Source organism: Lepisma saccharinum, chromosome 18, assembly GCF_977018435.1.
Source record: "Lepisma saccharinum chromosome 18, izLepSacc3.1, whole genome shotgun sequence".
Taxonomy (NCBI): Eukaryota; Metazoa; Arthropoda; class Insecta; order Zygentoma; family Lepismatidae; genus Lepisma; species Lepisma saccharinum.
This window is the reverse complement of record NC_139246.1, coordinates 53,811,184-53,883,272: the sequence shown is the minus strand read 5'-3', so window position 1 is coordinate 53,883,272 and position 72,089 is coordinate 53,811,184. Positions and strand designations below refer to the sequence as shown.

Genomic DNA, 72,089 nt, shown 5'->3' with positions numbered 1-72,089 from the left:
CAAATGTTGTTCAAGAAAGGTTTCAAGAGACTGGACGTTCAATTCAATACTAAATTAAAACTCGGCTTTCTAATCGAGATTCTGTTGCATCTTGCGCAGGAAGGAACAGATTTGAAAGTCATAAAACTGGGGTTGAAATCAGGTTCAGACGAGAAGGAATTGGACATCCACGGACAGATGCAGAAGATGCTGGATACTACCAGGAAATTAGTTGTGTTAGAACTGCCTAAACTATGTAGAGACGAAATTTTGAAACTCATCGGAGAGAACTGCCATAGTCTTCAGAGGCTTGATGCTCGGAATTCACCAATTACAGACAAAGGTCTGCACTACCTGACACAAAACTTGGTTCCAGTTCATCCACAGCCCAATGGGCTCATAGCTGATTGGGCAAGTTCCTTGTTTGGAATACCTAACATATTAATGCCTTTGGAGAAACTTGTGCCATCAGGAAAGGGGGTTGACTGCTATCTGAGAAGAAAGAGTCCGTTGTGCCAATCTTTACAAATATTGGAATTGACTGAGTCAGCAGAAATCACACACAAAGGTGTCTTGGTTGTCTTGGGTCTGGTTTCCAATATGGAGTGCTTTGGCATTTTCTATCTAGATAATTTGTTTTGGAATCTGATAAACTACAGGAACATGCTTTGTGCCACAAACAGAGATTTCAACTTACCAACATTCCGTCTCGACTCAATATCTTTATACGGCATTGACGAAGAACGTCTGAATATTATTAAATCGACATGCCCGAATCTTACTTACTTGCATATTTACAATTATGTGTCAGTGCCTCTTAATAGCTTCGAATCTTTCAACTCTCTAATAGACTTGCTTTTAGAATTTAGAAACGAGCTGTATACAGACAACAGTATAATGGAGATTTCGCCACGTTTCAGAAACTCACTTCAATACTTGACGTTGGGCAACATTGTTGAGAATTGCAAGCTTAATGTGGTTCTTCGTGCTTTTCCTACGCTCAGACAACTTTGGCTTTACTTCCCTACTTTTACATGGAACACAAATGACCTATTGAATGGTAATTTGCAACACCAGAACATCACTATGATTAAACTAGATGGAGAAGTTATGGCAGAAGCAATATTGAAACTCTTGGAATGTACAATCAACCTGGAAGAGATCCACGTGAAGAATATAGTAGAGAAGCAACAGAATTTCTTAGAAAGACTGTGCTCAATTTCAGAATCCCCTAAACTCAATACCTTTTTTGTTGTTGATGCTCCTTTCGTCACTACAGAAGAAGATCTCATATTTTTCCTTTCTCGCTTCAAGAACATTATCAGTGTTGGCAGGCTTCCCTTTAAAGTCAATTTCTGTCCAGGGCTCAATACTACCAAATATCGATCATTGCATGGCCCGTAGAACATTGAATGCTGATAACTTTTAAATTTACAATTCCATAATTGTTTTTTTACACAATACATTTCAAAATTTTCAAGACTCTTAGATTTTATAATAATTGCCATTGATAATTTGGAAAATTTATATTAGTAAATATATGTGTAAAATTGTTAATAGCCAGCTTAAATTTGTTTCAAAAATTTCTCCACTGCGACATGTTTTACTCTTAAAATTCAACTCTTTATTTTGTGCTGTAACTCTAACACACATTTTGTAATATTCCACCAGCTGCAAAGCAAGCTGTGTGTACTACAACGTTACTGTTACAAAAGTATTTTTTCCTTTCTTTTAATATTATATACGTATATTATGTTTTTTCTTATCACCTCAACTGAACCTATATGTGGGTCTCCAATGTTCTGTCCCGGGAATCTCTGGAGCAAGAAAGCAAAAAGTACAGCTTTCTTAAAAAAAAAACTAAAAAAAACTTATATGGCCAGCTTTGTAGCAATCAAAGAGGTGGTGTTTTAATGCATATTTTTTATGCAGAGACAAAAGTATGATTACGTAAACAGATATAACCTATATTACATGAAAGTGATCCATTGTATAATAACTTTTGCAACATTAAGAGCAAAGGACACCTTTTCTCAAGTGTGTGTGTGTAATGGAATAGAAAAGACAGTTTTCACTTTCAAATGATTACTAGCGAAATATCACCTATTAGAAAATTATACTCTTGAATTCCCCAAAGAGATATATCACCGCACGATACTGTCCCAAACAAACATTTCATGCTGTTTTCCTTTTTCCGCATCCTCCCTTTGGAACATTAGCATTAGGTAGAATAACTCTGCTACTCCACAGCAATATTCTTCTTCTTCTTTTATTCTGACCCTATCAACTGTTAGTCGATTTTAGTCATCTTTCTGAGTTTCTTGCAAAATATATTTAGTTCGCTATGCACTTATTCTTCACAAGAAATATATATATATATATATATATATATATATAGCTATACTGTTTGTTAGATCGTCAAATTACATTTTCTTGCATATCCATAAAGAAGCCATATAGAGGGAGGAATGGAATCGTGAGCAGGGCAATTAGAGATGTAGGGAATGGAACTCCATGGCGACGCAAACCACAGCAATATATCTTCTTCACATTGTAGTTCATTTCTTCTTTTCTCATCGCTTCGAACGTATTTGTATCTATACTTAAATCCTTAATCTTAGATTCTGGCCCACCTTCCATAACGTACCTTTTGACTTGTCTAATCATCACATCTTGTTCTTGCAAAGTTAGGAAGGCCTCTTTCAGGCTATCTGTGAGCTTGATTGCATTTCGTCGCCATTTAATACATCTGCTGCGTATTGGAACACATGCAGAGCACATTCAAGGTGTCGTTTAGATTATAAAATATATGCACCGCATAATCCAACATTATTTAATTGTCATCAATTGCCATATAACAAACTGTAATGAACTCCATTTATACAAGACAAAACACCATCTGTTTTATCAACATATCGACAATTTCAAAGGTATTATAAACCATACAGACTATTTACATAATAAGCGTCACTCACTCGACACATAAGCTCATCGGACAAAAAATTAATCACCCCTGCGCAAAAAGCAAGGTGGTTTACTGATGCCCCTACAGATGGCGTTGCAGAGGAATGGCATGGTGCATTGTGTCTGGATTAGTGCTGTGTGACTAGAGCAGTAACGTTGAGTACGGAAGACGTTGTCCAGTACGGGAAAAGTGTGTCAAGATGGGCAAAGCCAGGGATGTGTCGGAGTGGCAAGAAGGGGCTATCGTGTTTGGGTGTGTCCATGGTCACACAGTGAGTGAAGTTGCCGGATTTGTTGGAGTATCGACGCGAACTGTCCAACGTATGTACAAGGAATGGTGTACCACTGGTGGCAATGAAACACGGTGTGAGAACTGTGGTCGGAAAAAGATCCTAACCCCGAGGCACCGGAGACGAGTGTCACCTCTTTTGAATGACAATCGGTTTCAAAGCAGACAGGAATTGTTGCAGTCAGTGAATGAAGGTCCTTCCCAACCAATTTCCGAGCGAACATTGCGACGAGAACTTCATGCCATGGACATATGGAGTCGGCTACCTCGTAAGAGGCCTTTGCTCACAGCGACACATAAAGTTGCACGTGTGACATGAGTCAGAAAACACCGAACTTGGACAGTGGCAGACTGGAGGCGTGTTATGTGGTCTGATGAATCACGATTTTGCCTCTTTTCAAATGACGCAAGGCATCGAATGCACCGACGGTCAAATGAGGCATTTCATCCGGAGTGTGTGTAGTTCAAGCAGGAGGTGATTCTGTGATGTTTTTTTTTTTTTGGGGGGGGGGGTTCTTATTATGCACTGGGCTCAATCATTCAGGTGACCGTGAACATGAACCAGTATGTTTATTTGAACATTCTCGGTGTTCAGGTGCTTCCCTACAGTCAACATCTTCATGATGAGCACGCTCTGGACACCCCCATTTACCAAGATGACAACTGCCGTGTTCACAGAGGAGCGCGCGTTTGTGAGTGGTTTGATGAACACTCAGGCACTCTATCACACCTCGCCTGGCCTGCTAAATCACCTGATCTTAACCCCATGAAACATTTGTGGGACTATTTGGAACAGCGGGTGAAACGCAGAAATCAGCATCCCGGCATTTTGGAGGCCTTACGTGATCTTCTGATCAGCTTGTAGTGTCAACTTGATGTGGAATACCTGCAAAACTTTGTGGACTCCTTACCTCACTGAATAGAGGCGTTTATCAGGGCCAGAGGTGGTGTTACTCGGTATTAGAGTGATGTCTCCAGGGGGTGACTATTTTTTTGTCCGGTGAGCTTATCATCCGCCTATGTTGCTCAGTTGTCTCTATGCAGATACTAATTCATTAAACATGAAAGACAGCGAAGGTATTTCACAGTAACCAAAATATTCAGAATGGCACACAACACACTTCTGTAACTGCATTCCAGCAGGCTGTTTTGTACCAATAAGTATTCAAACGTGAAATCACGCGTCTCGAAAATTGAGTCAATTCCGCGACTTTGGACAACGTTATTATGTGTTCATAAAGCGACGTCCCTTTCATGTGACTGCAAGCAAATATTTATCTTGCTGCAAGAGACATTGCTGAGTACAACAAGTGTGAAGGTGAATTGGGTGTTGAAAAAGACAGATTGGCGGAGATTGTCTACAAGCTTAGTTTCTTACAATTAGCATCAGGTATCAGGAATAGTTACATCAGTAACGTCAACATCACGTGATCACCCCACCCAGCAACATGTAAGTGAAGTTAAGCTACCGAAATTGGAAATTCCCTCCTTCAGTGGATCGCTGCAAGACTGGTTAAGTTTTCATGATTTTTTTCGTGCAAGTGTCAACAAAAACGCGATCTCAAGTGGCGCACCAGAACTTCAGTATTTAAGCTTATCTCAAGGGCGAAGTTGCCTTGCTTATACAATCCTTAGCAGGGACAGACGAAAACTATCAACACGCGTAGGAGTTGCTCAACAACTCTTATTCAAACAAGGGGGAATTAGTTAGCAAGACTAACACAGTCCAGCAACTGGTGAATCAGCTGCAAGTGATTGAGAATTTTCACATGGGATTACGACGTCTTATCAACACTAGAAATAAATGCATTTGTGTTATAAATGTATTGTGTGCGTCTGTTGAATCTTGGGATGTTTCTTGTTTATCATACAAGAAAGCTGAATTAAGATTCAAGAAAACAGTGGTAACTCTCTTTTTATTTGCAAGAAGTACCTAGATTTGCTTAAATGATCCAGTTCCTGAATCAGCGAGCGCTTGCTTTATTTTCATTGTCAAGTTAAAACAAAAATCGATGGAGGGCGGTGAGTCATAAACCTTCAACCTCTTCCTTCGTAACATCAGCTATTTCCTACTGCCCGAAATGCAACAACCAACATAGGTTGCATAATTGTCAGAAGTTTCTTCAGATGCCAGTGCAAGAAAGGTACACATTCGTAAAAAGGGACACGTTTTGCTTCAATTATTTTCAAGCACACAAGTTGAGGGTATGTAAGCCAAGTGGATGTCATGTCTGTGGAAAATGGCACTACATTTGAATTAATTTTGACAACCCTAATAGAAAAGTGCAGTCGACCAGTTCTCCATCACCAATGTGTCTTCTTATGTTGCATTTTGCAGAAAACAAGTTAGAGAAAACAACCGCGGGTGTACCAAAAGTGCTGCTCTGTACTGCTATTGCTAATGTTAAGAACAAACAGGTTTTTTTTCCAGCCCAGTCGTGTGCTTCTAAACTCGGCTTCAGACGTTTCCTTTATTTGTGAGACGTGTTAACAAAGTCACCTCGGCAACGCACAAACATCAATGTTTCTGGCGTAACTCAAAGAGATGATGACACAGCCAATGCTATGACTAATGTTCACTTTGTGTCAAAGTGCAAGACGCAACTGTATAGTGTAAGGGCTGTCGTAGTAAAGAAAATTACATGTAATATACCAAGGGTGCGTGCATATGGTCACACATACAGGCTTACCTTGGATGAACCAACATTCAACGTGAGTGCTCCTGTGGATATTTTATGGGGCTCTGACATTTTTCCCTTATTGTTGGGAAGTGGACGCTGCTTGCAGTCTCCTGGTACTCCTTTAGTATTGAAAACAGTCTTCGGTTGGGTTTTATCAGGACAAATTGGTAAATACTAATTCAGTCTCATCACTTCATGTATTTTGTGATTCCGTAATTCTAGGAACTTGAAGAATTTCCAACTCTTCATCATTTAACGTCAGAAACAGAAAAATGTGAAGAACATTTCATACCTACTCACCAACGAGAAAATGGTCGATAAGTAGTTAACTTACCATTTAAGAACGATAGTGGTGTAAGGGTTTTCAAGAGAAATCGCAGCGAAGATACTTAAAAGTCAAGAACGTACACTTTCTCCCTCCTCTGAACTTCGTAAACAGTATAATGCTTGCATGACAGAATATAGAGAACTTGAACACATGAAACTTATTCCTATCTGAAGAAATAAATAAGGTGCCTAGCGAAAGCTTTTATTTTCCTCATCACCCTGTATTTAAAGAGAGCGCAACTTCACCTGTTCTTGTAGTATTCGATGGGAGTTGTGAAACTTCTACAGGCGTATGTCTTAATGATACTTTGTTTATTGGTCCTAGGCTACAAAGTGATATAATTAATGTAATATTATACTTCAGAATCCATCAAGTAGCCCTAACAGCTGACATCGCAAAGATATATCGACAAGCAAAAGTGAACAAAAAAGATACAGATTTTCAGAGAATTGTATGGAGAGATAACTGTAGTGAAACGTCCAAGACTTCGGATTACTGACTGTTACTTATAGTATGAGTGTCTATGAGGTGTCTGCAACAAATACGTGAAGATGAGGGTGTAAATTTCCCCTCTTGCTTCAAATGTGTTACTTAATCATGTGTACATAGACAATTTCTTAACTCGGAGTGATTCTACAGAGGTTGCTTCAGAATTGTGCAATCAACTAACCCAACTGTTGCGTAAGGGTGATTTTGAACTTCAGAAATGGTCATCAAATTATCCTAAGGTGATAGAGAGCATTCCAAGAGATTTGGTTGAAACGAACGTGCCGTATCAGTTTAATGACAGGGACTGCATTCAGGCGGCAAAACGGGCTTTTTTGAACGACTGTAGCGCCGATACGACGCACCAACGAGAAAAATGTTAGTTTTGATGTTCTCTATACATTTCTGTGGTCCGTGGGCGCCATTAAAATGACACCGTATATATACATGTGTGTGTATGTGTGTGTGGGGGGGGGGTGTCTGTGTGTGTGGGGGGGGGTGTCTGTGTGTGTGTGTACATACATAAATACATGGTGTCGCAAAACAACTTCAACAACGCTTGCTTGCTGGTAGATATAAAGAAAAGTAACTTTCCCTTTTAAACGTTACCTCGAAAGTACTTATTTTCTACGCTATAAGGGCTTAAAATCTAACCTCTATGTTTGTAACCCAACACTGCAAACTACCGCTCTAACATAGCTTCCAGGAACGCGTGGCAGGGTTGGTTGCCACTAACGTCTCTTGTTAAGCGAGACAACTTCAAAACATCAACTTGAGAATCTTGCCTGAACTAAATACAAAATAATAATGGTAATTGCGATATTATGAGATGTAATTACAGTATTTACAAACAGACCAAGACAAGGAATTTCCAATAAATGCTGTCGAAATTCAAGAGTGTTCATTCCAAAAGTATCCTGACTGATTGATTGAGTTTGTGATTTACGTTTCACAAGTGATGGTCCAAACTGTGAAGTTGAGAAGTATGAAACATATATGAGATAAATGGGATAATGATTAGGATCCGTCACTAGCATGTTTGTTGTTATACATTCTCGTCGTGAGCTCTTCTGCTTACACACTAAACTACTAGGTGTATACCACGTGCTGTAGTAATACCAGTAATACTAATGAGAACCAAAATATGGAAACCGAAAGGTACGCCACTGACGTGTTTGTTTGGAGACTCTCTCTCCACAAATGCACACCACACTAAGAACAGTGTTCATTAACCATACGATATCAAGTACAGAGGATTATATAGGCCAAGACCTTACACGTTACAATGTGTTACACAAGGTGTTGTTTAAATGCCTTTCTTGCATGTGTATGCAACATTGTATTTTTCTCCGAGTTCCGAATTCTCTAAAACATATCAGGTTCATTTCGTCATTGGTGACAGGAAACTTCAATCCGGTTTGCAGTTCTGCAACTCTCTCAACGGGACAGTTCTACAGCCGGACCCTGTGACTGAGTGATTAGCACATCGCGCTGCGACGCCAAGGGTCCTTGGTTCGAATCCCGCTCGGGCATGGTTGTGTGTGTGAATGTCCATTTATCATTTTCATCACTCATCCCCATCTTCGCATATGAGTCAAGAAGCACAAAACGCGAAGTAAAATAAAATAAATTTAAAAAAACCGGGACAGATCTACACTACGCTATTCAGCTGGTTACAGGTAAAAAATCCAAATGATTCAAGTCAGGTGATCTGGGAGGCTACGATACATGTCCACTTCGATCGATTCATTGAGTGCCGCTTCATTCAATGTGGTATGTATTAATTGTAAACGAGTGTTGAATCATCTGTAGGTATACTATGTGAAAATAACATGGTCAGAAAGTTCTAGGAATGAGTTTGATCAACATGTTAGCAAGAATAAAAATAATTATATCAAGAATTGAATCTGAAAAAATCGAAAATTATGTTATTTACAACATTAAGGATTTTATGTAGAAAATGTAAACTAAAACATTACATGACGGAATTAATTTACACCCTTAAAACTTGTAAACAGCAATCACGGGGTCTAGGAATTACGTAAACAAACTTTTGCTATAAAGAGACCCACATTGGTCGGTTCTATGGCCTATATTGTCCAGGTTGTCTAAAGTCTGGTCTCACAGGTAAATGATGGGGAAGTTCTATGCTGTTACCTTCTTGGTTTAAACTAATATGAGCTGCACTTCACAAATCGGCTGGCTTCGGACAAAGTTTCGGCGATATCAAAGTGACCGTGGAGGGTTCTTCAAAGGGTCCTTAGTTACATAGCTGTTACTAGATCCGTATGTGTGAACCACCTTATCCAGATCATACAGTATATTTGTAAATGTGAAAACTAGGAATAAAAAAGGTATAGTAAAAGTATCCTTTTACATTTTGATTTCATAAGGAAAGGAAGTAGATTTCACACCAGTGACCAGTCAAGTGCTTGGTCATATTTCACTCAAAATGCCAGATCTGAGATGTCAGATCCAGAATAACCCGACAGTGGTCAGTTACAATTTGGCGGCAGTGGAATCAGGGGTGGCCACAGGGATGGTTTATGGCGCAGGTTGAGCCATCGAGATTTTTGGGGGGTATTTTTTACCTTCAAATAATATAAAATTCAACATTTATATATTTTTCCAAAATATATGTAAAAATTGTACACCTTAAATGTACCATATCTAATCGATTAGATAAAGAAAAGAAAGTGTTCAAGGGTATTATCAAATGGGTAGTGGGGGTGGAGAATATGGGTTCTGGGGGGGTCCGAATTAAACGTTTGGGGGGACAGTATCCAACTCTAGGTCTTAGATTATGGCGGGTATTTTAGTTAGAGGGAGATTGAGCATTAAATTGAGGGGGTTATCCAATTCTTGTGTATTACTATTGTCTTATACTGTTGCGAAAATTCTGGTGTGGAAACTGAGAATTAATTTCTTGGGGGAGGCAATATCCACTCTTCAATATCAATAGTAAGTCTAAAATTGGCATGGAATTTTTTGAGGGAGGATTGAATGTTAAATTAAAGGTGGAGATAGGAAGCTCTTTATAAAGTGTTAAATCTTAGATTGTCAAGAAATGTCTGTAGTGGAGGGAGAGTTCGAACATTAAATTTTGGAGACTGTATTTAGCGATATGGTATCCACATGTTTTCGACCCGGAACGTGCCAAAAGAGAAGCTGGAAAAGACTAGTTATCTCAGGATCCTAAGAAAGTATTGACACCCCATTAAATTAATATTCTTGAAAGCCTGCAAAGAAATGGCTGTAAATATTTTCTTGCTCGCTTCGCTCGCAATTGCTTGTTACGTGAATGCGTGTTTGGCGCAAATCTGAAGTGAATGTGAAGTTTTATACTATAACTGTATTGCAAGACATACGCGATATTCTCTATATTAATTAATAACATCACTTCTTAAGATATATTGCTTTGGTTAGTATACTGCTTAATTTAAAGCAGGTCCATCATTTGGAACAAAAATATATCGAATCCGCATTTCTAACTTCATGTCACAGGAAAATTTTATTTTAAGGGGGTTCTAAAGCCATGCTAAAGCATAGACAAAATTTGTTTGGATAACAGTACAACTAATATAGATTCGGTAAGGAAGAAATTTTCCTAAATAAAAGATTGTTTTATTCACTAGAACATGTGAACCTTATAATTTTGTTACGATTGAAGGTATTTAAGTAAATAACAGAAAATATCAGTGCATTTTTTTCTTTTATGACTTGTATGGAAGATTTCGTGATGAAACAAAGATCACATGCTCTTCCCGCAAGTATCTGAAATACTATGTGAAAAAATGAAAACATTTCGTTCCTTCAGAAAGTAATGGTTATCATTAAAATTTTTGAAGTGGCGTTTCGTCGCAATATACTCCGTGGTGCAGATTTTAGCATACACTGTTGCCAAGATTTCATTCCGTGTTGTCTAACGATATGATCAATGCAAGTTCTTGGAAGAGTGAAAATCAAACCAAGCTACTAGAGGATATCGAATCCCGTACATATACGAGAACATGTGAACAAATATTCCACGGAGGATGTTAAAAATCTGAACAAGCTCGAATGTAAGTCATAATATTTAATTGCTTGTTGTTTAATATTATTCATCAAAAGCAAAATGTTTGAAATATAGGCAAAATGTATAATTTATTTACATGTTGAAGAAATATCTTATGATGTAATTTCGGTGAGAATATCGCTTGAACCTATCAATTTCTTAAACACTGCTTGATTTTTTTTACTTCCAAACGAAGTTGATAATTCTTTGTAAACGTAAAATCAGAATAGGATGTTATATTTTACGTTAGACATAATCCTAATAACTACAGTTTTGAGATCATTACTATAGCATAAAATATACGTAGCTTAATATAGATTATATCTGATATCATTAAATCAATATTGCATAAAGAGCTATAATTTCATTCCTGTAAGTTAATTTCCAAACCTAGGAAACTCGTGCTATTCACATGTACAACATCGGAATGTTTATTACAAATCAGTAGTTTGTTTAAATGTTTTTTACTTTGCCCTTGTACATGGTTGAAACGAGTACTTTCTGACCTGTTTTCTGCAAGAATTTTTCCATTTTTATTTTTGAAGCAGCTCGCAAATATTCATATGTATTAAGTAGGTCAGGCTAAGTTAGGTTTGATTCGAATAGATGTAATGTGAGATCCCTGAATGTTTGCAAGTTTTGGACACAGTTCTGTTATCTTCCTTTACAGAAACACGTCAGAAAACTGGTTCTGTAAACTGTATGAAGCTCTTCTGTTTTCTTGTCCTTTCATAATTTAGGAAGGCTTTTTAAAAGTTTTTTAAAGCTTTCTTGCATCTAGGCTGGTTTATAATAATTCAAATAAAAATATAGTAGGAACTGAATTTCCATTTCATAATGTATTTCTGTTATTTTACCTCCAACTTCTGCTCCTTGGGACAATGAGGATGAATAATGATTTGATCAAATGGATGATTGGAACAAAGATAATGATATAAATACATACATGAAACCAGGATTCGAACCTGGAGGAACCTCACTCCATATAGCGTTGCAATCATCACTCTACTATGAAAATATTTCTAACAATTATTTTGCAAATTTCTGTTTGAGGCTCATCATATTTAACATTCATTATAAAGTTAGATCACTGACGTGAGTTCATATCGTGAACCAAATAGCCCTTTAATAACAGGACGATATCGTTAAGCATTATAGTGCCGATTAGATCCATTATTTTCAAATCCATTTACACATCTGTAAGTTCCATTATTAACTCAACTTGTCTAAGGTTGTAACAATGTAATATCAATATTTTTTAAATATGTTTTGAAAGTTCATAGTCTCATCGTATATTATACGATGTTAACACTATTTTTATTTGTTCCTTTTGCAGATGAGCATTTTAGAATCTAATCGAAGTGTCTTCTACGAATAGTAAAGAGCACTCTTGAAATTTGTACAAAAGGACTATAGGTTTGACCGACAATGGCAGTTGCGTACCATGGCAGTTGGTGTATAAGCTTCTACGGAATATAAATCAACAAAGTGGACTGTTTGAACTTTACATGGAAGAGTACATACATTTTTGCTTGCTAGCGTAGACACTTGATTGAATGGTGATGATTTACTAGAAATCAAGAGTCTAAAATACGTATGCTCAAGAAATGATGTCTCAAGCCTTAATAATATCTGATAGCAAGTGGTCATCAATTGTAAATTGTATATTAGGGGAAACAGGAGAAGAAAAAACAATGCGAGGGGTGTGACTTACTTGTCTTGTCTGTTAAGCATTGGCACGCATAGATATTCTTGCAAGTTGAAATTGTGAGAGGTGTTTTCTCAAAATCTTAGGACATTCATTGCTTCCTGAATGTGATGATGATTTGCAAGAAGCATATCTCTCAGACAGTGGCATCAATTAGGGGGAGGGGCAGATGGCCCCCACTTTTGCCCCAATACAATACAAAACCTTATCTGCAAAGGGAAATTAAAGTGTCCTTGCCCTCTCCCAGTTTTGGAACCCAATCGCCAACACTGCTCTTAGATAACGCAATAATGTTTTGCAGGGTATGATAAAGAAAAATAATAAATATGCATTGAAACAACAACGTAAATATGATTTTATATATCCCGAAAATATAGTTTTAGTAGTCCCATTAAACAATGATATGTAAGCTATTGGACTTCTATTCTAATGGTAATTTTTACTGTATTGTATCTTCCCTCGAAATACGTTTTCTAAGTCTACTTTATACACAGAAAGGCTAATTGGTACTGGACCTACAGTTTAAAGTGGGATCCAAACCACTATATACAGTCACCGGCAATAAAAATGGGACACCTATATCCTGAAATATCCTCATCCCTGCAAGGCGTTATGTGTGTTGCCTAACTCAACGGCAGTGACAGAACTTAACATTGAAAATTTGCTATTACAATTCACTCATCGCCGTAGATTTAGACAACATACAAGACGCATTGCAGAGAAGGGAGACTTTCAGGATCTAGTTGTCCCATTTTTAGTGACGACAACTGTACACCCACCGTCTATCGAACCTGGGACTCCTCAAGGCGATTACGTTACCACTTTGCCATGGGGTAACTTCAACTTTACTAGAAATTCCTACCAATATGTTGCTGAACTCGATGATATATCAGCAGTGTTTGACTAGTTACTCTTTAAAAGTAATTCCGAGTTAATCACTTGAGAAAGTAATTCACTTATAATTACTGTTATTACTGTTCTTAAGAAAGTGCCTAACACAGTTATTATTACAGTTACTTTACTCTAGATTTGTTTAATCTCGCAAGACGTTGTTCGGAACATGAGTTGCAAGCGCGATGTCCTTTTCACCACCGATGACTACCAAATTAAGTTTCATGAAATTATAACTTATTTCTTACATTTCATGTACAAACATTGAGGCAAAAAAATTCACAGTAAACTTCTGTTACAAAGCAATGACGATCAACATTTAATTTATTTTGTTGAGCAAACCAAATATTTTTTAGAATTTTTGTTGAACTATAAAATTACTGTGTGTCCATGAAGATTGTTGGAGATTATGTATGTAGTCTTATATGGTAAGTACTACTTGGGATATATCCTGGCTCTTGACGAAAAAAAATACAAAATTGTTCTCATGGTCTCAAGATTATAATAATCATCAAGTGATTGATTGATTGATTTGCTTGATTTTACTTCGCTTTTTGTGTCACTTTTGGCTAATTTACGAAGATGGGAATGAGTGATGATGTGACGAAATTTATGAATGAACACTCACAAACATCCATGCCCAGGCCTGGATTCGAACCCTGGACTCGTGGCGTCGTAGCGCGATGTGCTAACCATTCCGCCATGGGGTCTGGCTTTAATATTCGTCAATTTACCCATTCTTTGAAGAGAACATTTAGTTCAAGATATTATTTCTTTCCATGCAGTAAAGTAATTGTACAACTTACTAGTTACGTGGAAAATAACTGAGTTACAATTACTAATTTCATAACGTCAGTAGTTTACAGTTACTGTTACTTGAAAATGTTACTGATACTTCCAAAGATTCTACATCAGCTGCAGAACTGAAAACCAGAATAGACCAAATCCGTAAAGAACTATGAAACAGAACATTGTGTGGTGACAAGACATGCAAATAAATTAGATGCGCTACAAAACTGTATTTAATATTTAACTATTATAAAAATGACAAATATGTCTTCTATTGTGTATCCAGGATTCTTCTGACATTTTCTTTCAAAATCGCGATATTAAAACTCAGTAAAAAATAAGTGTACAGAATTCCATGTTTATTCACTTCAAGGATAAAGGATTGAGGATCGTTAGAGAGCGCTAATATTTATAAATATTTACAAAATGTACACTGAAATTCTGTAATTTATGAAGAAACTGTGGTAACGTCACCGATAAAAGATATAAATTTGTTCAAGTACTGTTATATAAAGTGAATTCTACAGTCAACGCAGCATTCGCTTCAAACGTAATTGCAAAATGTTTTCAATTATTTCAATTACTCTCCTTACTTTATGCATTTCGAGTTTGAATTAATTACAGTTATCTTTGTATGTTCTCTTCTGCTATCGAAATATTAAAAGAAATACATAATACAATACAAGGGATTTTATATTACTATTACGACTATTACTATCTTCCATTGCTGATAATTTTTTTTCAATAAGAACATACAACTAAAACCTCATGATAAACAATTACGTTGCTCCACATCTACTTAGATTTTTCAATAAAATCTGCTAACCAACGTGACGTCATATCCCATGAAGGAGTACCCTAATCGACCAACCTGTATGTATTTACCTTGATTACTCGAAGATCTGGCAACATGGCCCTCGGTTGCCATGGCAAACGGTGCTGCCATCTGTTATCGAAAAATTACCACAAAATTGCCTTTAGTACGGCCTTAACGAGTTAAATTTGCAATGAAGATATAATCCACTTAATTGAAGACTAAAATTGGCAAACGCAGTAAGTGCCACAATAATTCAAACACCGTTTTCCACGTTAAACTGTGAAATGTGCCATGCTGTATTATGTGGTAAACGTGAAATGTGGCTGGTAGCCCTCTAAGTACTTCAAAGGGCGTGTAAAGAGGTCACTAGTGTGAACGTTCTTACGGGCTGATGTGCTGAACGATGCGATTTCCCAACACTTTCGCTTTTGGCACTTACAACGTTTACCACTTTTAGTCCTCAAATATTGTTATATTACTAAAATATATTTACCTTAAGAAAACGTGGGTGGGGGCTGGGGGATGAGTTCTTTGAAAGAAAAAATGTATTATGTTATTGCCCTGAGCTTAAGAATTTCTAGGTAGGTTTCGGTAATGTCTCGTGAAACAGAATCGGTCATGTGGCTGGAACATGTTATTTGGTTTCCCAAACACTATGTATATGTATATTTACATAATTTAATTTACTACATTTAACCAATCAATGTCGAACAATAAAAAATATAGACAGTTTAACATGGTATTTCATTGAAATAAACATAATTTATTATGTATTCAACAAAAATATTTTGTGGGGATTATGATGAACGATTTTTGGGGCGGTCTTGAGTGATAGGCACCCCTGTTTATGTAGGAGGGGCAGATCAAGTGTGTTCGGTAATGCTGAGAGAAAAGTTACTTTCGGAAGACACGCTGTCATAATTAAATACTATCTGTAGATTACGATGTGGTTTGAGGCCACGAATGATTGAGGGTGGGTGGAGACACATGATATGATTTGAGGGAAGGAAGACATGATTTTGGGGGGATTGCGTCATTGGCCTTGGGGGGGGGGGATGGTCACCCCTGAGTGGAATTGATGTTGAATCGATAAAGAGCACCTGGTTGGCTGCACTGACATCGCACACCACCAGATTGGACTGGGTGACGCTTCGCAGGTATGTGGAGTCGAAGCACATGCAGCATTAAAGACACGTGAAAGAAAGCCATGCAGAGCGTGGATCGTTGGCAAAGTCGACACAAGGTCGACATAAATATTCATTGTTCACTCGAAAATACTGTTGCGTGTCAATTGTTGGCAATATATTCGAGTTAGATGTTACCGCACAGTTACAGGAAAATTCGCCACAAAAGTGGTCCTACTCCATGTAAATAAGAAAGTGAATTAATTTTAAAATTAATATTGTTTTTCATTTCTTTATGGTATAAATGTTTGTGAATGCATATATTTTGAATAATTCTAACTAAACTAACTAACTCTCTAACCTTCTTAAACCCGAAGGTTCATGGCTGCAGCAACACAGGCCTTCCATCTGTCCCTATCTTGAGAAAGATCTATATACTCTTTTCCATCCCTACCGATTTCCTTTAGGTCCATCTCAGCGTTGTCCCTCCATCTTCGTCTTGGTCTTCCTACAGGTCTCTTACCATCAGGTCTCCCAACAAGAATCCTGAAAACTCCTTTTTCCTCTCCCATTCGTGCCACATGGCCTGCCCACCTAAGTCTTTTTGATTTAATCATTCTAATTATATCTGGACATGAATACAAATTATGTACTTCTAAATTATGTAGCCTTCTCCACTCACCTGTCTCCTCATCCCTTTTAGGTCCAAATATTTTCCTAAGGATCTTATTTTCAAATACTCACAATTTATGTTCCTCTTTCAATGTAAGGGACCAAGTTTCACACCCATATAATACTACATTCAAAATTACTGTTTTGTATATTTTAACTTTTAGTTTCTTAGATATTAAACGAGAAGACAAAAGTTTATGAAGAGAGAAGTAACATGCATTTCCTGAATTAAGCCTACTTTTTATTTCCTCTTTAATATAATTTTCACATGTTAATATTACTCCTAAGTATTTGAATTTGGAAACTGGTTCAAACGAGTTGTTATCAATAATTAGATTTTGATTATTACCTAACACTTGGTTTTGGCCTGTAAGCATATATTTAGTTTTATCTTTGAATAATTCACCAACAAAAATTATTAGCCCCTATATTTCACAGACAAATAAAGTCAACTTTTGCTACGTTTTTAAAGCTTTACACAAACACACGTAATACATTTTTGTTAAGGCTTCCCATGCATTCAGGCTATGTCATCACATTCAATTTTTCTGCCTGATATTGTAAAACATTATGAGAAGCTGTGGTGAAGAATTGTTTGGGGATTTTGGGGCTGTGTTAATCAATCACTGATATATCATGTTTCTCATTGTTTTTCACACATGTCCGTTTGATCGTCCCTACTTCCCCTCCCCAAATACAAAATTAAATATTTTTCAGATTGGAAAATAATAAAAGGATGTCTTGTTTATAATTTAAAAGTTGTCGAGTTTTTTTTTAATTTGAAAAGAACCCTTTTACAGAATGAGTTTCGAATTTGTAAAACACTTACTGTATCTTCAAATTAATTTCAATGACACATGGTCCTTATTGTAAATGTAGCGAGCATCTGATCATCAGTCAGAAGTAAGCAGATGATAACAGGAGATTATTTACATTATTAACTTGCAGCGTGTCACGAATCCAAAACGTGTCCCTGCTTACCAGCTCTACAGCATGGAAACTCTTCAAAAGACAAACCCCTAAGGTCGGAAGATGGTCACGTGTCTCAGCAAGTGCCAAGACATGACCATTGCCAAGGTGTTGAGTGGCTCGTGGATAATTGGCAAATACCCAGAAGTTGGCAATCGCCCAACTGATGGAAAGTGGTTGCACATGTGACAGCTAGTCTAAGCCCGGCGATAGGTTAAATTTGCAGAAGCTTTTTGCATACATAGGCCCAAACATATGCGCAGAATATAAATCCGCTGCATCACTGTCGATTTTCTCACTGTTTGCGATATGAACAGCTTGGCAGTTCAGGCAAGACTGGCATGGGAGTTTCTGAGTGCCGCTCTTGTGGATTAATACATAAAACGTGCTGCAAACTTAACCTGAGGCGGAGCTTAGTGTGACCGTGTGCCATGACCTGGTCTTCTGGTGATGAGTGAGGTGATCAGAAGCTCGACAAACAAGGGCACATCACGAGTACAAATACAGTCTCTGACTATACTACATCCAGGGAATCTCTGGGGCGAGTGAACGAAAACAAATCTCTGCTCCTCGACCAATGAACGTATGAGAGCGAACAGGATTGCATGGAGGGGGGGGGCAACGACTGTAGTAACAACCTTTGCAGCAGCATATACTACCTCGGTCCACCAACTTGATTTCTCTCTCCTCTGCTCTTATACGCCGCATTGCTCCAGACATTCCGGGGACTGATCAGTCTGTGTGTTCGCAGAATGTGTTCGCCGGAAGAGCTGACCAAGTCAACACCCCGAGGTCATTGCCGACCACCCAGCCTCCTCCAGGCTAGACAGAGGAGAATATGGACTTCGCTTGACTCATGTTCGACTTTCTAAGTATGGTCTTCAGTCCTTTTCGCCAAGTAAGTCCTTTCCCTCTAACATTTTAGGATGGGCAACCTTCATGACACAATAATCTGTATTGTGTAATAAATAATGTAATCGTTACTAGTGTGTCTAATTGTGTTCTTCTACACTATTTGCTATTTTGGATGTATGTATGTTTAGAAGTTATGATAAATATATGTTTGGTTTTGTTACTTAACCAAACTATATTAATATTTTCTTCGTGTAATTTTCTTCCTTGCCGGACTTACAGGGGAACTTGATGATAGCGTAGTGACTAACACCATTATCTTGCACACAAGAGAATCAGTCCCCTGTGGCGGCACATATTGCTTCGGACTCCAATTTAAACTATTTCTATCAATACAAGAGAGTATGATGAAGAACTAAGGAAGGAATTTGGAGTGTCATAACATGCCGATGTGAAGGCTTCAATTTGATCATGTCATTCTCAAGTGACGTTAGTAAGTTTGAAAACTTCTGGCAAGTAATTAAATTACCAGTTATCCTTCTAGAATGTAGTTACTGAAGATTGTTGTGTGGCATTCTGAATATCTTGGTTCATGTGAAATACATTCGCTGCCATTCATGTGTGTAGTTTCTGCATAGTATAATTGTATAAATTCTGCATAAGGCCAAAAGAATAACATATACTGATAATATGTTACAAAGGTAGGATGTGGAATATAAAATAATAATGTGATATTTCTGTTTGGGGAAATCAAGAATATAATTGTCTTCAATACGAGTTTTAACTAGTGGCTAATTGAAAGTCAAGATTGGCTCTCTATTGGGCAACCATCATCACACTTGCGAGACAATTTCATGAACACTTTATTATAACGTAGACTATGACTTGAAAGCCACCTTATCGATTTGTGTATCCTCCTTCCCCTGGTGGTAGGTGCAATACACAGATGTTTTGTGTCACCTCGCCATACGATGCTGCTGAAAGTTCCATCTCGAATACAGACGAACTAGGACACCCACAGGTTGGTTTAGTTGAGGTGATAAAATAAAGGATAAAATAATTTTAGATGTGTTATGAAAAAGTGTATTAGAGTTACAGCCCAAAAATAAAGAATTGAATAATAAGAGAACAAGAGGTTGCAGTGAGTGATTTATTGACACAAGTTACAGCTGGTCATTTAAATTTTTACACATATTAGAGAAATTTAGAAATTATAAAATTTTCCCATATTATGGCCTTTTATAAATTTATAAATGTATAGTGCAAAAGCAAGTATCAAATTGCGAATGGAAAGTTATCAGCATTTAAAAATCTACAGGCCATGCAATAACTGATATTTGGTGTTATTGAACCCTCGACATAATCTGGCTTTAAAGGGAAGCCGGCCTACACTGATTATCCTCTTGAAGCGAGAAAGGAAAAATATGAGATCTTCTTCTGTAGTGACGAAAGGAACATCAACAACAAGAAAGGTATTGAGTTTAGGGGATTCTGAAATTGAGCACAGTTTTTCTAAGAAGTTCTGGGGCTTCTCTACTATATTCTTCACGTGGATTTCTTCCAAGTTGATTGCACATTCCAAGATCTTCAATATTGCTTCTGCCGTAACGTTTCCAACTAGTTTAATCATAGTGATGTTCTGTTGTTGCAAATTATCATCCAATACGTCATTGGTGGTCCATGTGAGATTAGGGAAGTAAAGCCAAAGTTGTCTGAGCGTAGGAAAAGCACGAAGAACCACATTAAGATTGCAATTCTCAACACTGTTGCCAAACGTCAAAGATTGAAGTGAGTTCCTGAAACGTGGCGAAATCTCCATTATTCTGTTTACTGTGTACAGCTGGTTTCTTGGTTCCAAATGTAAATGTATTAGAGAGTTCAAAGATTCGAAGCAGGTAAGAGGCACTGTCACATATTTAGCAATCTGCAAGTAAGTAAGATTCGGGCATGTCGATTTAATAAACTCCAAACGTTCTTTGGTGAGGCTGTTCACAAAAACTGAGTCGAGACGGAATGTTGGTAAGGGGATGTCTTTGTTCGTAGCAGAATGCTCGCCCTGGACGACCATTAAATTGGAAAATAAATCATCTAACATGATATTGCCAATGTCATTAATATTGGAAACCAGTCCCAAGACAACCAACACACCTTTGTATGTGACTCCTCCTGACCCAGTCAATTCCAATGTTTGTAAAGATTTACACAAAGGACTCTTTCTTCTATGATAGAAGCCAACCCTCCTTCGACATGGCACGAGATCCTCCAAAGGCATTAATACGCCAGGTATTCCAAACAAGGAACTTGCCCAATCAGTTACAAGTCCAATGGGCTCTGGTTGTACTTCCATTATGTTTTGTGTAAGGTAATGAAGACCTTTGTCTGTAATTGGTGAACTCTGGACATCAAGTATCCGAAGCCTATGGCAATTATCTCCGATAAGTTTCAAAACTTCGTCGTTACAAATTTGAGGCAGTTCTAAGATAACTAATTTCCTAGTAGTATCTAGCATCTTCTTTTGCATCTGGCTGTGGATCTCCCAATTCATTTGGTCTGAACCTGCCTTCAACTGCAGTTTCAAAACCTCCAAATCTGTTCCTTCCTGTGCAAGATGTAACAGAATCTCAATGAGAAAGGCCTGTTTCAATTTGGTGTTGAACTGAAGATCCAGTCTCTTGAAACCTTTCTTGAACAACATTTGAACAACGTAAGCAACTACAGGCGATTCCTCCAACGTATCTTCGTTTTGCTTCAGAAACTGAAGAGTTCTCTGCAGAAGGATTGTTTGCAGTGTTCGCGGTATTTGACCAAAGAAATTTTGAACGATTTTTTTATTCCTGTGAAAATTCTCACTTGGTTGTGACGAAAGTAACATCCTTCCCAATTTTTCGTACAAAATATCCTGGAGAGCCGAATGTGGCTCTTTTGACTTAAATATCCACACAGGATTCATCTTTGTTATTCTCTTTCAACGTGACATTATCTGAAAATTAGTGTAAATTGAAGTGAGTTACAAAACTACGTGACGTACACACAGGGAAGTAAATACATTTATTAAAGCATAAAATCTGAAGCCTCAAGCTAACGTCTAAATTCATCAGATCTTGGATATCCACAAAAATAGATCTGTTTTTTCTTATATATATTTAGTACCATGTTACTCTACAAAATGAGAAACTTATTTTAGAGAGTAAACAGAATTAAAATAAATAACTTTGAATATATAAATAATTTAAGCTAATATAATAATATAACAGTTATAAAGGGTGTTCCATTAATTTGGAACGATTTGAAATGTGAAATAAGGTTAAGTGTTTAATGTTTTTTTTTCTTTTTCTTTCAGATTTTAACAACTTCAGCCTTTGCCAATTTCAACCATGGAAAGATTAACAATCGAGCAACGTGTTAAAGTTATCGAAGCGTATTACGAAAATGGACGTTCAAACAGAAATGCATTTCGGGCACTTCGCGATTTTTTTGGTGAACATAATCGACCAACCGATAGTGCAATTGGCAAAATTGTTCGTAAATTCAAAGAAACTGGTTCGGTGCCAGATGTGAAAACGGCAATGCGTGCTCGTTTACGCCGTTCAGCTGAAAACATTGCTGCAGTGCGCGAGAATGTGGCCACGAATCCAGACACCTCTGTTCGCAATCGCGCGCAGGAATTGAACCTCTCCACAACAACGCTACATCGAATTTTGAGAAAGGATCTGTCTCTATGCGCTTACAAAATTCAATTGACACAGGAATTGAAGCCTGCTGACCATTTGAAGCGCCGTACATTCGTCAATTGGATGCACGAGCAAAAACAAGCCGATGATGATTTTTCGCAAAAAATCATCTTTAGTGATGAAGCTCATTTTCATCTTGGTGGGTTCGTTAATGAGCAGAATTGTCGCATTTGGGCTGATGAAAATCCAAGGAACATTGTTGAAAAGCCACTGCATCCACAAAAGATCACTGTTTGGTGTGCATTTTTTGCTAGCGGAATCATTGTCCCGTATTTCTTCGAAAATGATGCCGGGAATTCTGTAACGGTCACAGGCGAGCGATACCGTGACATGATAACCAACTTTTTATGGCCTGAATTGAATGCTATGGATGTCGAAGATTTGTGGTTCCAACAGGACGGCGCCACAAGCCACACAGCCAATGCAACAATGACTTTATTGAATGAGAAGTTCCCAGGTCGCATCATCTCTCGAAACAGCGATGTCAATTGGCCACCACGATCGTGCGACTTAACCCCATTAGATTTCTTCCTTTGGGATTATCTCAAAAGTAAGGTCTATGCCAGCAAGCCAACAACAATTCAACAGCTGAAGGATGAGATAATAAGGCATATTGGTGAGATCGACGAGCAACTATGCAGAGACGTCATCAAAAATTGTGACCATCGAGTGGACGTGTGCCGCCGAAGCCTTGGCGGACATTTGGCCGATATTGTTTTTTCACACATAATTGCCATTCCTCTAATAACATGATTCAAAAGTGAAATCAATAAAGTTTCACCAATAACAACGTTTTATTTTCTGCTAACTTTGATCCGTCTTAATGGAACACCCTTTATAACAATTATAATAAGAGTTTTTGATTAGAATGCAGTAAATATTTCTTTTCATAGTGTAATAAATATTTCTAATGTTCAACTTCCAGTGTCTCAGAACTTTTTCAGATATTTGCCAATAAGCGAACAAGGAGATATTGAGAATATTATCAGAAAACACTTGAATACTGAAATAGTCATATCAATTAATTATGCAACGATTATATAAATGCATTAAAATGTATTAAAGTTCGATTCATGTGCGAGAAATATTTCCATTATGTCTCTTGATACATCTTAACGCACCGATTTCAACTGGTAGCTATATTACAAATGTACATACCTTAAGTTTCGATTAACAACGAACCGAGAAACAAATAATTTTACGTATCCTCGTTTCAATTGATATATTTGAAGTAGATACATATTGTATAATGTGACAATGTTTGGAAGTAGCATTTAGCTGAAATTTTAAAAAAAAGAATGCTTTGTACAAGACATTTATCAAACAAGTAGAGAAGTTAATATAAGGCTCTAAAATAATATTTTTACAAGGTTACTTAGTTTTGTGGTTTTAATGTGCACTTAGTTTGTAAAAAAATATTTTATAACGATTCAGAGCCTGTTCTATATTTATTCTTTAATATTGATGACACGTAAATAAATATAGGTTGCAAAACTATTGACAAATGTAAATTTGATTTGACCTCTTCGATGGCGATGTGAAACTTTGTCGCTTTGTAATCAAGGGTACTGTGTTCGATACCCGGTGGAAGCACATGGTGATTCAGATCACACTTGAAACTGCATGCTTCCATTGTTAATAAAAGATTAAAATGTTGTACAAGGCTTTATTGTGAATCTTCGTCTGAAGAAAACCCTGTTAGAGGGTGTAAACGTTATGTTTAGTGTATATTATTTGTACAATAAATTTTTCCTTGGTCAGCATTGTAATGATTTATTGAAACTGCAGTTCCAGAAACGATTAGATTTTATGTGCATAAAGTGCCTTACAAATAAGCACTACTAACTCCTAGATTAGGTCCTCTTCTGTCCAAAACCGTGACTTTAATAACTCCACAAAGTTATTTTACAGAAGAATAAATAATACTTCAAAGTTATAACGAACCACTAACTAATGCGCTTTCGTGTCGAATATTTATATGGAATATATCAAAGTGAACTGATGAATATTAAAATAGTCTGAGAGATATGACATGAAAATGTACATTTCTAGAATAGTGCAATTTTTTTTATTCAAAATTCCTATAAGCCACATCACTTGTTGAGTTTTCCACTAACAATATCCAATAATTGGTCGCATGTTCTAAACTTGTTTTAAGGGATCCTATGTATGTGAACCTTCATTAGTTTCAAATAATTGTGAAGCATCCTCACATACACGTTGAGCCAAAAATGGCGGGAGAGTGATGAATAATTTGAAGAAGACATAGAGACAGAAATTACAAGATAACTTTATTGCGTAATATTGATCCATACGTGTAGGTTTATTTTCAATATTTTTATATAATATTTCCTTTTCTTGCATTTTTTTAGTATGTATTTAATAGGATTAAGTGGCAGAACAACCCCGGGACGAATCTTGCGAAGTTGTTAATACAGGCCGCAGGGGTCTAGGTTCGGATCCCGGACTGGGCATGGTGTTCTTATGAATGTTTCTTCATCCGTTTCATCATATCATCACTCATCCACATCCTCGCAATGAGCCAAAAGTGGCAGAAGAACGAAGTAAAATAAATCAAACCAATCAATAATTTAATTATTTTAATTTGATGCTATATTGTTGCACATTTATTACCATTCAGAGTTCACTATATCCAACTTGCGAGAAAGATTACACTTTCTGCCGGGCATCTCTGGAGCAAAGGAACGAAACAAAATTTCTGCGCAAGTAGCGAAGAGAGACAGTTCCACCAATAAACACGCGAAGGGGAACGATATTACGTGGAGGAGAGAGCGAATGCAGTTACTAGCCTTCCGAGCAAAAAGCCTTTCTATAAAAACAAAACACATCTATATGAATGGTGTCAAAAACCATGCAACCAACTTTAAACATGTTTAAATTTTAAAAACAAAAAACCATTTAAATAAAAAAAAATCGATTTAAATCCAAAATATCCGATTTAAATTTAAAAAATTATCAAAAATTGTTTTTTTTAAATAAGAATCATGATTTTCATCCACCCTGTAAATAGCTGAAATGTTGAGAAAGGAAGTGAAGAAAGTATTCGTTATTGCCACGGAGTATGGTGAAGAAGTATTTACCGATGTACGGCTGATAGAACTTGTAACGATCGCTATGTTAGCCAAATTCACTTATATATTGCAATATATCTTATTCGTATGCTTTCAATAACTTGCATTAAATTATTTATATTTAATTGTTTTTCATAATTCATGTGTAATTTGTATCTTATATTATGTTATTACATACATAATTCGCGTATTTTTTCAACATCTAATTCAGATTTTATTGGCTAATATTTATCCCAAATAGTATATGCAACGTTTTCATTATTTTTCAGATACAAGATGGCTAAGATTATTTCTATCTTTCACGCAAAAGTTGTTTTAAGCACATATTATTATTATTATTATATATTTATTTATTTATTTATTGAGAAAATTTCAGATACAGCACGTAGCCATTTTATTCTGAAATCAGTAACAATGAAAAGAAGAAAAAAGAAAAAAGAAGAAAATAACAAAATAAGACAAAATATTAATATAAATAAGCCAAGATAGCACAATTGAATATTATTTAGCAACATATATTCTGTTGATTGACAGAAAGGCGTACTCTGTGGAAAATACATGAGAACTTGATGGGAGGTCGTTATATTGAGTGGGAAGTCTGTGGAAGAGCGATATTTTTTGAATTTCCAGTCTAGGTTTCTTTGTGTAAAATAGATTTGTGTTGCGTGTTATGCGCATTCGAAAGTGGAATGCCTGGAGGAGCGTGTTGCAACGGATTTTGCCATTGACAATTTTGTAAAGATACCTAAAATCATTCAGTAAACGGTGCTGATAGGGAGTCTAAGTTTAGAAAGAACAGAAGATGTGGTGTTGAAAAATTGCGTAATGAGGGAACCCTGTAACGAACTATAGCAAGGAAAAAGTTAAGAACAGAGTCGATTCTGGAGAGCTGAGTGGGACATGCCATGGACCAGACGGGAGAGCAGTATTCTATTATTGGGTAAATGAATGATTTGAAGTACAAGGTGAGGGCTAAGATGTCACTAATTTCGTAGAAACGATACAGTAAACCTAAGAGACTCAGACATTTTTGTCGTGCCTGTAATATGTTCTTCAAATGTGAGTTTTTTGTCGAAAACAATGCCTAGGTCTTTATGGGAGGATACTGCTTTGATGTTATTGCCAAAGATGGAGTAAGACGACTTTAACAGGTTCTTTTTGAGAGCGATGGTGAGAGAAGTACATTTTTCAGGATTTAATGTAAGTTTGCATTTCAGGCACCATGAAAGAAACGTTGTTATGTCATTCTGGAGAAGGTGAGTATCGTTGGAAGTGGAGATTTCTCAGAAAATCTTACAGTCATCTGCGAAAAGAAGGTATTACATAGAATTCCTCTTAATATCGATATTCCGTAACAATTGACAAGATTGAAGTAATTTAGTCTCCGTTGAAAATCCGTAAACTAAACTTTTATTTAATCATTTTATGTGCAAAGGCAAATAATGTTTAATTAATAACATCAGTTTAGTTATTTTTTCCTAGTTTAATATTGTAACATTAAAGCACAGCAATTTGCCTTGCTTTCAATAATATAACCTTTTCCTATTGGCTGTTTATTTTAGGAGTGTGGAATGGTACTATGTGTAAATGTCAACGTCAAGAGTTTCAAGTTGGCACTCTTAATTGTTGCCAACCATAATCTAAGCTTAATTAATATCTGTCGTGTAAATTATCAGTTTCTTTTGTGTATTTTTATGGTGTGATTTGGTACCATTGTTAAGAAAGAACAAACTGTAAAGCTGTGCCTCGCGGCTGAGGTAAGAAGTTTAAGTCTTGCTGTCAACGATAAAGGCGGTGGTTGTATTCTGTCGTGAGAAATAATTTTCTTATCGCTGCCTATGAGCGAGCAGAACCCAACATATTATTCATTTTATTTGTGCGAAATAGTATGTAACGAACGCGATTTGGTATTAAAGTTTTTGGACATTTTGATATGAATTTTTTAAATTTTATTTAATGTGTCACGTGTACTATTCAGTTATTGTCATCCTGTTTCAATTCTGAATGAATGTGGATCTTCTTAATCCCGATCTCTGAGTGAGAACTGATGCTTCCAACTGTCTGTCTGGAACAAGGAGCAGATTGTTGCCAATTCGTATCTCCAGATTTTGGAGTTACGATTGCAAACTTCCTTGCAATGCATTACCTTCCTTGCACTACGAGGTTGGTTGGCTATTTTTACATTACTCGCATATATCACTGATTTGTAATTTTAACCAGTCGATCAAGAAACTAAAGAATGGGCCAGTGATTGGTCTTATGTTTTGATATATTCACCACTTAACTTAGCAACAAGGACAAATTAATCTTGTCATTGACAAAACTCCCCATCGGACAAGTGAGTTCCAAAAGTTGACTCGGCTCAAAAGGTAAAAATATTCAAATTGTATTTGGCACAGATATCCAATGGGTTATTTCTTGGCACAAAGACTATATGTATAACGGTATTAGAGGCTTTTGTTTGATTACTCTTATGGAACGCGATACAGAAATAATATCTATGCCATAAAAATAGTATTTTTCTGAACTCACTCGGTACAAATTGTAACCTGTAATTGTTCATTTACCACAAATAAATGTGTGTCTGAAAACGTGTACAATTCTACAGTATTGGAGTAAAGTAAATGGATTTTAATGCTATAATCACACAAGATTGATATAAAATATTCTTACATATGGTTCTTGCAGGTTCTTTCTTCGAGAAGTTTATGAAATCAACTTTTTCAAGGACATAACCACAGGAACATGTCACTTCATTGTTAACTCCAACAATGATATTCTATTGTTGAACAAACAAATAGACTAGGACAACTCCTACTTTATGTGGCAATGTTATATGGGTTGAATTTTTAAGAATAGCTAACTTCTAGTACTCCTTTCAATTCAAGGTTTGGTAAAAGAAAAAATGAAGGGGGTAGAAAATATGGCTGGCATCATGGAACCACAAATAGGCCAGTGGCGACTCTTGGATTTTTCGGAGTGTAGGAAGAAGTTATGGAAAATTGAGGAAGGTTTGAAAAAGGGGATCAATTACATTCACACGTCTTTCTTGTACTACCCATTGCATTTAGGATGTTAGCTGCAGGCCTATGCTCAAGGTAGGGCAAGGGGCCCTTGCTCCTCACTTTGAACTACGAAATATTTAAATGCGAACCTATAAAAATCGACGAAAATAACATTGACGATATTTCAGATTTTGCAAGAATTTATATTTTCTTCTCCCCCCCCTCCTTGTCGTGTGGATTGACAATAATAAAAAGTGTTGCTTAAACTTTGAAATTATGCTAAATTCCTCTCTATTGTGGAAGGATTTATTATTAATTATTTATGTTTTCGGATTATTGTAATTCTGCATCTGCTTTTCTAGAGTTTTGAACTTGCGTTACTTTTTTTTTAACAGTTATATAATAGTGTAACCCCCCCCCCCCAATTATTTAAAATGGTGCAATAAACGGCATGGGTTCAACATCTAACTTAAAAAGGTTTGAGAAAATTGTTTACTCCCAACTTTCTACCGATTTCCTACTATAAAATCTCCCGACGAACCAAATCGAGCAGGATGAAGAAGAGACAGGATGGATCGTGGCATGGTTGTAAAAAAGCTTTCCGCTGGTTCTGAATACTCCCTTTCGTCTGAAACATATCCGCTTGTAAAGTAGAAATAAGATTTGGATATAATTTTATTTCCTGAAAACATATTCCTTTGAATTCGATTTCCCTGTCCCAGGGATTGGCGTTTGCAGATTGTGCTAGAAACGGTGCAAAGTGCCAACATAGATCAAATTGTTGTTTCTTTAGTAACATTTTGTTGGGGTTGGCATCGCTGATTGAGGAAAGTCTTGCTGGTTCCTCGATCCTCGCCGATCTTCGTAATCTTCCACCACTCCCTTGCACTGCCCCTTCCACCACCCACCCATCTGTCTGTAGGATGACCGCCGAGATTCCTCAGCGAGCGGCAGAAAAGCGTGTGTCCATCGTCTTTGGACTTCTAATGGAGCGAGCGAGACCAGTGAACTCTTGATGGTAGCTAACCTAGGCAATTGTAAGTACTTTGCGCTAATAATTTTATAACACGCATTAACTCTAAAAGATAGTGAACTGGAAATAAGTAAAAATAAACTGTAGGAAGTTCCTCACTTTCTACATGGAGGAATCGTCCCTGAAATAGGAAATATAAAATTCAAGACATGTGATATTGCCAATATGTTCGTTACAAATTGGACGCCTAACGTTTTTTTTACTACAGATAAAAGCACCTTCAGAAGCAGTCAGAGATGGGTGTCATTTTTTTCCAAAAAGCAATAGTGGACAATTCCACATCTACCGAGTCAGGGGTAGAGGAGGCGAAAATGTTAAATAATTCTGGAAAAAAATATGAATCGCTTTCATTCCGTATGGCTTCCATAGATTTCATTTTATAGTTCTGTGTGAAGGATTGTAGCCATATTGAATCCAAAATAGGAAAATAAATTTCTCAAGAAATCATGTTAACTTCAAACAATATATCTCTTGGTTCCTTATGTTAATTACTACAAAAAATGCAGTGGTTGCCAACTCAGCCCCGCGAAGCAGAGAACTCAGAAGGCAACACTAAAAAATTGTGAAAATGTTTCACGTTAAATCTTTAAATTTCATAGTCGCTCTGCATGACTTGTATAGATAGTGTACTCTCTGTGAAATATGGAACATATTGTATTTGTCTTAAAGCAGCCACTGTGCTTCAACGTAGAGGACGATTATCCATGCAAATAATTTTTAATTTCAGAAAAGTATTGTGCAGACTTTACATGGGAGGCAGATATGGACTTGAGAACAAGTGATCATTATCCATGTTATTTTTATCTGGCTTATTGCCATGCAACAAACGAAAAAATATTAACTATTCGTAAATGGAAAGTATTCCAAGCAAATTGGTCTTATTATATTAAACTTTTAACTATTTATTTCTCAGAGAATGATGGATTAAAACCTGATAATATTACATATTGTAAAAATGTAAAAATCATTTCGGCTGCGATGGACTTAAGTTGTCCCAGGGTGATAAAAAGTAGTCAGCAACACTTCCCAAAGATATATTGGTGGACAAAAGGGTGTGCTGAAGCAAAACTACATAGAGTCGAATTAGTAAGAATATACCAAATCCGGAGAACTGGATAGCATTCAGACGTTCTATGGCCAAATCAAAGAGATTATGCATAAAAGCAAAAATAAAATCATGTAAATTATTTTGTCAAAATTTACACCCAAGCATGAAATTATGATATGTGTGGAAATAGTTTAGGTCGCTCACAAATCCTCGTACAGCAAATGTAGTCCCTTTGAAATCACATTGGAAGACTGAATTTATTCAGAAACTCATACCTACAGTGCCAGACGGAGTAATTGAAACACCAAATGAATTATGTAGTTACACATCAAAACGACGTTCGACGAAAGGTTTTGCAACTTCAATTTCAAAAGAGGAAATCTATGAAATCATCATCGGCAACAGTAAAGAATCTGCTCCAGGGATGGATGGAATTACATATTCGATGATTAATCACCTTCCAGATGTAGCGTTAACGGCGATGTGCACAATTTTTAATAAATTCTTAAATAATGGAAAAGTACCAGAAGATTAGTCCAAACAGTTGATTATTCCAATTTTAGAAACAGGCAAGGACTCTCAAGTAGGTAAATCATATAGACCTATAGCTTTCACGTCAGTTATAGGAAAGATATTTGAGAAACTGATACAAAAAAGAATAGAATGGTTTTAGAAAGCCAAAACATATTTCAGTTCGAACAAATAGGATTTCGAGTGGGATTAGGATGCCAGGACGGATTAATCAATCCTTTCTCGTATATTTTCGACTCACTGAAAAGAAACAGAATTGTATTAGCTGCATTCTTAGATGTAAGCGCAGCTTATGATAATGTAGATATTAATATCCTAAGCCAAACAGTACAACAGCTAAAAATACCTCACAACTATGTTTTGATATTATGGAAGTAACTGAGTAAATTATATGTACAGGGTGGCTCAATAAGTCACTTAACACCCTCGGTACAAGGCCACTGTGGCATGGAATTTGAAATTGGCGATGACCAATCATTGCCTGGCCAAGGGGGAACCACATTGACGCCACCCACACGGTCGGCGGCCATCTTGATGTCCGCCATCTTGAATTCAACTTCAGAATTTTAAATGGGAAGGGGGTCGTGTGACATATCAAAATGGGCTAGAATTTCACGAGAAATGCAATGGTGAAGGTTTTTCGACGTATCTTTAACCATAAAAAGTTATGACTGAATTCTTGTACAAATTAGCTCGTTTTCGAGGTTTTAGAAAAATGCCTTAAAATTTGTTTAGCGCATCGGTAATGCATCGAGATCAAAGTGACGTCTAGGGTGAGACGTTTGCATGCCATTGCATATTATTTTAATCGGATACATCCATGAAGAGCTCCGCATTATGAGTGGTTGTCGCGAACAATTACCAGTGTGACACTTCCATTGAATTAAAAGTCCTTCACAGTGACAAGGCTAATGTTATGTTCAGAAGGAAGTTTATAAACAGAATATGTGACCCTGGTCATCTGATAACTAACTTTGGACAAAAACTGGTTCATAACGTTCCCATAAGTGTTCAGGTGTTCTTCCCTATTGAAAAAAACTCTGTAAAAAGTACCTTATTCCATAAGCAAGGATGAAAAAAACTGTTTATTTAACAAATCCAAGTAGCCCTAAGCATTTAAGGTTCCGTTGATGGAAAATTGACTAACCAATCGTGTTCCACACAGCACGTCACACCATTAACTTACCAACACTAACCATTCAGCTTTGATCTGTCAAAAATGGGTTATCAGATAAAAAACATCGAATATTCTGTTTATAAACTTCCTTCTGAACATAAACATTAGCCTTGTCACTGTGAAGGACTTTTAATTCAATGGAAGCGTCACACTGGTAATTGTTCGCGACAACCATTCATAATGAGCAGCTTTTCATGGATGTATCCGATTAAAATAATGTGCAATGGCATGCGAACGTCTCTCCCTAGACGTCACTTTGATCTCGATGCATTACCGATGCGCTAAACAAATTTTAAGGCATTTTTCTAACACCTCGAAAAGGAGCTAATTGGTACAAGAATTCAGTCAAAACTTTTTACTGGTTAAAGATACGTCGAAAAACCTTCACCATTGCATTTCTCGTGAAATTCTAGCCCATTTTGATATGTCGCACGATCCCCTTCCCATTTAAAATTCTGAAGTTGAATTCAAGATGGCGGATATCAAGATGGCCGCCGACCGTGTGGGTGGCGTCAATGTGGTTCCCCCTTGGCCAGGCAATGATTGGTCATCGCGAATTTCAAATTCCATGCCGCAGTGACCTTGTACCGAGGGTGTTAAGTGACTTATTGAGCCACCCTGTATATTTCCACTTTTTCAGTGAAAGTAGAGGACCGTATTCAGCCTGCAAAGGGTTACCTCAAGGAAGTCCTTTAAGTCTTTTGTTATTCAACATATATATGATTGGGATGAAAAGGAAATTAATTCCAACAGTCAAATATCTTCAACATGCAGATGATATCTGTATCTATATGTCCACGACACAAATTCATACTGATTTTCCTGTTTTAGAGGAACAAATATTGGAAGTGCAAAAGTGGCTTAAAAGTAAAAAACTCTCGATTTCAATGGAAAAATCTAATATTACAATTTTTAGTAAAAAGGGAACACCTCCAATAGTTCACTTGTTCCCATTACATCCAGAGTAAAATATTTAGGTGTCATCTTGGATGAAAAACTAACTTGGAAGGACCAAATTAAAGCAATACAAGTCAAATCCAAAAAGTGTTTAATTTGTTCAAATCAATAGCAAATACTCAGTGGGGATGTCATCCTCGAGTTATGCTTTTATTTTACAAGAATTATTTTCGGTCTTTGATAGATTATTCTCTATTGGCAATGTGTAACTTGACAGAAGGAAAATTGAATTCCATTGATGTCATACAAAGGAAATTCTTGAGAAGATGTTTAGGTGTTATGAACAGCACTCCAAACGTAGTAGTGTACATGGAAGCGGGTGAATGTTTCATTTCATGTATACAGAAGATGTTAGCAGCAAATATGCTCTTCAAAGTGAAATCATATTGTGAGCATCCTTTCAACAATGTACTAACAAATATGATACACTTATATGAAACAGGAAAATAACAAACAGAAAAGCTGCTACGTGGATAGAATTGTATAATTCGTTTTGTTCACAGCCTGTTTTTTCATTAGAATATCCTCAACAGTCTGTGGATAATATTCATTTCCCTCGTTATTCGCACATATCGGAATATTTTACTCAATGGCCAAGTTCTTATTTCATATACACAGATGGATCTAAAAGTAAGTCAGAAGTTGGATGTGCAGTGTACGATCCACAACATAAAGCAGACCTATTATTTCGGCTTCCACAAGACTGTTCAATATTTACAGCAGAATCTTACGCAATTTACCAAGCTTTAATATACGTCAAAAAATTAAATTTACGAAAGTTCTTAATACTTACTGACTCGCAAAGTGTATTACAGGCTCTTAAATCTTCTTACAAGAATCTTTACAAATTATCCCCTTATATTATAAATTGTATACAATTAGTTCAAACAATACAAAAATCTGGATGGAACATTGAGTTTTCTCGGGCTAAAGCTCATAGTAATATTACAGGCAATTCTCATGTAGATGAATGTGCAAAGAAAGTAGTGTGTCTTCCAAATATTACGAACTTATCATTATACCTAGAGGAAAGAAGAAATTTCTCAATGAATGGTTTGATTGGTGTCGAAATGAACTTACAACAGTTGGAGAATTATACAGACCATTTGTTGAATTCAAAACACAAAAACCATGGTTTCATCATGTAAGTGCTACAAGAAATGTAATTTTATTAATTAATAGACTGAGAACGGGCCATTTGTGTACTAGGCAACATTTATCCAAAATTGGAATAACGAACAATAAGAAATGTGAATGTGGCTGGGAAAGTGCAGATGCACAACATATAATACTGGAATGATCAAAACATAACAGAGAGAGAAATATCTTGTATAAAACTTTAAATAATCTAAAGGTTCAGTTTCCAACAAATTTATTAAGTTTAGTTGTTAATCCAGATGTGCGGATTTTTTATAGTTTGTTATCATTTTTAGGGAAGTGTAACATACAATTGTAAAAGGCAAAGTGTTCTTTTCTTTTCTAAAAAAAAAAATCTAATATCTGTACAATAGGGGGGAAGGACTGATAATTTTACTGTAAAATAATTGTGTACATTTTATATGTGTATTGTTATGGACAAAAAAACGGTATAAAAGCTCTTAGGTTCCAAATAAAGGAATGAATGAATGAATGAATGATTTATTGCAGTTCGAAACTTTGACAAGCATCCTAATAACGATTTTTGTTCCGCCAAATATAGTGCACTTCGTAAAATAACGTGGGTACATGACAAGGTAAGATAAGTGTGAAGATTGTGTAGGAATATGCATTAACTTTAAATGAGCTTAGAGATTTGTGTACGTAATGATATTTTATAACATAGGTTATTTTCTAAAAATAATCATATGAACAGCAAGGAAGTAGTGCCATTTAGTAATATTGCCTGACTTGTCCTTAAAAAATAACATTGCGAGTTCTATGCGTGCGCGAAAGTCTCCGTGTTCTCCAAGCTTGTTTTCAAAGCACCAGCAAGGACAGCCTTCGAAGAGGGGCGAGAAACAGATTCTACTCAATATTTATGTAACGTTCTGTCAGTGGTATCCTGAGAAACCAGTAAAAGAAGTGGTTAAGTTGGTATCCCAGTGCAGTGGTTTGTCCTTAATGTAACCAAACTATCTCAACTGTGCCAATTGTATCCTGTCTTGAAGCTTCACCACCCCCACTATCTGTGGGATCTCTTCATTCCTTATTCTATCCCTTCTGGTCTTCTCCAATATACTCCTTAAGAACTTCGTCTCCACTGTCTACATTTTCTTTGTCTCTCCGCCTTGAAATCAAGGTGTTGAGAGTTCGATACCCGGTGGAGGCACATTGCACAGTGGTTCGGAACCCACTCCAGTCCAGATTAGCATATCTGTGCATAAAGTGGACTTAAAAGCTATAATTATGGGTAACCAGGGCAAGAGTGAACATTTTTTTTCGGAAGACATATTTGAAGTGAAACACGTAGAGTAAAGATATGACAATGATATCACATGAAAAGTACAAATTTCTAGTATCATAGGAATGTCACATTTATGAACTTAGGCAAACTACCAATGTGCCACAGGGAATATTTCCGAACTCTGCAAAAATTCACTCTTGCCCCGGTGGGTGGGGTAAGAATAAACAGGGCACGGGGCAAGAAGGAACACACAAGTAAACATTAGACATTTAATGAAATACAAAACTATTACACCATAAGAGCTCAAATATTGTAGTTGGAACATATGTGAAAGAAAATGTGATGCAGAAAGTAGCTATGAAACACAAACAAAATCACTTGCAGTAGTCGCACACATTCAGAGGCTGTGCAGAATCAAAGTTTGAGCACTGCTCATGAGACCATTGCTGGCAAATGGCACAGCGTACCCACATTTCACCTTCGGGAGTTTCAGCAAACAATTCACCACAGAACTGGCAAGGTGCATTGTGGCTGGTGTTGGAAGCATGAGGTGTTGTGTCGTCCGCTTGCGCAGAAGATGTCTCATTATCAGATCCACGAAACGAAGGTATGTTCTTGGATTGTTCACCTGGCACTGCTGGCTCCAATGATGACCTTCTCTTGGCGCGACTGGCACAGTTTCGTTTTCTTGCTCTTTCTATAAGCATATTTTTATGTGGTGACGATGTAAGAACAGTTGATTTTTCCCCTCGCCCTGTGTTGGATGCCTGTAAGAGAGGAAGTGGAGAAATATCTAAAATACTTTGCGCTGAAGTGGATGGAACTGGTTCATTGCCTTCCTGGTGGACTACCTGTTGTGTTACTTGGCCGTCTGAGATATCATCTTGTCGACAAGCTGCCTCTGGATCACTATTTCCTGTGACAGAAGTGCCTGGAACGTTGTGATGGACTTGCTCTGCCACTTGGTGCTCTGAAAGGCTGGAGATCACGTAGTCGACATCCTGGAATATGTCGGGGTTGAAAGGATATATCCCAGTACATTTGAATCCGGCAGAGGCAATTGCACCCGTCGCTGTTGAGCTACAAGCTTCTGTTACAAGCTTAGCAAGATCAAAGTGAGTAACTTTTCGCCCTGGATGATTTGACATCCATAAGTCCAAACATTTGTTGTACTTTGCTTTAAAAGGAGAAAAGAAAGATCTGTCCAAAGGCTGTAATTTATGGCTGCAATGTGGTGGGAGTGTTTACTATGTAAGCATGTCAAGATTACATCTCTCGAGGAGGGGCAAGGGTGAACGTTCCTTCTTATCCCATTCACTCTTGCCCCGGAATTGTCGTCCTTTACAATCGTGGATGCCAGCTCTTGGCTGGGCACGTGTTTTCTTTCTACACCATGTCCAAATAATACTTAGGAATGATGCCTTTCGCACGAACATTTACAACCTTCCACTTGTCGTATATACTACACTATCAAATGCAACACATACCCGCAAAAACTTTGCTCGGGTGGGAGTTTTCAACTTTATGCCACTTTCCTCGGCATCACAGTCCAGGCCGAACGTTCTGCTGCTGTTAACACTCGGTAGCCATGTTGACTTCCCGGTTTACGCTATTCATTTGTTTTGCGGTGTTGCCAAATCTACGGAAATGCGATGTTTACTCTTGCCCCGATGTTCACTCTTGCCCTGGTTACCCATACATTCAATTCATTTGTCTCTCTCTGTCATTGTCTATTGTCCATTATTGTTTGCTTGACAAACAAGAAAAAATAATAACAGTGACAACTATAAACATCGCACCTCTCGTAGAAAGCTCAGATCCTGGCGCCACCTGCAGAAGACCAGACTAGCTGGAGACCACTGGTGAACCAAAAATGGCGTCAATGTCGGTGAAATCCAGAAAGCTTCATACTGAAACAAATGAAGACTAGGTTCGGAAAGCAACTCATATTCGCCTTTATTAAGAAAACTTCACTGATAGTGACTAAATCACAGAATATACTCATGAATATTACATACTTTCACTTAACGGCATCCCATTTTGCATGTGCACTACGAATTTAAGTGATATTGTTTGTAAAAATATCGAATATTGCGAATGGAGATTTTTCTGCATGTTGCAGCGCAACACAGACAATGGCGCTACCACAGGGTTGCAGGGGGGCATTGCCTCCCCCCCCCCCAACCTTGGTCGGAAATTAGTTCTAGGGCGGGCAAGGGGGGCAAACATTGACGGCCAAGTGTACCTGCAGAGACAATTACCACTAAGAACTTCAAATTTAATGCAAATAAAAATACTTTTCGTAAAATTTTCGTCCTCGGTTCGCTCGCAATATCTGCTTTCCTTAGTCTTATGAAGTTCAGAACCGTAGCTAGGGGACGGCGGGAAACGACCCTGAGCGCCGAATGACCTAAATGAAAAAAATAATTGTAAAATTGATTGATTGATTTGTGTTTTAAGTGTACTTTATGCACAGAAAGGCTAATTGAGACTGGGCCTATAGCTTAAAGTGGGTTCCGAACCACTATGTGTCTCTACCGGGTATCGAACCCGGGACACCGTGATCACAAGGCGACGATGTCACCACTACACCATCGGGGAGGCACAAAAGTTATTAATGATATAATGCCATGGCGTTCCGTGAAATTATTTGCGCCCTATTCAATTAATATTGATTTCAGCATGCAAAAAAATTGGATCCAAAAATTTTTTTGCTCGCAGTTTTTGTTTCTTCGCTGTAATGCATTGTGAATCACCAGACAGAGAAATAAGACTTGTCTTAATTGATTTTGTTTTAAATTCATTAAATGCATGAACAACTGTTCTTGAGGAAAGGGAGCGTTCACATTTCAGAGATAATTTATGTAAAGTGGGGGTAACGTCCCATACTTTCTTGATCCGGTCATGAGTGAGGGTGATGTGATCAGCATCACGCCCCTGACCGCCTTTACGCCCCAGGGTTTCTCCCAGGTACCCATGTTATTCGACGCTGGGTGGGCGCCGGGGCCGCTTCCAAAAGTTCCCGGATTTGAACCGGCCGGGGATCGAACCCGGGACCTTGACCATGGTAGTCAGACGCGTTACCGACTGAGCCACCGCGTATGCTGTATATAATATGTATTAAGGAAACTTTAGATACGTACACAATATAGTGTCCACGTCGCTCCACGTTGCATAGATGTGAAACATATATCGTGCATGAAAGTTATGTTAATGTAAAATATATTATACTTGGAATGCATTTATCAAGCATTTTCTATCTTTCAAAAATAGTTTATGTGCTCATTGCTTTCCGTTATTAATATGAAATTGAACATGTTAAGAAAATAATTCGAATCGTTTGTTCGAACACAAATGCTTTAGAACAAACTTCTACCCCCTTTTTGCGTAGTTTACGAGGATAATAACGTCCTTGATACTACCACTACTAGTGGTAATAATAATGTTGGTCCTGGGTTCGAATCCCGGCTTGGGTATGGATGTTTGCAAGTATCCATTCATCATTTTCATCATGACATCACTCATCTCCATCTTCGCAAATTAGCCAATAGTGACACAAGAAACGAAGTAAAATAAAGCAAATCAATAATAACAATAATAATAATGTTATAATAACATTATTAGTAATATTATTATTAACATTATTTTATTATCAATATTATTAAATTATTATTATTATTATTGGTACGTTTATCCTGGTACTTGCCCCCCCACCCCAGACAAGAATTTGTGGTTGCGCCTGTCATCACAGACGTATGGTTTGATGCACCAGCACACTTTTTTTTCACTTTGCACGCAAGTGAAAGAACAACACTATTAAAATGTCAACAGTTTATGCCTCCATCCAGATTATTAACCCTCAGTGTAACAAAATCAGCATGGCACTCCTTATTATTGGCTATACAATAGATATAATGAAGCAGAACAAGTTTCAAAGCAGACGACGCCATTTTGATGTAAGTCTTGAAGCTTTCCTGGCGACGAATGATGAAAAGATTCTGTCGGGCTATCGACCAGGTGAGTTGTGGGAGGATATCTAAGCTTTCGAGAGCTAAAGTCACTCTCAACTTCAGGGTAGAAGACTTATATCCTTAATATGAGAGTGACGTTAACTCTCGAAAGCTTGGAATCCTTGGAATCTTTTCCACAACTCACCTGGTCGATAGCCCGAGAGCATATTTTTCATCAGACGCCAGTTTCATTCACCAGCTGCACCAGCTCTAGAGTCCCATGTAAAATGATGACGTCATGGTTCAACGTGCTGGAAGCTCTGGTGGACAAGTACGGAACGTCAAAGGGTGCATCAGCGGTGCACCTATCCCATGCACAGGTGGGTTCTGGAAGGCGCCCTAAGTGTGAAACGTCAATGGTGTTTCAACCGCAAAAACTTGGTCCCTGTAGCCGTTCCACTGTCGTCTCCCCTTTTCGCCACTGGGATCCTCCAGTTAGCGCACTGGATCATATTAGTGGTGACGTCACAGCAGACCATTGAGCACGATTTGAATCCAAACAAATGTGGCACGTGGTTTTTTCCTATTCAAAGGCATTGAATACTCCATCATAAGAGGTAGCTTTAAGTATTGACACAGCAGTTCTTGAACAAAATTGTGATGTATATCGTACATTCATGCAGAGGTGAGATTTCAGAATACGTCGATATATTTACTACACAAACCTTACAGAGCATGAGGTAAAGAATTACTGGAGTAAGAAAATCATGTATTTTTTTTAAAAAAAAAAACGAGCTCTACAGTTTCCGAACACACCCGAAGCTATACCGAGCTCACCTTCGTCGATGCTACCGATATGATTTCTGGGAGTTCAGCACGCTCATATGACTGCAGCGCGGCCGCCTATTGCTGCAGTTTCGTATCGGAAGCCGCTAGAAGCATTCGCTTCACTCGATTTCCTAATCCATTTATTTTTCCATTCTCCTCTGTAAGATATGTGCAATAATATCGACGTATTCTCCGAAATCTCATCTTTACATTGATGTACGATACACTTTTGTTTCGTTACTGCTGTCACAATTCTTAAGCTACACCTTCCGATGGAAAATCTAATGCTTTTGAATAGGCTAAAACGCGTAACTACTTTGTTTGGACTCAATCTTGCAGTGTGACGTCACAATAACATGCTCCCTTGCGTCGATGGTCGCGACTATGTACTTTTCTATCGGGCAGTGAGCAAATGTTAGCTGCAGGCTACAAGAGAATTAATTGTTCATATATCCTTTGAGTAATACAAGGGTAGGCAATTCATGAATTTTCTGAAAATAAATCACCGTTCCTTTATTTTATCAAGTTTTATTTTTGAGCAAATACAAAATGGTAGGAACAACAAAAAATAATTTACAAAAAAAAAAAACATCGATATGAAAGGAACTGGGTTCGACGTAGTGGACTAGATTAAACCTTCATGAGCCAACTATCTCCTGCCACCCGTGATACCCTGGCCGTAGGTTTTGGGTTTGACATTGGGATGGACAGCGTGACCCTCCTTCTTCACGACGGCATTAAAGCCGTTGTCGTCGGCCGTGTACTCCACGATTCTTATGACGCCGTCCGGCTGCAACACGGTGTACTGTCCCTTCACGACGTTTCCATCACGTGACTCCCACTGCAACTTGTTGTCGCCCGTGTGTTTGTCATCCACTGCGTACTCGAATTCGTACTTAGGATGGGCCTAAAGGGAAAAAATGATAAGTGATCAAGCCTTGAATAAAGGGATTTGAAATGTGCTGTTGAGTAACCACAGAGCGATCCATTGAAGTGCAGACCGCCACGTCAGTGTTTGTGCTATCGGCAAGCGAGGCATTCGCCGCCGCATGTCGGCACTGTAGACTGTCCGTGAATCAAGCGCCCAAGTTTCCGTAACTAGTTTAAAGAGTGATTTATTTACGACATGGAACTTTTACACCCGGAAATCTTGTTTCAAATCGGCTTTGAACTTCACGTGCTGTGCAGTAGTAAACATTTGCTGAGGCATAACACACTTTGCGGTTGAATGCGCTAGAAGAAACGCAATACGTAACAAGCACTCTAGCACTTCACGGTCACCTGTCTACTTTCAGGACCTCCGTATGAACCGGTTTCTATTCTCCCACTAGCTTTTGTTAGTGCGGTCTTAATAAAGAAACATCAACCATATGTGGCATGGAAGGCAACTAGTTTGAACACTTCGTTTTATAAATCTCGTAAGTAAATCTCTTCTTAAAATAATTACAGACGCTGTTGTGTGCTTGCTTCATCAACACCCTACGATGCCGATAAACAGCCGCGATTTCCTCGCTTGCCGATTGTGCAAACACTGACGCGGCGGTCTACACTTAAATAGATCGCTCTGTGAGAATGAATATGTGAGACTACTATCGGATTAAAAATTATAGATACTCGAGTTTGGACTCCAATTAAAAAATAACCAGTAAACCTACATAAAAACGAGTTACATCACAATTTAGCTTATCCAATTCTGCGTTAATCTATGCTAGTACATTTCTTTTTCGAGTATGCCTTGTATTTTTTATCGTTGAGAATAAAAAAAAGGCGTTTTTTTTTTCAAACGATCACTATCTTTAAAATTCTGTAAACGGGTTGTCCGATCGTTATGAAATTTTAGTAGGGTCAGGTAGAATGGTTTTAAACACAATTTTTAATTTTCAGGTTTTCGAAATTCCTAAAAAAAACACGTTATTTTCAATTTTACCAAACAACTTTTTCTTGGTATTGGGTAGTCACACAAATACAATATTGGTCCTGTTTTGAAGTTCTTTGCATCTGTTTTTATAATCCTTTATCGTCGTCAATTCACATTGTGAAACCGACTTTATACAGATTTTTAGTCAGCGGAGAAAATCTGTACGCGGAACGTAGTCAACGCGGCACAAAGCGATCTCCGTTGAACCGGCCGGCCACGTTGCGAGTCAATGTTTGCGGTGTTGCCAAGATCCACGTACGTGATTGATTGATTTAGTTTATTTTACATCGCGTTTTGAGCCTCTTGGCTAATTTGCGAAGACGGGGATGAGTGATGAAATGATGGAATTGATGAATGGACATTCACAAAGAACCAAACCCGAGCGGTTTTCGAACCCGGGACCCTTGGCGTCGCAGCGGCCACAGGGTCCGGCCAGTTCCACGTACAGATTTACTCCACTGAATAAAAATCTGTATAGCTTCACAATGTGAATTGACAGTGATAATGGATTTTAAAAACAGATGCAAAGAGTTTCAAAACAAGGCCAGTATTGTATTTGTATGACTACCTAATACTAAGAAAAAGTTGTTTGGCAAAATTGAAAATAACGTGTTTTTTTTTTAAAAAAAATAATAATTTGAAAACCTGAAAATTAAAAATTGTGTTTAAAACCTTTCTGCTGCACCCTACTAAAATTAAATAACGATTGAACAACCCGTTTTTGTTTTACAGAATTTCAAAGAGAGCGATCATTTGCAAAACTAAAAAGAATACGGCCCTTTTTTTGTTCTCACAACGATAAAAAATACAAGGCATACTCGAAAAAAAAACAAGATTGGTATAGATTAACGCAAAATTGAAAAAAAATTAAATTTTGATCTAACTCGTTTTTATGAAGGTCTACTGGTTAATTTTTAATTGGAGTGCAAACTCGAGCATCTATAATTTTAAATGTGATAGTAGACTGTTTTACCTAACCCATTTCAATATTTTAGTATTGCGTCGTATTAATAAAAGTTAATAAAAATTAGTAAGAGCTCATGAACACTTTTAGAGAAGGAAGTTCTGAAGACGAAACCAAGTGTTAGGTAATAAACAAAATCTGCTTATAGATAACAATAAATTTGAATTTAATTAAGAATTCACACACACGAGACTGACATTAACAAATGAACGATATCTCTTATTTAGTTTATTTTACTTCGCTTTTCTGCCACTTTTGCCTAATCTTGAAAATGAGGCTGAGTGATGTTATGATGAAATTGATGAAGGGACACTCACAAAGAATAACCACGTGCGACTCCTGACGTCGTGAACGACATTAAAGAAGAATGTGAAAGCAGTGTTAATTCTGGTAATGCATTATGGAAGGTTGGGCACGAGAAACCTACCCACATCATGACACTTGGTCTCAAACAAAACTTTCTCATAAATTAATGCCATATAATGAAACCTTGAAGGTAAAGAAATGTCACTCCTAACCTTTACAATAAATACTGGAAATGTCATAGTGAAGGATAAATAAGAATTCCAAACTAAGTGAGTGAGAATGTCTCTCAAGACGAGGCGGTCTGGTTTAACTTTCCAAACTTTGTACTTTATCATTCATAAACTTTTAAAAAATACAATAAGGTAACTACGTATGTCTGTAGTTTTGTATGGATATGAAACATAGTCTTGCGCTAAAAGCTACTAACTCTCTAGCCTTCTGCCATTCGTGTCACACGGCCTGCCTATCTAAGTCCTCTTCATTTAATTATTCTAACAATATGTGGACATAAATACATACAGTTCTAAATTATGTAACCTTCTCCACCCACCTGTTTCCTCATCCCATTTAGACCGAAATAGTTTTATAAGGATGTTATTTTCAAATACTCTTAATTTATGTTCCTCTTTTAATGTAAGTGAGGGGAACATAAATTAAGAGTTTTTGAAAATAAAATGTTAAGAAAGATATCGTTGGGCATAAGAGAGAAGAGTGAATAATATAACATAATATTGATACGCATAATCTATATTTATGCCATTATATTATTAGAATAATTAAATCAGGAAGACTTCAGTGGGTAGGTCATGAAGCATGTATGGAAGAGATAAAAAGTATTGCAAGGTTTTATTGGGAAACCTGATGGCAAGAGACCTGTGGGATGATCAAGACGGGGAAGGATTGACAATATTTTGATCGACCTGAAGGAAATTAATGAAGAGAGTTAAGAGTTGATTAATCTTGCTGCTTCATCCTTATTCCATAATCAATTGTCAATTACAAATTCCATTGAGTACTTACGTAATAATCGACTACTTTCTTGTGATGTGTCTTGTGTTGAAGCAAATTTACGTCCTGTGCATAAACTGGAGATGCTTCTAATAGCGAAGCAGCTACAAGGATCACAAAAGCGAACATCTGCAAAGAATAATCACTGCGATCAGAAATATAGATTAGGCCATTTCAAGGATAGTACGTAGTTACATACAAAGACAGTAATGAATGTTTTGAATACACACACACTCATGCAATTTTGCTTCATGATAAGATTGTTATCCTTCCTAAACATCAAGATATTTCGTTTAATTTCCAAGATCGTGTTTTCGGAGAGTCACGTGTCACAGTAGGATGACCTAGTGTACTATAAGTTCCAAAAAGAGTAAAATTACAAATAGGAAAAGAAAATTACAAAAACATAAGGACTTTCAGGCCAATTAACTCATAATTAACATCAAGAAAATTGAATTGTTACAAGCGTGCTCGATCCCTTGAATGATAACATTATTGTTAGTAACTGCTCAGAAAATATAAAGTGTTGTATATTATTATTATTATTATTATTAGGTTTGAAATATCTATAACTAATTAACTGTAAAAATTTGCACTAGTTTAATTGGTACTGGGCTTAAAGTTAATATTGGTTCCGAACCACTATGTGCCTTCCACTTATTATACTTATTCAGATCCCATAATTACCTCTCCTGCACCCATCCCACACGATATATTTACATGAATATCTTTGTCTAGCCACACAGAATATTAGAAATGGCTCTGTCTAGATAAAGTGTCTAGATCAACATTGTTAACAATTTTTTATCAGAGTTTTTTCTTTAATTAATTAATTAATTGATTGATTGATTAGGTTTATTTTACTTCGCTTTTGTGTCACTTTGGGCTAATTTGCGAAGATGGGTATGAGTGGTGATATGTTAAAATAATGAATGGACACTCACAAACGTCCATGACCAGGCCGAGATTCGAACCCGGGACCCCTGTTTTTTTTCTTTTTTGTCAATTTAATGGGACTTTAACGTGCAGCTTAAAGTTAGATCCGAACCACTATGCAGTGGGTCTCCACCGAGAGTCGAACCCGGTACCGCTTGACTAGTAGGTGACAGCGATCGGGCAAGACTTGACGAATGGATGATGAGACAAACACAGTGACATCAATGATTGGCCAAGGTGCACATCTGGGATCTCTGCCTTCAGAGCGTTATGCAGCGTAGCTACGTCTCCACAGAGGCCAGCTCATTCTTTTAGGAATTCACAATTTAATACTAATCGAAGAGACAAGGGCGTACTTAGGAGATGTGCTGACAGGGTTGCAGCCCTTAGCAAGGAGACGAATTAGAAAGTTAATTCTCGGCGAATCAATTTGAGAGGTTATAATACATACGAATCAATGTATGAAATTATTAAATATTTTTCATAAGCAAACAGTGCATGGTCAGGTCATAAAGTCCCATTGGCGCTGTTTTCTGGTTTTCGAAACCGAAGCCCGCTAGTTCCTTTCAAGTATTTCTCCAATTGTCCTAATAGTGCTGAGTCGAATCGAACCCGGAACTCGGAACCCCTCACGCTAGCAATTTGATAACGTGTGCGTCCAATGGTCCTATGTGCATAGACATGTACTTGCTCTGTTAGTATTTATGTTTCTTAGCGTAGCTTTTCTTCTATTTTTGGATAATAACGACGATGAGAATGAGTGATGATGATTAGATGAAATTGATGAATGAACGCTCACAAAGAACACCCGTGCCAAGTCCTGGATTCGAACACGGGAACCTCTGTCCAATACTTACCACGATCGGGCAACGAGCAGACATACACACACACTAACACCAAATATGTATTCGTGTTCTAAAATCATATAAACCATTCTTATAAAATGTAGTGAGAACCAGATTTAGCCCTCACCCCCATCCTGGATACGCTCGAGCCCAGAGACATAGAAAAGTAAAGAAAACTATCAACAAAAAACATGAATCCAAATAGCTCAACAGGATTTTAAAATGCTTAATAGTTACAACGAAACTTGCATACGCACCATCCAGTTACCGTACATGATAATATACAGCTGAAAATATTCACCGCTGCTAGAGAACCAAGTGCTGGAGGAGGGTGATTCACTGAATGAGATGCCATATCCAGCGGCTCCTTTTATAAGGCAACAACAATAGGGAAAATCGAGCAGTGGAAAAATAACATTTTTTTTAACGAATCGCATGCTTTCACGTTCACACTTATGTGCGTTTGAAGACGCGTTTGTTTCAGTGCGTCCCCTCTTAATTGCCACAGGACTATCACTCTCGCAGTAATTGTTCGACGTTTCATTATTCCAGCGTCCTGGAGTGTGCATTAGAAGAAAATAAACTTTGATAACAATTTAAGAATTCTTGTCTATTGTCTCAATTCGTTGGCTATATTGTTACGTGTCTTGCACGAAACTGTAAATGCTTGTATGCTAGTGTTTTCCCCGAGAAGAACTTCATAGAAAATAATCTCAAATTTTATCATCTAAAATATTAACTGACCATTCTCTAGAATTTTATCGCGGAGTTTCTTTTAGTGTCTGTTAAATATGCTATGATGTTGAAATCTGAGAAGCAAATCTATAGTGAGTATAAATCCTTTGGAAACAAGGCAAAAGAAAATACATAATAATTAATTTATATAATTCAATGAATTAATTGATGCAAGTGTGTGTATTGTTTGTTTCTTGCATCGTCGTAAGATGTATTTTAATGCATCAAAAGAAAGAGAAGTGTTAAGATGAAGGAACAGACACACTGGAATAATATTTTATAATTGAATACTCCCTCTGTCCCATAATTATTGTCCGGTACATTTTTGTTTGTTGTGTCATAATAATTGTCCGATATTCAAACTGTGACATTGGTGTATACAGAAGAAGAACATGAAACACGGGAATGAGTCATACAACTTTATTACTCAAGGATCAGTACAAATTGTGCTTTCCATCTGCCTCTTCGTCTGTAATTCCTGTACTACCATTTTGGCATACCGGACTATAATTATGGGACAGAGGGAGTAGAAAATTAATGGATTGTGTACTATTTATGTATTTCATTCCATCATTAGTTCAGATGACTTCTTCACTATCCACACATATTTCTCTTTTTTTTAATAATATTGTAGGTCGTTGCTATCTCCTAGAAATGAAAACGACATAGCAGTATGTTTAAGATACGAATAATATTTAGTGCCTTATATAATATGTAGGATTATTTGAAAAGAAAATGATTGGTTGATTTATTGTAACTTAGTATCTCTTTTCTGCCACTTTTGGCTAATCGCGAGGATGAGGATGAATGATAATATGATGAAATTGATGAAGGGACACTCTTAAAAGTATACCCATGCCCAGACAGGGATTCGAAACCGGGATCTCTGGAATCGTAGCGTGCTGTGATAACTACTTAGCCAAAATATTGAAACTTTATTATGAACACCATAGGGACTAATTATGTTTAATGAATTTGGAATAACCCAAATTTCTTTGCAAGAACTTATACAATATTATAAGTATTTGAGCAAGTAGTGTAGGCTAAGATTTAAATAATAGTAATAAAATCTTAAATGTTTTTGTAATCGCATCCATTAGCATTCATTAATGAAGAATTAGAGCATTGTTGCTACAATGGAAAAGTTTATTTTTAATTATCACTCTGACTTAAACGTTTATTTTAACAAATGCTAACAGAGTAAAGCTGAACTATGCGCGCTGAGGTAGGGCTCCTAGAGTTATCGATTGTGACCACCGACCCCCTAGGCGGAGTGGTTAGCACATCACCCTACGACGCCAGGGGTACCAGGTTGGTTCCAGGTTCGAATACAGGCCTGCTAATGCATGTTTGCGAATGTACATTCATCAATTTCATTATATCATCACTCATCTCCATCTTCGCAAATCAGCCAAAAGAGGCAGAAAAATCTATTTTGATCATTTTGAAAGGGATGTGAACAGCAATACCTTCCGGCCCAGGATTGCTCTGGTATCCATTGCCTGGAATTTGGATGGGCCCCAGAGCTACTCTGTGCAGGGTCAAATTGAACGGGTGTGTCCTTCGTGACAGTCAGACACCGCAACTACGGAAAAATATTCATACATTTCATCTCTCTTGTTATTTTGACATTACAGTAACATCGACAAAACTTCGATTCAACAAAACTTTTTTGATTCAATAACCTTCATGCAGCAAGTACAAGGCCAAGACGAAGATGGATGGATAACGTTGAGATGGTCCTAAAGGATATCGGTAAGGATGGAAAAGATAGGGACAGATGGAAGTGTTATGTTGCTATAGCCATAAACCTTCGGGTTTAAGAATACTAGAGAGTTAGTTAGTTTATTTAAAGTTTTATATTTTAAAATATCTACAGAAATGTTAAATTTGGCAGAAATTACCACACGAGAGGCTACTATAGAAATATTTTGTTCTTTTACCATCCTTGCATCGCGTGAACACATCCCTGATGTAAATATTACCATTATTGTAGCTCTTCTTTTCGGAAACGGTGGATGATACAGAGCGAAGCAATTAGTGTATAATTAGTCGAGAAACAGGAAAGGGGTAGGAATATTTATAAGAGTACACTCACATTTAACATAACGACTAAAAATAGCTATTATTTGTATACTTTTTCTTGTCGGCTAGGGGAACTGTAATGGGGGCATTTTTCTTCTCCTCCGGCAACGGCACTAATGGTTGAACGCGCCATATACAGGGTTGGGCACGAAAAGCCTGCTCGTCTCTTCATGTCGGACATTCTTACTTTTTGGTCTCAAACTAATATATTTTATTCCACCTCTCTCCCCATCTGGCAAGTCACGTTACCCCTCCCTCCGCAGCTGCACCTCTTCTTGATTTTTAATAACATTTAAAAATGTTGGAGAAAGTTTAATTTCAGAGCAAGTGAGATGAAGCGTGCCGGTTATTCGTGCCGAACCCTGTATTTTATATTTGATTTTTCATACTATCAGCTAAAAATCATTCCTTTTGCGAACTGTTGGTGATCTTTCATTTTACACAGCACAGTAAGAAATATATTTATTATTTTAAAAAATCGGCTTAATTTTTTACAACCATTAAAAAAGACATTTTCAATATTTTTCCAAAATTATGTACAGAAATTCAAAATTACTCTCTCATTTCACTCAATTGCTAATTAAATAACTTAAAACTTGCAAATGGAAAGCTGATACTCGGGTATATCTAGATATACGAAAACAATTCTCACCAATAAACACGTGAGTGGGAATGAAATTGAATGGAGGGGAGACCAACTTGTTACCAGCCTTCGCAGCCTTACTGCTTCTCTCTGCCTCTCCCCCACCCCCAGCTATGCGCTGCCTTGCTCCAGAGATACCCGCGACAGAGTATAGCTGATAGCATGAGAAATCCAACAAGATAATCTTCGAGGTCCTAAGATGATTGTTTCAGTGATAAACAATGACGTTCTGTTAATTCAAGGGAATGAAGAGGGCGGAATAAGGTGTTCTATCATCCTGGAAAATTTTAGGTTTCTCCATGTGAGTCCTTATTCGATCTTTGGTTATGAACTAATGAATAGCGCAGGGTCCCAGTAAAAGCCATATTGGACAGCGATGTGGATTTAAAATGGTTGTTTTTGAGATAAAGGATCTTCAGTCATTTCAAAGTTACAAATCCTTTTCGTACATTTGCAACTTATGGTTTTATTTGTTCATATACGAGGGGGTGCTGATAAGTTCCTGGCTTTGCTCTCTTCCCATCGTTGTCCATTCGCGATTCATATCTCATTTCAAAGTGTGTAATATGATTATGTTATGGTCAGGGCTCGAAAAATCCCCGTCGCCATGGCGACTAAAAATTTCAGCCTGGCGACTATGATCTTATGCTGTAATATGTACGAAATTTTCATGATTCTAAGTTCAAATTGCAGTACACCATAAGTTAGCAAATGATTTTTTTTTTAAATCAAAGTTATGTACATTCCAGAGAGTCAGTAATAATTTCTTACTCTTTGTCCCCAAACACCCCATTTCCTGTTTTCTTGAATGATTTAGCGATGTTTTGAATACCGTTTCAGAGTGTTTCAAAAATTGAACAACCCAAACTTTGGAAATGTATGTCATGAAAACCGTAAGAGATATTTACACCGGGTTTTCTGCATTATAAAGTCTCACCCATTGAGATATTTTTCAATGCTTAGAATTATCAGTTTGCTCCATGCAGAAAATTTAGATAAATTCATAACTGGCGGAAGGCAGCGTTAAAATTTTTCCAGAAATGGACTTTTGAAAGAAAAATGCGTAAGAAATTATCGAAGTGTGATAATTAGATGTCTGATGACTGATGCCATGTCAATCTGTCATTTGCGACCAATATTGGTCATGTGCAACATTTGATGGATTTTTTATTGGCGATTTTATGGGTTGAGTGAAAAAGTGCAATTTTTGGGACATATATGGCAATGCTAGCAGGTCGAAATATTGTCAACAGATGATCGCCACATGTGCCTAAGTATTGGCTATACATTTACGTGAAAAATCATAAACCAAGATTTTGTGCCGAAATTGGACTCTTGAGAGAATCCTAGTCTGCCTCTGGTTACACTGAATTCTCTTCGCTCACTTTCGACGCTACTATGCCTGTTCTTTTAATTGATTCTGCATGGCGTATTCTTTGGAGCAGCGCGTGTGCATTGCTGAAGAGTATTTTACTACTCATTCTTACACTCATGTGCAAGAGGTTTTCCAAGAAAAATCCCCTGCTTCTGCTGTACCTCACAAAGCAACTGTTTTACGACTAGTCAAACACCAACAAATGATCCCACAAATTGTTAAGAGTTGGTATTATTATTGAAGATTAGGCACACACAGAATATGTACTACGTAGAAATATTCAGCGAGAAATGCAGGCTCGACCAGAACTCGAACCTGGGTCTCTGGCATACCGTATGATTTCTCTAACCACTGAGCATTTTTCGCTGAAAATTTCTACGTAGTACATTTCCTGTGTGTGCCTGATCTTCAATATTTAACATCTCTACCCTGGGAAGAACCAGGCAAATTCGAAGTCTACTGTATTTCAAAGGCAACAGATCCCGTTGCGGTAGCACTGGCATGGAAGATTCCACACAGGTAAAACAGGGACAGCGAAAAATCAGGCGAGGCCAGGCCGGCTCAGTAGCTCAGTGGTTAGAGCAATGGCACGGTATATCAGAAACCCGTGTTCGAGTCCTGGTCGAACCTGCATTTTTGGCTGAAAATTTCTACGTTGGTATATATTGTTGAAAATCAATTCTCAGATGTTTTCAACAAATTAACAATATTTTTTAAAATAATGTAATTTCTTTTATTTGGATTCATGCTAACATAAATTTATTAACCCAGTGATAGCGGACATGATTAGTTTAGTGCAGAAAACCTGATGTAAATACCTCTTACGGTTTTCATGATATACATTTTCAAAGTTTGGGTTGTGCGACTTTTGAAACACTCTGTAGTATGCACAATTGCTAATAGGTAGTTTCCTGGCGCCTGATTTTCAGAGCTGGCGCTTATCTTTGAAGAAAATTTTTCGAGCACTGGTTATGGTGCAAGAATAATATTCCTCCTGTAATAGATTCTTTCTATTTTTCAGCTTTGAAGTAGTCATGGCGGGGGCACAAGTCAGTTTCACGACGGACAGGGTGACCCCTTGTGGCACCATTCCACGGACTGATCCTTGGTCTCGGGATCATAGATATGTAGCCATGTTTCATCCTCAGTCACTAATCTGCCCAAAAAATCCTCTTCACCAGCACGAAACAGAGCCAAAATGACCTCCGATGACTTCACTCTCTGCCGTTTCTGATCACTGTTCAAGCATTTCGGAACCCATTTTGCAGAAAGTTTCCTCATGTCCACTACATCATGTATGATGAATCCTACACGTTCCCGGGAGATGTTCATTATCTTTGCAATCTTCTTGACTGATATTTGCCGATCCATAAGAATCATGTCATGCACAGCACCACATGTTGCCGGATCCGTCAGTGATGAAGGGCGCCCTCTACGGACCTCGTCTTCGACGCTGAAATGTCCACTTGTGAATCGAGCTCTCCAGGTTTTTATGGTGCTGTATGAAGGACACTTGTCTCCCAGTGTTTGTGACATCTCACCGTGAATGTCCTTCGCAGACTTTCCTTGGAGGATCAGAAACTTGATCACACCCCGAACCTCCGGCGTCGTGAAACTGACTTGTGCCTCCGCCATGACTACTTCAAACCTGAAGAATGGAAAGAAGCTATTACGGGAGGAATATTATTTTTGCACCATAACATACTCATATTACACACTTTCAAATGAGATATGAATCGCGAATGGGCAACGATGGGAATAGAACAAAGCCAGGAACTTATCACCACCCCCTCGTATTTTGATTATCAGTCCCGCACAGAGACCATACTGTCTAAGGCGTCATGCTCTAGGATTCAGCTAAGGGATGCACACGTGTTCGAGTCTCCTGGGGGAAGCGTAACAACTTTTCTCCTGAAATTTCGGCCTGTGTATGGGACCGGTGGCCATCCACCATCGTGATGAAATTGGGGAGCTACGAGTGAGTAGCATAACCCGGTCACGGAAACTTACAACAATAACTGGTGGGTTGTCGTGCTGACCACACGTCACCCCGTAACTGATTTTTATTTCAATCGGATCTTTTCTATTTATATCAATTTTTCTCATTTTTTTAAAAAAAAACACGCTTAAAATTGCTTGTATGTTTTTTAACACCATAAGAAAGCCTTTTCCTAGTAAACGGCCCTGTAAAATATTTGAACAATTTGATTGAAGCAAATACAAATTTACATTTAAATATACATATTTCTGTTTCTGATACTGTATATATAAACCTAATATTAGTAATGCTTGTTGAGTATGTTAATGAAACTATAGGCTAATACCTTTAGTAACTTATCTTCCAGGAAACAAAAACACTCTCGATGTGCTCCATAATTGTAACTTAAAACAATTTTATAGTCTTTGTAGCTGAATTTTGGCAATTTTTTTAAAATGATAGTTTGCAAAATATCAACTCGCATGTTTATTTATAATAATAATAATAATACCACTATTTACTGTCTAACAAGATTAGTATTTTGCATATAAATAAAAATATTGAATTTTACATTAAGATAAATTTTAGTGTGTTTACAGTTCCCATATTACATTTCATTTCGTATGAGTTTCACACCATCAGCACATACGTATATTTGGTACCAGTTTCATAGATCGGAGAGACATTAAAATCGCATATTTTGCGTTTCGCATGGTTCGTACTTACCAATTGTGTATTGCGGAACATAGTTCAAGGTGCCATTATGCTTTTTACATAAAAACAAACGCAATTTTTCACATTCTGAGTGCTTTCTTCTCTTCCGGAACACACAATATGGCGGGCACATCTTGACTCAAGTTGTGGGTATGCAGTGTTTCAACCTTCTTCACCGAAAAATACCTACTATCGTGTTCGTCCCCGGTGGAAATTGTACATTATGCACGGGTAGCTGACGGATAGCCCCACAAACCATACACGGATAGCTCCACAAATCATTCACGGATAGCCCCACGAACCATTCACGGATAGCCCCACGAACCATTATGCACGGTAGCTGACCGATAGCCCCACGAACCATTCACGGATAGTCCCACGAACCATTCCCGGATAGCCCCACGAACCATTTCCGATAAGGTTAGGTTAGGTTTGGTTACGTTAGGAAAGCATAATAAAAAAGGCGGGTTTGAAACACTGACAGGGGCTTACGTCATCAAACGTTCGCAGCATCCGGTTGTCGTAGGGCAAGCATAATGGAAGCAATGGCAATTGTGCGTCGATGAGATATTTCTCTTGAAAAATACATGATTTCCCGGTCAAATATATTCACGATGAAAGAAAATACCTCGATGAACGTTGGAAACCTTGGAGAAACTCATTTCCGTAAGTAGTTTCTTGTGTAAAATTGAAGAAATGTGTCTCCGATTATGAAGCTGTTACCCATATACTTTGTTTCCTTTCTTTCTCTTTCTTAGAGTCTAATAAACACCATTAAATTATTAGGAAATCAATGTACTTTCAGCAAAAGTGATTCCGATATCTACACAATCCTTATGTACATTATTCTCTAAATTATTTACTTAAAGTGATTTTTTTAAATCACCAAATTTAAGTCTCCATTTAAATCGCTATTTAAATCAACCTAATTGAAATCAATACACCTTGGTTTTTATTATTTACCTTGTTTATTAAATTCATCGATTGTCATCTAGTCATTTTTCAGCAGAAAAAGGCCAATAATGTCTAAAGGTCTTAGCACAGCTAATTATCTGGCATTAAGGGTTGCGTATTAACTTATGTTGCGTTGAGATATTATTTGGTGAGCATACAAATTTACTATTATGCTTTCCGTGCATGAAGTCCTGATCAGAATGCCGCGAGGAAATATGATATTGTAATCTGATCTAGAACATCAGACTTGTTTGATTTTCTGATGGAGCCTGGACAAACAGATACGTGTAATGGGGTTTCGATCGTGATCATTAGAGAAAGAATTTTAAGGTTCAAAATTATGTTCGGGAAATGGAAAAAAAAGGTTCAAAAATGTTTTCAAAAGGGTACAAGAAAATGTGCTAATAAGATGCCTTTATTCAATGCTCTCTAAATCTGCGCCTTCTGTATAAAATGCGTGTGGACTGTGTGTGTTCTTGAAGTTTGTGTTTCCGCTCGCGGGTTTTGCTACATTATGTTGGGAACTATTGCGGCTGCAATACCATTTTATACCTCTCGTTCTTCTCTACAAAATCTGGCTATAGGTTTTTATGAAGCTGCTCAATAAGAGTGAAACTCACTTATTGTTCTGTTCAATTTTCTAACAAAACATGAAAATGAGGGGAAAAGGTGCTTAACCATCAAAGAAAGGGTAAAAAGGGGATGCATTTGCTAATTTCACGAAAAGGTGCAACAAAGTGCGTTCATTTTACTTCATTTAATGTCCTAAAATACATAACTCAAAAAACCGGTATAAGACAGCTATAATATTGGAATGGTGCTGCACCTTAAAATCCGTTCCCTAGTGATCATCTTCCGAAACGGTAATCTGATCAATACTTTCTGCGTAGAAAACGAACACATGTAACAGCCAATAGCAACGAATTCTTATATTGTATTATTTATCAATAGATGGCGTATATGCAGCAAAGAGATATAGGTGAAACAATCCTCACTGATAGGCAAAGAAAATTAAACTCTTGTACAAAATAATTGAAACAATATACATGTACTTAAAATACTGAAGTTTGTCATAAACTTGGTATCTCATCTTTACGTTCCTGGGGAAATACCTGGGTCTCTTGTTGTTCTGTTACCAAGTAAATTAGTTAATTAGACTATTCGAATTTACACATGAAGAGAGAGAACGTTCGATGAAGTAATGTGGGAATTTAATTGTCTTTTTTGACAGTTGTACAATGAAATATTCTCCTGTAAGAAGCAGAGGTCCCTACCCTTGTCCGAGAAATCTATGCTTGTACACCCAACGGCAAAAGAAACAGTAGGCGATTTGTCCACCACCATTTTTATTCGGTCTGAATTACACAATGTGATGGCAATTAATTGAAATATAGACGTCAATAAGCAGAGAACAATGTCTGCTTCGAACCAACATAGTGTCATTCCTTAAAACAACACAGGATGTAGAATAAAGAAAAGTATTGAAAATAGTGGTGGACAATTTGCCTACCATTATCTTTGCCGTTGACTGTACATTATCCCGGGAATATGTGGAGCAAGGCTGCGCATGAGGGGAGAATGCAGGTGAGCGGAGCGAAGCAGTACACGCTGCTGCAAGGGCTGGTAATTGCAATCGCGTTTCCTCCCTCCACGCAATCCCTTGCCCTCGCAATTTTTCATTGGTCGAACCCTCTCGAGTCCCTACACGTACTTGCGCAGACTTGTTTTCGTTCCCTCGCTCCAAAGATTCCCGGGACAGATTATACTTTCCCGCCATCTTCCTTCTGTCAGCAAACGTGGCCTCGCACTCCTAGGTGACTACACTTTTCCGCAAGCCCCATTGCAATGATTAAAACTCAGAATTGAAATTTTCTTGTTATCCGTTGATACTTGTTTTACCATCAGCTGGATGACTGACATGGTGTGAATTATCGATTCGTTTCTTAGAAAAACAGATACTATTTTGGAGCCATTTGAACTTTTTACGATTTTTATAGTCATATAAGACCGAAATCACAATTTATATCAGCTATTCACTTTTGAGAAATAAGCTACTCGTCACTTCCAACAATATTGATATTGATATTGAGTTAAAATTTCTGGGTGCGTCGGCACTTAAGGCCATTTCGCACCCTTCCATGTATACGGGGAAATGTCCCCTTATCTAAAATTCTGACTTAATTTTAAAAAAGGGGTGTAGAAAGCCCCTTGGGAAAAACTAAAAGTGCAAGGTTGTAAAAAGACCTGCACGAGACAAACACAACACATTAAAAAGTCAGAATAAACTAAAAACCTCCTTACAGACGGTGGAAGAGTCCAGCTCTTCGCAAAAAACTAAAAACATGTGATAAAATACTGCTGTCATCGCCCAAGAGGGATGACAAACAGCCGGAAAGGTTAAAAGTCTGCCGGAGGTAAGCAAGATCGACACATTCAACGAGAATGTGTCGGATGCTTAAAATAGCATTACAAGTACGACACAACGGAGGGTCCAGCCCTTGTAGTAGGTGACCATGCGTGAGACGGCTGTGTCCTATACGCAGGCGGGTAAGAATAACGTCTTCTCGCCGAGAGGGACGAGACGAGGAACGGCAAACACCTATGGTGGGCTTAACAGCGTGAAGCTTGTTCCCCGTTTCCACATCCCACTCGGTCTGCCAAGTGTCAAGAAGGCGAGAACGGAACACATTCTGCAGGTCGCTAGCTGGCAAAAGGTGGACGAGAACATCGCCATCTGCATCAGCAGACTTGGCGGCAGCATCAGCTGCTTCGTTCCCCTGGATGCCCACGTGGCTAGGGACCCAACAGAAGTGTACATCTGTGCTGGCAGATAAGGACACAAGCCGTCTGAATATGCGTTGCGCTACTGGATGCCGGGAATACGGCGAATCCAGAGACTGCAACACGCTGGTCGAATCACAGCACACAAGGACTTTCTTCAGACCATTGACGTCTGCAAAGTCCAGTGCCTTTAGAATGGCGTACAACTCTGCTGTATAGATGGAACAGGCAGGATGTAGCAAGTAACTGGAACTTTGAGAGTCTAGGACGAAGGCGCAACCAACTGATTCGAATGTCTTGGACCCATCCGTGTAAAACACATTAAAATTGGGGTACTTGGCACGAAGTTCTAAAAACCGTTGCTGGTATACAACCATTGGTGTCTCTGACTTTGGAAGAGCACTCAGAGAAAAATCGATAGAAGGTGCAGGAAACTCCCAGGTAGGGAGAGGCGAAATGAGTGGAGAGACGCCAGGAAGATCACTGTCAACACCAAGTGCTGAGAGGATCTCGTCTGCACGAACACCAAATGGTCTAGTGACACTAGGGTGGAGCCGATACCTTGCCAGCCTACCCTCGTCTGAGATGGTGTGGAATGAAGGATGTGAAGGCATCGAGCGAAGATGGAGGAAGTAGTTCACTAGCAGCCGCTGTCTTCGCAGAGACAGCGACGGCTCAGATGCCTCTACGTACAAACTTATGACTGGACTGGTCCGAAAGGCACCAGTGCACACACGTATACCAGCATGGTGGACAGTGTCTAGGATGCGAAGTCTAGATGGGCGAGCAGAAGAATACACAACACATCCATAATCTAGCTTCGACCTGATGAGCGCACGATACAATCGAAGCAATACCGTCCTATCAGCACCCCAAGAAGTATGAGATAAAACGCGTAAAAGGTTGAGAACTCGAAGACAAGAGAACTTTAACTGGCGAAGGTGAGGTAGCCATGTTAATTTCTTATCGAAAATGAGGCCCAGGAAGCGGACCTCATTCACGAAGCACAGGGGAGACTTTCCCATGTACAGGTCAGGATCTAAATGACATGTACGCTGACGACAAAAGTGAACACAAACGGATTTCTCGGATGAGAAGGTGAAACCTGTTTGGGAGGACCACTCAACCAAACGGTTTATCGTCAGTTGGAGTTGACGAGAAGCTGACGCGAGATTCCGTGAGCGACAAAAGATCGTGAGGTCGTCGACATAGAGGAGGCCATGTACAGGGGAAAGAATGTTTGCCATAACACTGTTTACTGCTATGGCAAACAGAGTCACACTAAGTACGCTGCCCTGCGGGACACCGTTCTCTTGTTCGTGAAGATCCGAAAAGGAGTTCCCAACACGTACGCGGAAAAAGCGATCTGATAAAAAATTTTCAATAAAGTACGCCATATGGCCACGCACGCCCCAAGAATGGAGCTGCTTTAGGATGCCAAAGCGCCACGTTGTATCATATGCCTTTTGGAGGTCAAAGAAAACTGCAACTAAATGTTCCTTGTTGAGGAATGCATCCTGAATATGTGTTTCCAGCTGAACCAGATGGTCCAGTGTGGAACGGTTGGAGCGAAAACCACATTGAAAATTACTTATCAATGAGTTTTCCTCCAAAAACCAGGTGAGACGCTTGTTGATCATGCGTTCCATCAACTTGCACACACAGCTAGTTAAGGCAATAGGCCTATAACTCGAGGCTGCGGTGCGTTGTTTACCTGGTTTCAGGATGGGAACAATAATAGCTTCTTTCCAGGAAGTGGGGAAAGAGTCCTCCAACCAAAGCCTGTTGAATACCGCCAAAAGGAAATGTTTGGCTCCAATGGGCAGATGACGAAGCATCTCATAGTGGATCTTGTCCACTCCAGGAGCTGTATTCTTAGAATCTCGAAGCGCCTGATCGAACTCCCGTTCAGTGAATGGAGAGTTGTATGGCTGGGTGTTATGACTTCGAAAAATTAGAGGGCGTCGTTCCTGACGATCCTTCTCACGGCGGAAACGTGGTTCATAATTTTCAGAGCTAGACGCATCAGAAAACTGCGTGGCCAAGATATTAGCTATGTCTCCAGAATCAGTGTACAACGTCCCATCGTGCTCCAGAGCGCTCAGAGGAGTAGATGCACCCCCCTGGATGCGACGTACTTTGGTCCAAACGGCTTTCGACGAAGCCTGCTTCGTCAGAGAAGACACGTATTGGACCCAGCACGCCTTCTTACTGGCTCGAATAAGCCGACGGGCACGGGCACGCTTAATGCGGAACTGCTCGAGGTTTGCGGCAGTGTGGTTCCTATTGAATCGATCTAGGGCATGATTGCGGTCCTTGATGGCTGCACTGATCTCCGCAGTCCACCAGGGGACTGGGCGTCGCCTCGCAGGTCCACTGGGATGTGGAATGGAGGTGCGTGCAGCATCATGCACTCTTGACACAAATATATCTAAGGCGTCGATGGCTGGTAAAGTCGACGCTAGATCGACTTCAATGTCCACTGCACGCTCGAAGGCACCCCAGTCGGCCCGACTGAGATGCCAGTGAGGGAGTTGTTCACGTGAGTGCTGAAGATGTTCGAAAGTTAGTAGGAGTGGGAAGTGATCACTCCCACAGAGATCAGGGTGAACGCTCCAAGATGTGGTAGGAGCAAGGCTGGGACTACAGAAGGACAAGTCCAACGCAGAGTGTGTGCCTGAGGAAGGACTGAAATATGTGGGAGTCCCATCATTCAGCAACGTTAAACCTGACGCCTCACGGAATTGATCTATAATTTGACCCCGGGGCTCTGTACGAACGGAGCCCCACAAACGATGGTAGGAATTAAAATCGCCCAAAAGAACTACAGGAGACGGAAGTTGTTCGAAAATACAATGGAGGTCCTCAAGTGAGAATCGCTCTTCCCTTGTGATGTAGACACAGCACACAGATATTGGCTGTGGTAGATGGACCCGCACGGCGACAGCTTGGAGGGGGGTGGTGAGAAAGATTGGTGTTGAGTGGATGTTATCTCGAACACCGATTGCAACACCACCGTGTGCACGACGACCCTCAGGAAGCTTGTCGGTGCGGTAAAGCGTGTATCCGTTTAGAATCACTGATTCATTTGGACGAAAATGTGTCTCTTGGAGACATATAATGGCAGGGTCAAATTCAGATATTAAGATTTGCAGTTCCTCGAGATGAGTACGGAAACCGTTAAGGTTCCATTGGAGACAATAAGCCATAGCTGGAGGTATTATAGTTACCTTTTGAGGCGTACTTTGTTTCTAGGCCCTGTCACCTTGATAAATTCTTCATCCGCGGCTTCGTCCTGTATCATGTCCTCGGGTAAGGACACAGAGGGCGAAGGGGATGAAGAAGGGGGAGTGGGGGCGGGTGCTTTTAGCGCCCGCCTGGCAGCTTTCAGCTGCGCTTTAAGTCTCAGGGTGGTCGATGCCGCCCTGACTGGAGAGCTACTGGACTTCAGAAAATATTCTTTTGTGTGTACCTGCTTGAACTTCTTTTCAGTGGAGCGAGGAGTGGTTGCTGGTTTCCTCGAAGCAGGGCGAGCTACTACGGGAAGCGTTGTCGTTTGGGTTGACACGTCGCTGGTTTGTACACCTACACTGCGACGGGTAAGAGCAGCTGCAGCAACTGTAGCGAATGGCACAGGTAAAGTGGTGCGTATACTTTCGCGGAGACGTTGTTTGGCTTCACCCGCAGAGATTTTCTCTGTGACGACCAACTCTCGGATTTTCTTCTCTTGCTGGAAAGAGGGGCAGTCACGATGCCAGACTGGGTGCTCGCCTTGGCAGTTAATGCATTTGGGACCTGAAGAACAAGGTTCGGTCCCATGATCAGGCAGACTACACTTACCACAAAGGGCGGTAGTGGCCTTGCAGGAAGGCTGAGTGTGCCCAAAGTGCTGGCATTTGAAACACCGCATCGGGTTAGGAATGTACGGACGGACTTTGAGTCTCAAATATCCTGCCCGTACAATATCTGGGAGAGTGGTCGTTTGAAACGTCACTATGAGTGAAGCAGTTGGTACTAGTTCTCCGGACTTACGCGTCTTTATTCGCTGCACTGCGGTCACATGTTGGTCTGAGAGTGCTTCAAGAATCTCTTCCTCCTCAGCATTTAGCAGATCCCAGTGGCGAATCACACCTCTACTACTGTTAAGTTGACGGTGAGGTTCAACATTAACAGGGAAGTCGCCCAAAGATCTTAGCTTTAAAAGGTTGTTTGTCTGGCGATCTGTGCTGGTCTGGATCAGTAGACTCCCGTTTCTCAGCTTTTTTATTTCTGGTACATCTGAACCAGCGGCGTAGTCTAGCTGCTTCTTGATCAGGAATGGTGACAAGTCCTTTAATGTAGCAACTGTATGTTTCTTGGTTGTTCCAGATTCATCGTTACTATCGGTCTTCTGCACTATACTAATCACAAGATAACGTGGCACGTTACTTGTCTTTTCCACTAATTGAAGCGGGCTGGAAGGCCGCGCTCGTTTTGGGGGTTTCCCCCCGTTTGAGTTGTTTTTTGTACCCATATACAAAAGTGTTTTATTGTGGAGGGTCCATAAATTGTCGCCTCGACATGCCCTCTATGCCGAGGAAGGCCTACCCCCAAAAATGGAGGCTACTCGAGGACCAAACCGAAATCCCCGAGGCCACGTTCGCGACTGCACCTACCCCTGCAGCCAACACTGTCCCATCGGCACGTGCAACTCACACCTTGGGATAGGGGTTTTTTATCGAGGTTGTCTCCTCTAGCAGGACCCTTAGTTATAGGGAGGTCAAAGATATGGAGATGAATGACGTGATGGAATGGTGAAAACGTGAGATATGGATGTGAAGAATGAGTGAAATGGTGAGATGAAAATGACCTCCCTACCTTACTTAATAGGGAGGTCAAAGATATGGAGATGAATGACGTGATGGAATGGTGAAAAACGTGAGATATGGATATGAAGAATGGGTGAAATGATGAGATGAAATTGACCTCCCTACTAAGCCCCCTCGCCCCGTCAAGGCAGTCCTACATGGAGGGGGACTTCCAACAATAATGTCGTTACTCATTATGTATGAAAGTTCTTTGCGTTTATACACTTGAGTAGAACTATCAAGAAGCTTATGATTTGAGAAGAATTGAAATGATCACAAATCTGAATTGACCAAGCAAGAATTAATTGATGATTATCGAAAGGCACATGCTATGTTTGTTCTGAAAGGTGGTCAGCAAAGGAACAGTAAATTGAGCTTATCACGTATCACACTAACTGAGCGACGGATGGTTGCAAAACAGAAGCTGGTTACTATTAGCAGCCTGAATTTGCTGGTTGTTGAATATTTTACCTCTTCTTTAGTTCAGCTTCCTCGAAAAGCTCGTATCTCATGCATTGTTGGGGAGGGGTTAGAAAATATTTATCATCCTTTCCCATTCTCATCCAACGTGTCGCAAGGGGAAGGGAATAGAGATCTTTTGTGCCATGGAAGCTGGAATTCTTCTAATTCCCCTGTTTAGTACCCACAAATACAATAAAACAGTGAGGCCTCCCCGATGGCGCAGTGGTAGCGTCGTTGCCTTGTAATCAAGGGGTCCCGGGTTCGATACACGGTGGAGACACAAGTGATTCGGATTTTACTTTAAACTGTAGGTCCATTCCCGATTAGCCTTACTGTGCATAAAGTGGACTTAAAACAACAAATCAATCAATCAATCAATAGAACAGTAAGATGGAATGAGGTTTCTCTTTCTTTCATCAAGGCTCTTGCCCCTCTTAATCAGAGGGTCAGCCCACGCATATGGAAAACTTTGTCATTCTAAATGCAATTGTCGTGCTGCCTCACTCATCCCCAACAAACAGTGAAATGTTACATTTGTTTTTGTATTGCAAGTAAAATAAACTATTTTCATTTTCTGTACATTTAAAATGTGTTCCACGTGCACCCTTAGCATTGACGTCACGGTCCCTTTACTATCAAATGCTTGTGAACATAATGCATGGTGTTACTCGTCGCAAATCGCATGTCTCGCCATGAGCAGCAATCTTCACGGGTCGATGACTTCTACAATGTTTGTTTTCCAGCTTTCACTCGCTTTACAAGTGCACGTATTATCGGTTCTCTTACAATCACTTATTTTTCAAAACTTTTATAAGATAGCAGAATAAACTTGTAATGGATGGAGGAGAGAAACTATTATTATTATTTATGTGTGTGTGTGTTTATATTAAGTGATGAGAGTGTTCGCTAAATGAAATGGAGAGAATAGTGTGATTGGTTGGTTGGTTGAATTATTGTATTAAGTCCACTTTATGCACAGTAAGGCTAATCGGGCCTGGACCTACAGTATAAAGTGGGATAAGAACCACTATGTGGTTAAACCAGGAATAGAACAAGGAACTCCTTGATTACAAGGCCACGACGCTACTACTGCACCATCGGGGAGGCCAAATTTTAAAAGAAGGAAAAGAGTCGTTGGCGAAAGGTGAGCTGAATTTCTGTACTCCGACAGGTAGAAAACAGCCCAGGAAAAAGGGAATACAAATTTCGTTGAAAATCCTCAGACCATTCCGCTCCCTCCAGGTTGCAACACTGCGAACCAACGTCGCTGCGGAGAATGGAGTGGGGTAATGTGGTGCGAGATGCAGCGTCTTGTTTTTAAACTTGTCAAGTTATAGTGTAGATGTTTAAAAAAACAAAAATGGCAAAAATGCTTCCTGTTTCATAATTTTATTTTATTTCTCATGGTTAAGTTGACTTTTGTTCTTTCGAAAATTTCTTGTATCAAAAGTTTTGCATTAGACCTGGAATTTACATTGTTTCATATGAGTACCCCATAATCAGTAAACAAGGAAAAGTGAGTTTATAGAGAGGGAAGAAGACGAAATTTTAGAGAAAGAAAATGAAATAGGATGAGGTAAAGGAATTCAAATGTACACTATGTGGAAGAAAGTCATTGGACACCCCGATTTCAACTCTGAAACGAACTCCTCATGGAAAAGAGAGTACAGATGGGTATATATACGGCAGCAGGAGGCTTCTCAGATCAATCGCTGTTAAAATGACGAACAGGAAAGAGCTCAGCATGTTTGAAAGAGGGATCATGGTAGGCTGCTCCATAGGAGGCATGAGTATACGTAGCATAGCTGATGCCCGACAGGTCCCTAAATCAACCGTAGCCTTTGTCATCAAGAAGTGGAAGGAAAAAGGACACTGCTGCAGTGCACTACGAAGTGGAAGACCCGCGAAATTGGACGACCGGGACAGGAGAGTGCTGAAGAGGGAGATTCGGAAAAACAGGACCCGTCCAATGCATTCGATTGCAGAAGAGTTTCAAAGGGCGACCAATTTGACTGTTTCGACCAAGACACTTCACAAGGAGGCCCATGCCCTCAGTTATCATGGTCGAGCCGCAGCCCACAAACCCCTGATAACAAAAAACAATAAATGGTAGAGACTATGCTGGTGTAAAGAGCCGAGAAACTGGACGGTGTTGCAATGGCGGAAGGTCCTATGGAGCGATGAATCACGCTTCACACTGTTTCCAACAGATGGGAAAATATGGGTATGGCGATTACCCGGAGAACGTCTGTTACCTGAGTGTGTAGTGCCCACAGTGAAATATGGTGGTGGGGGCATCATGTTCTGGGGTTGTTTCAGCTGGCATGGCGTGAGTCCACTGATACCGTGTATGGCCACATGACGTGTGCATCCTACCGAGATATTCTCGACAACTCCATGCTCCCCAAGTTGTAGCGTTTCCATGGAAACGAAGAATATGTGTTCCAGGATGATAATTCGACTTGTCATGTTTCCAGGGCTACCACAGAGTGGTATGCAGAAAATAATGTCACCTGACTGGATTGGCCTGCTCAGAGCCCTGACCTCAACCCTATTGAACATCTATGGGACGAACTGGAGCGCAAATTGAGGTCGCGATCGCCTCGCCCTTCTACACTTCCAGGGTTGGTGACTGTACTGCAGGAGGATTGGCGGAATATCCCACTCGGTGTACTAGACGACCTTGTGGCCAGTGAAACACAATGTGTAGCTGCTGTTATCACTGCCAAAGGCGGACCAACGTCCTATTGATTGCAAGAAAACTGATGGTATCCGCTGACATGTGGTGTCCAATGACTTTCTTCCACATAGTGTATAAGAAGGAAATTAATATTAAGTAAGTAATTTTGTACATTCCAAGGGAAGTCAAGCAGGAGCTGAGCTAAGAGTGGGAAAAGTCCAAAGTCTGACTGGCTTACAGTCTCAAAACTTAATAGGCAGATTTCGTGATTAAATAAAATTAAACTGTGTGAGTAATGATGAGTATGTTAGGAAACCAGGGTATACATTTCGCAGCGCGGTTTACTAACACAAGATCATGGCAGTTTGTGGTATGATAGTCCTTTTTCCATATTCCGCATTAACACATTACACTGACAAATAGATTATAATGTTTAGTTGTTACCACATCATGTAATGAAATGAAAACGAACGTAAAATGTAACACGTTTTCAACGCAGAATTTGAAATTGTATGGTTAAATTTTACTCCAATATTTAAACTTCCTGTTATTGGATAACCAATTCTGTTTTGGATCACGTAAAAACAATTTCGCGATATACACTATATGGAAGAAAGTCATTGGACACCCCGGTTTCAACTCTGGAACTAACACCTCATGGAAAAGAGAGTACAGACGGGTATATATACGGCAGCAGGAATCTTCTCAGATCATTCGCTGATAAAATGACGGACAGGAAAGAGCTCAACATGTTTGAAAGAGGGATCATAGTACGCTGCTCCTTAGGAGGAATGAGTATACGTAGCATGGCTAATGACCGACAGGTCCCTAAATCAACTGAAGCCTTTGTCATCAAGAAGTGGAAGGAAAAGGGACACTGCAGCAATGCACCACGAAGTGGAAGACCCACAAAATTGGGACAGGAGAGTGCTGAGGAGGGAGATTCGTAAAAACAGGACCTGTCCGATGCATTCGATTGCAGAAGAGTTTCAAAGTGCGACCAATTTGACTGTTTCGACCGAGACACTTCTCAAGGAGGCCCATGCGCTCGTTTATCATGGTCGAGCCGCTGCCCACAAACCCCTGATAACAAAAAACAATAAACGGCAGAGACTACGCTTGTGTAAAGAGCGGAGAAACTGGATGGTGGAGCAATGGCAGAAGGCCTTATGGAGCGATTAATCATGCTTCACACTGTTTCGATCAGATGGGAGAGTGTGGGTATGGCGATTACCCGGAGAACGTCTGTTACCTGAGACTGTAGTGCCCACAGTGAATTATGGTTGGTGGCGGCATCATGTTCTGGGGTTGTTTCAGTTGGCATCGCGTGGGTCCACTTTTACCTGTGTGTAATCCACATGACGTCTGCATCCTACCGAGATATTTTCGACAACTTCATGCTCCCCATGTTGTGGCATTTCTATGGAAACGAAGGATGTGTGTTCCAGGACGATAATGCGACTTGTCATGTTTCCAGGGCTACCAAGGAGTGGTATGCAGAAAATAATGTCACCCGACTGGATTGACCTGCTCAGAGTCCTTACCTCAACCCTATCGAACATCTATGGGACGAACTGGAGCGCCAATTGAGGTCGCGATCGCCTTGTCGTTCTACAGTTCCAGGGTTGGTGACTGTACTGCAGGAGGAATGGCGGAATATCCCAGTCGGTGTACTACAAGACCTTGTGGCCAGTTTACCACGACAAGTAGCTGCTGTTATCTCTGCCGAAAGCGGACCGACCTTCTATTGATTGCAAGAAAACTGATGGTATCCGCTGACATTTGGTGTCCAATGACTTTCTTCCATATAGTGTATATTATTATTACAAGTTGTGACCCACCCAAAGTTTTGGCAGCTTTTTACTCAACCACACCAAGAAAGCCTTGGGCAGCCACTAACGGTCAAGCGACTACACCTGGATCTCTCTGTGGAAAATTTACAAATCGCAAGCTATAAGAAATGAGAATGAGATGTTTCTTCAAATGGCCAGTTTCTTACCTTAAAGAACTACATGATTACCCATAACTCTGTTCTTGACCATACGTTTCAGAACTTCTGACACTCATAAGCATCGTCTGCAGTAATACACTTTTGCTACTTTCTGTGTGATACAGGGTGTTTCAGCAGATTTGCCCTGACTTCAATCTTCATTTCAAAAAGAACTATAGCGGATACAAACTTACACAAGGTACCTTTGGAAAGAGGAAGGTTCAAAGTTTATTTTAGTATGTTTTCAATATAGCCATCGTGCAGTTCGGCGAACACACATGTTGTTCAAAACACATTTCAACGTTTCCTTCGGGGTGTAAGGGGGTGATTCTCCCACGTAGTACGCCCAATTTTCAACCTCACTTCCACGCAGTACACCCTGGACTGCAGGCTAACGAGGCTCTGGCGACTGGCCCCATGGCCAGTATAATTCTGTGTCGTCCTGTGTTTTGTCCTTATTTGTGCTGAGCGCCCTTTTTAGCTTCAGCTCTTAACCAAGGTAAGGAAATTTTAGTTTTCAGACACGTTTTTATCTTTGATATGATAAGTTGCTGGCCCCGTATAGTGTGACGGGTGTAAAATAGCCTCAGTGCTGACGCACCCAAAAAATTTTAATTCAAATTTTAACAAAAAATTGAACGTTTCCTTCGAAATGATAGCTATTATCCTCCTGACGTCATCTTGCAGTTCATGGATAGTCCCCGGGCCAGATTTTAAAAAGGTCTTGTTTCAGGTATCCCCGCAAGTAAAAATTGCATGGATTTCAATCTGGACTTGTGGGAGGCCACGACATGCCACAATTGAACATTTCAGGATATCGATTCGGAAATGCTTGTTCAGGAACTTCTTCCGTGATGTGCGGCCTGGCCCCATCTTGTTGAAACCACTGCTTTCATAACATATTGGAATACGTTTGCGTCACAGTTCTGGGTTGAACAATGTATTGAGCATTTCCAGGTAATTTTCAGACATGACGTAATTCTCCAAAAATAAGGGACATATGATACCATGTCTCATAATTGCACACCAGAAAATTATTTTCTCTGGATGGTGTGACGACTCTTGATACTCATGTCGGTTCATCGTCTTCCACAAGATCCGAGAATTCATGCGCAAAGTCCAGGCATTTCTGGTTTCCTGTCTCTGACAACGATTGACGATTAACGAAATAGTGACAAATTGGTGCCACCAACTGTTAGTAAAACTTTGAACCTTCCTGTTTACACGGTACCTTGTGTAAATTTGTATCTGTTGTATTACTTCTTTATGACGACTGAAATCATGGCAAATCAGCTGAAACACCCTGTATTGAATTTGGAGAGTTTGTGTAGGGTTTGCGGAGGTACGAAATATAAAATTAATTATGGGGTTACACGTAGTTACTTTCATACTCTGATGTAATATCTTACTTTGAAAATTTGAGGAACAAGATGGACTGTCTTCTTTCTTGTAACCCCTGTCAATTCTAGCCATGGTATGCAGTAATTTCATGAATGGGTAATGCAGTAATTTCTTCTTTTCCTTTTTATTTAGGAATCACTACTTTACCTTTTTACCTATTAATGACCACAGTTGTTAAAGGTCCAGGAATCCAAAAATTCTATTTTTTTCTATTACCTTTTTTCTCGCATAATTTAAATTCGGTCCAAGTTGCAAATTGTTTCATTGAAAAAATGTTCCCGCATCGTATTTAAATTGATCCGGAATTAAGGTTCTTGGACCGTATTTAAATTTATCCGGAATTAAGGTTCCTGGACCGAATTGAAATACTTTACAGATAAAAAGGTTATTTACGGTCCCGAACCCATTTACTCTTTCTCATTTTCTCTCCTGGACCGGAATTGAATCTATCTAATATTTCTGGACCTTTAGCAACCCTGTTAATGATCCACACCAACTCTGCCCATTGGGCACGTAAATATTAATAATTATTGTAGGAAACGTATTGATGAATATGAACAAATATTAGGAAAATACTTTATTGATCACGTGCTTTGTTTGTAGAAAACCAGTACAAAAATCATGTGACGCATTTGTACAATATGTACAGGAAGATGGCGGCTTCGTCCGCTCAGCTGCTGCCGAAACCGTAGCCGTGATGCTGTGGGTGAACGGAGTGGCCATGTTTATGGACGACGGCGTTGAAGCCGTTGTGCTTGTCTGCCGTGTACGTCACCACCCTGATGACTCCGTCAGGCTGCACCACGCTGTATTCGCCGTGGACAACGTCGCCGTCACGTGACTCCTTGTGGCTCTTGATGTCTCCCGTGTGGTGGTCCTCCACTCCGTACTCAAATTTGTATTTGGGATAGGCCTGGAATTGGTAGAGAATGTAAAATTAACTTGGACACAATTAACCCTAGCTTACCCGTGCCGTGCGAGAAACTTACTTATAGATGGGCTAATCCATGGGCCTCCCCTATGTCGTAGTGGTAATGTCGTCGCCTTGTAATCAAGGAGTCCCGGGTTCAATACCCGGTGAAGGCACATTGCACAGTGGTTAGGATCTCGCTTTAAACTGTAGGTCCAGTCCCGATTAGCCTTTCTGTGCATAAAGTGGACTTAAAAATTCAAATCAACGAGAAACATACTTACCCACACTTTTTTATCATTACAATTCAAGGAACCTTTTTGTTATTGAATCACTGTTTCCGTTGTTGATTATATATGTGCAGTCATTTATTAATTATAATAATTACAAAAATTACGAACAATAATAACAAATAATAACCAATTATTGCATGAGTGTCCCACACATATTTTACCATTCACTAAAACTCACAAAAAACATATTTTTTTAATAAATTCTTTTTGTTTATTAATTATAATTATTACAAAATTTCCACAATTACGAACCAATTGTACACTGTAACTGGCATGAGTGTCTCGAATAACACGCATTCAAAGATGGCGCCTGACAGACCCACGAAGTACATTTTGCACCTATTACATTTATCTTTTTATGAACAAAAGTTATACAGAAATATTCAGAATACCCTAGGCAACAATTTAATTTATTTTCATTTTTTTTGTAAAATTTTTACATTTGAAAATCGAAAACGTAGAATTTGCTGAGCATGACAGCCTTCTTCCCAACCCCCACCCTTGGGTAAGTTATAGGGTTAAACATGATTGCTATGCATTTTGAATGAGACCTTTCTTTCTAGCAATATGTTTTTAGCATATTTACGATGTATTATGTGGCTCCAGGAAAATTCTACTATATGTGAATATGGTACTTTGAAAAAGCATAGTACCATTATGAGTACTTATTACTCAAGCTACACTACAATACAATCAGTGATATTCTCATGTATTTCATAAGGAAGAAGGGAATCTAATTGTCCCTAAAGGCGTAATAGTCAGTGGCGTGTTCTACTATCATTGCATGAAGTATGAAGGCAGGCCTGAGAATGCATGTTCGTGAGTATCCCATCTTTGGTTTCCTCTCAGCAATTCACACCCTTATTGTTGCGCTTAGACAACAGTCGACAGAGCGACGTAAAACAACAAAAATACAATAATGTGTTTTAATACAAAGCTTTAGCGACGATGAAGATGAAATGTGAATTGATTAAATACTTGAACAAAATTTCAATAGAAATTCCATGCCTTGGTTGAGAGTCGAAAATTCCATACGATCCATACGTTATACGAAACAAGCATAATAACCTTGCATGTATAAATAAATTAATGTTCGTATTCAATCAGTGGAAGCGATTGGGGGGCGGGCGTGGGGCAGTTTATCCCCCACTTCTTGTCACTTTTGCCCTCCCTTTATGCTAATCCATATGTACCAAAGGAAAGTGAACTGTCCTTGCCCCACCTCGTTTTAGAACCGAATCGCCGCCACTGTATTCAATATTAATGTGTTTGCAAATTAGTGCCTTTCTGACTTCTGAATTCAGAATCGATAATCTTGCGAAGCAGTTCTAAAGAAGAAAGGAATACATTGGTCCGACTTCGTCCAAGGAGCACAGTACGCTCTTTAGTACAACTTTCATTTGTTGAATTCAAGGGTCATTTTGAAAACAGAAGAAAAAGAAGAACATCGCATCGTCGATTGTTCAGTTGCCCAAGAAGGAAGCAACGATTGTAATAAACAATATCATCGTGCGTGTTAAGTTGTGTAATAAAATCTCCGTGTGAATTTGGTAAATGTTCAATGCGTCTATTGTTCTCTGTCATGTCTAATTTGATGCCAATATAAGATCCAAGGTAATTAACAACCCGTGCCGCACTTGGAAACTTTCACTCGTCTTAACGCTTCACGCTTTGCCACTCTGCCATGTGCAGTGGCTTATTACGGAGTGTGTGTACTTTCCCCTTAGTGATTACCCACGCGTGAACAACAGCTTTATATCTACTGTTTGTTCAAGAGTTATATAATTTACATTGCTTTTCAACGTATGATTATGAGCTCTTCAGTCTTCCTTATGTTTCCATTTAACTCTTATCTCTAACCAGGTAATTTCCTTATAATTCCTTTCGAAACCATTTCTCCACTTCAACACAATTGGTAATCCTGTC

The 72,089-nt window shown here is 38.8% G+C and overlaps 5 protein-coding genes across 6 annotated transcripts in view; 2 read left to right on the top strand and 3 right to left on the bottom strand.

Moving 5' to 3' along the window:
• Positions 1–1,426, top strand: part of LOC146002083 (uncharacterized) — a 12,128-nt gene extending 10,702 nt beyond the window's left edge. Inside the window, exon 2 of the mRNA XM_083139800.1 lies at positions 1–1,426. This exon is cut by the window's left edge and continues 282 nt beyond it. Coding sequence (XP_082995926.1) covers positions 1–1,383 — 1,383 coding nt within the window. The 3' untranslated portion in view covers positions 1,384–1,426.
• Positions 1,427–3,143: 1,717 nt separating this feature from the next.
• LOC146002260 (uncharacterized) lies at positions 3,144–3,551 on the top strand. Its single transcript, XM_083139976.1, has one exon. It carries the CDS (start codon positions 3,144–3,146, stop codon positions 3,549–3,551), a length of 408 nt encoding a protein of 135 aa, XP_082996102.1.
• A 16,241-nt stretch (positions 3,552–19,792) lies between these two features.
• Positions 19,793–28,165, bottom strand: LOC146002082 (uncharacterized). Of its 2 annotated transcripts, XM_083139799.1 has the most exons (3): positions 28,100–28,131; positions 23,493–23,612; positions 19,793–21,583 (listed from the first exon to the last, which is right to left on the bottom strand). In XM_083139799.1, the coding sequence occupies exon 3, from the start codon at positions 21,551–21,553 to the stop codon at positions 19,916–19,918; it is 1,638 nt and encodes a 545-aa protein (XP_082995925.1). In that variant the 5' UTR covers positions 21,554–21,583; positions 23,493–23,612; positions 28,100–28,131; the 3' UTR covers positions 19,793–19,915. The 2 variants fall into 2 exon arrangements, with proteins under 2 accessions (XP_082995925.1, XP_082995924.1); XM_083139798.1 differs by lacking the exon at positions 23,493–23,612 and having other exon boundaries at positions 28,100–28,165.
• A 12,691-nt stretch (positions 28,166–40,856) lies between these two features.
• On the bottom strand, positions 40,857–46,646 carry LOC146002080 (cuticle protein 19-like). The gene is made up of 3 exons (XM_083139796.1): positions 46,573–46,646; positions 44,547–44,663; positions 40,857–41,245 (listed from the first exon to the last, which is right to left on the bottom strand). The coding sequence occupies exons 1-3, from the start codon at positions 46,588–46,590 to the stop codon at positions 40,988–40,990; spliced, it is 393 nt and encodes a 130-aa protein (XP_082995922.1). The 5' UTR covers positions 46,591–46,646; the 3' UTR covers positions 40,857–40,987.
• Positions 46,647–69,522: 22,876 nt separating this feature from the next.
• LOC146002081 (cuticle protein 19-like) overlaps positions 69,523–72,089 on the bottom strand; it is an 8,323-nt gene continuing 5,756 nt past the window's right edge. Inside the window, exon 3 of the mRNA XM_083139797.1 lies at positions 69,523–69,873. Within this exon, the coding sequence (XP_082995923.1) occupies positions 69,631–69,873 (243 nt within the window). The 3' untranslated portion in view covers positions 69,523–69,630. The remainder of the gene's footprint in view (positions 69,874–72,089) is intronic.

What these genes read in the sequence shown, in the direction of transcription:
- LOC146002080 (XM_083139796.1), bottom strand. An exon ending in AGAAAGTAGTCGATTATTAC is followed by an intron (nt 41,246 to 44,546) that starts GTAAGTACTCAA and finishes TTTTCCCTTTAG; the next exon opens with GCCCATCCTAAGTACGAATT.
- LOC146002082 (XM_083139798.1), bottom strand. Translation starts at nt 21,553, where the DNA reads ATGAATCCTGTGTGGATATTTAAGTCAAAAGAGCCACATTCGGCTCTC.
- LOC146002260 (XM_083139976.1), top strand. Translation starts at nt 3,144, where the DNA reads ATGGGCAAAGCCAGGGATGTGTCGGAGTGGCAAGAAGGGGCTATCGTG.